The sequence below is a fragment of the Balaenoptera physalus genome (genome assembly GCF_965194825.1).
Source record: "Balaenoptera physalus genome assembly, contig: HAP1_SCAFFOLD_1859, whole genome shotgun sequence".
Taxonomy (NCBI): domain Eukaryota; kingdom Metazoa; phylum Chordata; class Mammalia; order Artiodactyla; family Balaenopteridae; genus Balaenoptera; species Balaenoptera physalus.
The window spans coordinates 49813-115256 of record NW_028124944.1 but is presented as its reverse complement, the minus strand read 5'-3'; the positions used below and the strand labels follow the sequence as shown (position 1 = coordinate 115256).

The 65444-nt window shown below is 41.1% G+C and overlaps 1 protein-coding gene and 1 pseudogene across 2 annotated transcripts; one reads left to right on the top strand and one right to left on the bottom strand.

The window, feature by feature from the left end:
* Positions 1-24020: 24020 nt before the first annotated feature.
* On the top strand, positions 24021-33486 carry LOC309654068 (cyclin-Y-like protein 1 pseudogene; annotated as a pseudogene). Its single transcript has 2 exons — positions 24021-24258; positions 33386-33486. The product of its transcript is annotated as a cyclin-Y-like protein 1 pseudogene (transcript).
* Positions 33487-38320: 4834 nt separating this feature from the next.
* On the bottom strand, positions 38321-38629 carry LOC309654067 (10 kDa heat shock protein, mitochondrial; the record flags this gene model as incomplete). The annotated part of the gene is made up of 1 exon (XM_082478714.1): positions 38321-38629. The coding sequence occupies one exon, from the start codon at positions 38627-38629 to the stop codon at positions 38321-38323; it is 309 nt and encodes a 102-aa protein (XP_082334840.1).
* Between the last annotated feature and the right edge of the window lie 26815 nt (positions 38630-65444).

Sequence of the window (65444 nt, the reverse complement as noted above, 5' to 3'; positions counted from 1 at the left end):
AATGAAGAAACAATAACATTGATATGATACTGTTAACTGGCCTGCAGATTTTATTCAGGTTTCAACAGTTTCCCCATTAATGTCTTTTTCCTAGTCTGGGATCCCACATTGTATTTTGTTGTGGTATATTCTTAGTTTTCTTCAATCTGGGCAGTTTCAGAATCTTTCTTTCCCTTTCATGATTTTTACATTTGTGAAGAGTATTGGCCACCTGTTAAGTGAATGGGTTTTCCTGGTATTTCCTCAAGATTAAATTTAGGTTATGCATTTTTGGCAAGAATACTACAGAATCGAAACTGTCTTCTTCTCAGTGCATCATATCAGGGAACACTTGATGTCAGCATGTTTCGTTACTGGTGAGATTAACCTTGATCATTTGGTTACAGTTGTGTCTGCCAGGATTCTCCACTGTAAAGTTACTGTTTCTCCTTTGAAATTAAAAAATATCTTGTGAGGAGATAATTTGACAATATGCACATATCCTGTTTCTTATCATACTTTTTTTCTTTTTTTTTCATTGTGTTTATAACCCTGACATTACTACTCTGTACACAATCCTTAAAAGAGAAAACTACCAGTCATTGGTAGCTTGAGGGGGGGGTTTGTGTGTTTTCCTGAGATTTATGCCAAACTTTCATTTACGCTTGAACGAGGATGACTTGAGTCTACGCAGCCTGATACTGTCCTGAGAAAGCAAGGGACTCGCCGACCGGCTGCTGCCCCACTGCCCGGAGGTGCGCCCAGCCCCGCGCCCCGGGGCGTCGCCGGGTCCGCAGCGAGGACACGGGCGCCGCCGAGCCGCCAGCCCGGGGCGCGGGTGGGGCGCGCGGGCGCGAGAGGCGTCCTTTCCTCTTCTGGACAGTCCCCAGGGTCCAGCACCAGCTCCACGTGACGGGGAGACCCCGGCGGAGGGGTCCCCAGGGACCCGGCAGGCAGCTGCCCTGCGACCCTCCGAGGGAGGGGAAGGCCCGGAAGCACCCGACTGCGGACGGGGGGACGCCCCAGGTCAGATCCACCGGGGAGCAGGGGCGGGGAGGGGCCGCCGAGCGGCAGGAGCGCTCGGCCCCGGCCCGGGGGAGCGGCAGCCCCCAGAGGCTATCACCTCTCCCGCTCTCCCCCGGAGCGCCGCAGCCCGGGACGCGTCCCGCCCCTCGGCAGCCGCGCGCCCCTCCTCTCCCGGCGCGTCGCGTGGGCGGCGGTCACGGGCGGTGGGCGGTGCTCAGGGCGGTGGGCGGTGGTCACGGGCGGTGGGCGGTGCTCAGGGCGGTGGGCGGCGGTCACGGGCGGTGAGCGGTGCTCACGGGCGGCGGGCGGCGGTCACGGGCGGTGGGCGGCGGTCACGGGCGGTGGGCGGTGCTCAGGGCGGCGGGCGGTGCTCACGGGCGGCGAGCGGTGGTCACGGGCGGTGGGCGGTGCTCAGGGTAGGGGGCGGTGGTCACGGGCGGTAGGCGGTGCTCAGGACGGTGGGCGGTGCTCACGGGCGGCGGGCGGCGGTTACGGGCGGTGGGCGGCGCTCAGGACGGTGGGCGGCGGTCACGGGCGGTGGGCGGTGCTCAGGTCGGTGGGCGGTGGTCACGGGCGGTGGGCGGTGCTCAGGGCGGGGGGCGGTGGTCACGGGCGGTGGGCGGTGCTCAGGACGGTGGGCGGTGCTCACGGGCGGCGGGCGGCGGTTACGGGCGGTGGGCGGTGCTCAGGTCGGTGGGCGGTGCTCACGGGCGGTGGGCGGTGCTCGGCTGCTCCCGCCGCAGCCCGCGGAGCCCGAGCCGAGCCCGAGCGGCGCCGAAGCGCAGAGGGGCGCGGACGTGGCGACCGCGGGGCCCTAGGAGGCTCGCGCGGGTCCTCGGCGCTGAGCTCGCGCGGCCCGGAGCGCTGGTCCCGCCGAGTGGGCGGCGATGAGCGCCGAGGGACCCTTCCCCCCGGCTGCCCCCCGCGGGCGCCCCGGCCGCCTGCTAGTGCCCGCGAGGGTGAGTGCCGGACCTCCCGGCCGTTTTTTCTGCGCGCGCCCCTCCTCTCCCTGCGCCCCCTTCCCCTCTGCACCCCTTTCTCCCTCCAGGCCCTCCCCTTCTCAGCGCCCCTGTCTCTCCTCCGCGACCCGTCTTCCCTCCCCGTGCCCCCTCCTCATCCTCCGCCCCCTCCTCACCCGGCGCCCCCTTCCCTCTTGCGTCCCCATCTCCATCTCCCGGGGCGGCTCGTGCGGGCGGGCGGGCGCAGACCCCCTGACCCTCCGTCCTCCCGGCCCAGCATCCCAGACGGAAACTTGTAGGGTCTGCCTTTCCCCGTCGTGAAGGTGCAGCGGCTCCGTGGCCCGTGGGAATCAGGTTCTCCAGGGTTGGGGGTTGGGGGTTCGCCCCTCCTGTCTCCCTGCGAGCGGCTCCTGGCCTCGGGGGCCGCGGCGGGCGTCCTCCTGAGCTCCTCTCCGTCTTGGGGGGGGCCTCTGCCCGGGCTGGGGTCCCCCCCCGGCCGAGCGCCCCGCTACTTAGGGGACAGCTCAGCTCTGGACGCCCAGTTCGTGATACCGATTCGTGCGTGCGTGTCTGTGTGACATCTCTTCTTATCCCTGCCCCAGACGACTCCCCTCCACCCTCTTACTTCTAAATAACTTAACTGTTGGGGGAAAACAGAAATGTGGCTCAGTCAAAAACGAAAAGTTCTTGGAAGCCTTCGCGTCGCCACCCCCAGCATAACCGAGTGTTCTGGAAACAGTTTAGGAACCGCAGCCGAGGCTCCCCGACTGATTGACTAATCCGGCTGGAACCGCCTCCCTTCGGGTTTGTCCTCACAGACTCCCTAAGCCCGGGAGCGACAGTAAAAACCGGCGTGTGTCTAGCAGTCCTTTTCAGGATAACAGAGAAATGTTTCGGAGACTATGGGTTGAAGGCTTTTATAAATTCCTGTGTGTCAGGATGCTTCTAAACCAGGGCAGTACTAATGACTGTATGATTTTCTTAAAAAAAAAAAAAAAAAAAAAAGCTTATGTAGAGACAGTTGCTTCTTCCATCAAGTTATACAATTCTGGGGTGTTTCCACAAAATCTTGAAATTAAATTTCATGTGAAGTTCCGTGCTGATTGTGTAAAGTACTTTGTCACGGAGCAGTTTTCCTTAAACCGGGAAGACGTGCTTGGGGTAGTCGGAAGTCAAGTGCTTAAGAAAGAGGCTGGGAGTTCTGTCACTGCCTGGAGTCTTGCGGCCATGCGCTCGCTGGTTAGGAGCTGCGCATCTGCTTGAGGTGTTCTTGCAGCCGTCCTGTGTGTAACCACCGTAATTATAGTGGAAGAACCAAGTGGATTGATCATACTGCATAATTGACTCCGTGGACGAGTTATTGGCAATAACTTAAGTTTTTAAAAAATATGTCAACTGCAGGTTCTCAAATAAGTACTCTCCAGGGTGCTAAATGTTGACTCCATTAAGATACTAAATTGGGGGCTCAGAAAGGGGCTCCATACCCCATTTGCTGAGGCTGTAACTAGTGCTTATTTGTAATAAGAACCTTGATTATAAGATGCATCCTATGTGCCTCATACTGGGTTTGAAACGACTTTCTTGTATGTCATCATTTTTCTAATTAGAAGCACTAAGTTCTCCTTCGTAACTGAAATGATGAAATAACTCTGTAAACTCAATGATGTTATGGACAGTTACTGATAAGAAAAGCAGCAAACCTGCATGCTTGTCTAGATTCCAAGGATTCAAGTGAAAAATTTATGGCCATCAGAGGTCCACAGTGCAAAGATGTTTAGGGCCATTTTCCAGCCAAGGTTCCAGCCATGATTGTGTTCCAGCCAGGAAGTTCTGTCAGCACCAAAGGACAAGTGTTGGAATAGTAACATGGATCCCGTAATAGCAGGAATGGTCCCTCCGGTGTCCTAAGTAATCAGGTGTGCTCAGATGCTGCGTGCTCCGGCCTACAGCAGAGCTCAGATTCTTGCTCATTTATAACAAATCTGTTAACTGTTCTGTCTACACATGTGTCTTTTAAAACGGGAACATTCATAGCTCACAATCATGGCTGGAACCTTGGCTGGAAAATGGCCCTAAACATCTTTGCACTGTGGACCTCTGATGGCCATAAATTTTTCACTTGAATCCTTGGAGTCTAGACAAGCATGCAGATTTGCTGCTTTTCTTATCAGTAACTGTCCATAACATCATTGAGTTTACATAGTTATTTAATCATTTCAGTTAAGAAGGAGAACTTAGTGCTTCTAATTAGAAAAATGATGACATACAAGAAAATCGTTTCAAACCCATTATATTTCTAGTTGTAAACATTTTTTTGAAGTCAGAAAAACAACATGTTCTTTACGACTGCTGGTTTGAATCATGAGAATTTGGCCACATTTGAATGTCTCTTGCTCAGGATTGGAACTTCTTTTTCTCTTTCGTTTTAGGTAGCCGTACCCTGTTACATGTATTCCCTAAGTTGAGCCAGTTCGTATACCTGTGTCCCTGAGTCTCCTGTGTCCCTGTGGTTAAACCCCTGGGTGGAGAACCGCCAGTGCAGTGTGTAAAGGTGTCCTGCTTTCCTGTTCAAACACTGCTGTTGGTTTGTGCTGAACGCAAATTTCTGTTTTTAATTAACATCACTGCTTCAGTCGAGGGGCTGGAAGCCTGGGAGAGCCAGTCATATGTGAGTTCTCACGGTGAGCTTGGCGACTGGAAGGTGAGAGCATGTCAGGTCATTTAAAGTATGCATCTAGTAATGTCACCACTTCGTCATCTAGTTAGAGATGTGAGTTGTCGCGGGAGCTAAAGGAAACAGGTAACCTCTGGGGAAGGATGTCCGTTTGTTCTAGGCTTTTGTCACGTGTTTCTCATCCTTGCTGACTCATCTTTGATTTCAAGTGTAGAATTTCTGATGATCTCTATGATGTCATAAGCAAGATTCACATATTTTAAGATGGGGAATTACCTGACTTTACCAGGAGATAGGTTTCCTATCTTGGATAGGTTTCCAAGATCCAAGTTTAAAAAGTGTGCTTATTTATTGAAAATACCAGATGTAAAAATTGCCGTATTTCACCAAACATGTGTAGAACAGCGACCTTTTATATCTACATGCCTGTATAGCTACATAAACATAAATGTGGCTTTTTAAATTTCAACGTTAATTTAGTTCCATGTCCCTAGATGTCCCAGGAGACACACTTACGAAGGGTGACAAGAGGGCAGCACTGATGTGAGTTCGGTCAAGGGAGTGAGTGGCAGACGGAGACGTTGAGCTGCTTTATCGCTGGGTGGAGGGAGGGAGCTCGTGTCAGTGAGTTTATAGCCCGGTTCCCTCTCTGTCACACGGGTACCCCAGCTGCAGAATTATGAGAGCAGCTCGCCTGCCACCACAGGAAGCAGGTGGCGTCGGGCACGTGAGGTCCGTCTCTGTACCCCAGGCCCCCGCGCTGTCCTTCTCAGAGCAGACACTCGCTCTGAGGCACGTGGACACGGGTGATGGGTGGCCGCTCCAGGCGGGACGGGGACGGGGAACCGTGTGTCCCCTGCCTCCCCCTCGCCCGAAGAACCTGTGGTCTGGGTTCTGAGTCACTTCAGACCTGATTCCGACATCCTCAGAAACTCGCTAATTAGAATCTACCTGTATTTTTTGCAATGTACCAAGGCAGGTTCAAGAAATGCTTTTGGGGGAAAAGTGCATGCGAATTTCGTGGAAAAAAGTATTTGTGTTTCGACTGGCGTGTGCTTTTCCTTAGTATCAGCTGGTTACTGCATGTTGTCATTCAGATTGTACCTTTGGAGAGCTTTGGGCTTGTTTTCAGGGAACACTGGATGTCAGTTTCCCCCAGGCCACCGAGGTCCCCACTCATTCTGCGCTGAGCGGCGGAGGCTCGGCGCCCTGGACGCCCGCCCTCCGGCCTCCCCGCAGCCTCACCTCCTTCCTCTCTTGCGTCTGATCTTCAAGGCTGTTGCAAAAGTGTGGCGAATATTATGCTGTTGTGATTTCTCAATTGAAATTATTGGTGAGACAGTTTCTGTTTTCTACGGAGGCTGTAGTTTTACATCCATAAATATTGTTAACTAGCTATCTTTTAATGAAGCAAGGAAGTAGGACTTTTAAAAAGTGAATGTGACTCTTAGCTTGCTTAGCGGACCACTCAGCAGGCCCTGTTGGAAACAGTTAGAAAAGGCCAGTTACGTGTGGGCGCCGAGCTGCCCTGCCGTGGAGCCCTGGCACCGGCGATGACCTTGTGAGAGTTTCCAGAGCGGCTGAGTCTCGGCGCTTTGCACTCAACACTGTCTGCAGGTTATTTACAGTCACACTTATTATTCTGAGTGACTAAATCTGACTCTAAACTGTTGACATTTGACAGCAATTCTAGTTTTGATAGGCACCAAAATTCATTTGAAATTTGGATGAATACCATTGTATTATGGCGCTGAATTGTACTATTATAAATACGATCATATAAATGGTAAGGTTCAGTATTGTAAATCTCATGGTGTTATTAGCATTCATACTGTTTTATTTCTTGTGCTGATTTTACTTGAAGGCTGACTCCCCTCCCCTTCCAGTGAGTGGTAATTGCATTTAAGCGTTGACTAAAAGAGAAGTAACTGTAATTATTTGTATTTTAATCGAAGTAGTTTGAATGACAAATCATTGTAAGAATCCAATTCCATTTCTAGAATGAATGTGAATGCTCTCAGCAGGTGTATATTTTATTGTCTGTTTTATGAATTCATATCAGTAAGAATATAACCACATGGATGCACCCAGATTCTACATTAGGACATTTTTGTTCATTGAGCTAGTGTTTAGGAGAATAATCTGTATTTATAAAGTGTGACATAACTGCCAATTATTCCTATCAGGAATTACAACACTTTCTATTGACAATAAATGTCACATTTGACAACGTTCGCACACATTTTGCATGACACGACTTTCAGAAACTAAGTGCGGTGGCCGTCGGGTCTTCTTTAAAGGGAGACCAGCTTCCCTTGCTAAGTCAGAATCCAAGAGGTGGCAGGGGAGCTGAACCCACCTCCCTGACTCTTTCCCTCCGAGTGTGTTGCCCTGGGAGCTGTCCCTTCGTGGTCCCTGCCCCCAGCTGACCATCTTCACCTCTGTCCCTGCAACACTTAGGCCACCGTGTCCCCAGACCTGCTGCCCCTCTGGCTTCACCTCCAAGGGGTTTGAGCTGCTGACGGCTCACCTGGCACTCCTCCCTCCCCGACCCTCTGCTTTTCCTCCTTCCGTCTCCGGCTCTTTGGGGACCTGGTCCTCTGCTCTGCCTTTCAGAGTGCGGTGTACAGACCTTCTGCTGTAGGTTCTTTTCTCGCTGTATGTTTCCAGGTGGCCTCACCTGCCTCTGGTTAACCCACTGATGCCCAACACGGTGCCTCGGTGAGCCCCGCTTGGCTGTCCAGTTAACACTTCCAAGATCCTCCGCCTAATCTGAATCCCGAAACCCCGCTCTCTCTCTGTGTTTATATGTCAGACAACGGCAGCACCACCCAGCCAGCTCATGTCTCTGTCTGATGTGCTCGTGCCCTTGAGGCCGCCTCAGGGCCTTTGCTCACGCTCTCGTCTCTCCCTGGACGTTGACCCCGTCCCTGGCCTCTGTCCCAGCCTCCATCAGCCCTGCTCATTCCCAGTCACAGCCGCGCCCCTTCTCTCTTGCTTTCAGAACCCACGTTTGTCTGGGTATCTGGTGCCCGTATGCTTTATGGGCCTCATCCCACCCTCAGGTGTAAATATGGACCAGTCTAAGTCAATGATTGCCTTTGGAAAGGGCATGATTGCAGCTTTGCCAGTGAGGCTGCTTGTGAGTGAGGGGGGAAGTTCCCCTTTCTTTCAGAAAGAGACGCAAGACTGGGTGAATAAATTACATGCCTGGTACGTAACAGCTGATACGCACTGTTGAATCATAAGTATTTATCTGAATTAATGGTATGTCATGCTGTAAGAGGGAGGAAGTTCTGTTTCTGGCTCTTGTACTGAGAATTTATATTTATGATTAGCTATTTTGTAAATTTATTTATTTATTTATTTATTTATTTTAGGCTGCATTGGGTCTTCGTTGCTGCGCGTGGGCTTCTCTTGCTGCAGAGCACAGATTCTAGGCGTGCGGGCTTCAGTAGTTGTGGCACGGGGGCTCAGTAGTTGTGGCTCGTGGGCACTAGAGCGCAGGCTCAGTAGTTGTGGCGCACGGGCTTAGTTGCCCCGCGGCATGTGGCGTCTTCCTGGACCAGGGCTCGAACCCGTGTCCCCTGCATTGGCAGGTGGATTCTTAACCACTGTGCCATCAGGGAATCCCTGATTAGCTATTTCGGGTTTGAATAAAATTGTGCCTTTATATTTTTATAATTGCTGCATTTTGATATCAATTTTACAAATCAGCATAACTGTTAATGGTAAAATATACCGTATTCTCTTCTCATCTCTATCCTGCTGAATATTATCCTTAATGATTTCTCTTCAGATAATTATACTTTACCAAATGGCTCCATTAGTTGACTCTTCACATTATAATTATCTTAAGTTTTTGTTACGTGCTGAGGAGCATGAAATTACTCCTCAACTGTAAACCTGGGGACATTCGGACCCCTTGAGGCGGCAGCAGTGCTTTGGGGAAGGTGTGTGGGCTCGACATAGGCAGTGCTAGTCCTGTCATCTTGGTGATAGATCCAGGCTGTCATGGCTTGTGTGACAAGGTAGACAAATAGCAGCTTCTGCATTTGTGGCATTAGAAACGCCAGAGGTTTCACTGCCTTCCTGCCGGGGAGGGCAGCCAGGAGAAGTGGCGCCAAGCTGGCCTTTTCCACAGCCGTGAGGGTTTTCCTGAAGGGGTCAGGACTTTATGAAGGTAAACTTAAATGTCATTTGGAAAAGTACTTTGTGGTTACAGATGTGTACGTACCTGCACCTGCGTGCACACCATTTATGCGTGTACATCATTAACAGAGCAAAGTGTGAGCACCTGTTAGGAGCTGTGCTGGGAGCTGAGAGGACAAAGCAGGACAGAAGGGGTCCAGACACAAGGTGCATGCCGGTGAGCACCCCCCAGCTCCCCCCACCCATGACCACTAGCGGAGGTAGATTCTGGAAGCGCAGGCTTTGGGGCGGGGCAGGGGGGCGTGAGTGGCGGGCGACAGGTGCTTCCTTCCTGCCCCGAGTGGTGACTGCTGCTTGTTGCTGGGGGTACGGCTGTGGCTGTGTGCACAGGAAAAGAGTGACACACGGAAAACATGATCGCAGATGTTTATGGCTGTTATGAGGGAGAGAGACACGACCTTCCGAGAATACCGTATGTGTTAATCATAAGTGCTCAGCTTGGCGTCTCGGGAGGCTGCCTGGACCATCAGCTGCCCGGTTGTACCCTGGCTCTGTGACCCCAGAGTCTGGGGCCTGGATGCTCTCAGGTGACTCTGTGCGACGGTGAGCAGGTACCAACTTCTTTGTGTGACTCACCTGTAAGGTCGGGAGAAAAATAGGGAGGATACTCATATCTCTAGAATAATGACTATCATTTAATTCTTTTTTTTGAGGGGGATTAATAAGAAAAGATCCAGGTGGGATAGAATTGATTACAAACAGGAGACAGTGTGTGCGTGCATGTGTGTGTGTATGTTATAGCACATTTGGAAAAATCATTTGCTCTTATTAGTTATCTATATTATACACATTAGTGTATATAAGTCATTCCCAATCTCCCAATTCATCCCAACACCACCACCACCCTGCCCCCGCTTTCCCTCCTTGGTGTCCGTATGTTTGTTCTCTATATTTGTGTCTCTATTTCTGCCTTGCAAACCGGTTCATCTGTACCATGTTTCTAGAGTCCACAAATATGCGTTAATATACAATATTTGTTTTCCTCTTTCTGACTTACTTCACTCAGTATGACAGTCTCTGGGTCCATCCACATCTCTACAAATAACTCAGTTTCGTTTCTTTTTATGGCTGAGTAATATTCCACTGCGTATATGTACCACATCTTCTGTATCCATTTGTCTGTCGATGGACACTTAGGTTGCTTCCATGACCTGGCTGTTATAAATAGTGCTGCAATGAACATTGGCGTGCATGTGTCTTTTTGAATTATGGTTTTCTCTGGGTATATGCCCAGTAGTGGGATTGCTGGGTCATATGGTAATTCTATTTTTAGTTTTTTAAGGAAACTCCATACTGTTCTCCATAGTGGCTGTATCAATTTACATTCCCACCAACACTGCAAGAGGGTTCCCTTTTCTCCACACCCTCTCCAACATTTACTGTTTGTAGATTTTTTGATGATGGTCATTCTGAACAGTGTGAGGTGATACCTCATTGTAGTTTTGATTTGCATTTCTTTAATAATTAATGATGTTGAGCAGCTTTTCATGTGCCTCTTGGCCATCTGTATGTGTTCTTTGGAGAGATGTCTATTTAGGTCTTCTGCCCATTTTTTGATTGGGTTTTTTTTTTTTTTTAATATTGAGCTGCATTAGCTGTTTATATATTTTAGAGATTAATCCTTTGTCCATTGATTCATTTGCAAATATTTTCTCCCATTCTGAGAGTTGTCTTTTCATCTTGTATATAGTTTCCTTTGCTGTGCAAAAGCTTTTAAGTTTCATTAGGTCCCATTTGTTTATTTTTGTTTCTATTTCATTTCTCTAGGAGGTGGGTCAAAAAAGATCTTGCTGTGATTTATGTCAAAGAGTGTTCTTCCTATGTTTTCCTCTAAGAGTTTTATAGTGTCTGGTCTTACTTTTAGGTCTTTAATCCATTTGGAGTTTATTTTTGTGTATGGTGCTAGGGAGTGTTCTAATTTCATTCTTTTACATGTAGCTGTCCAGTTTTTCCAGCACCACTTATTGAAGAGACTGTCTTTTCTCCATTGTATATCCTTGCCTCCTTTGTCATAGATTAGTTGACCATAGGTGTGTGGGTTTACCTCTGGGCTTTCTATCCTGTTCCACTGATCTATATTTCTTTTTTGGGCCAGTACCATATTGTGTTGATTACTGTAGCTTTGTAGTATAGTCTGAAGTCAGGGAGTCTGATTCCTCCAGCTCCGTTTTTTTCCCTCAAGATTGCTTTGGCTATCCGGGGTCTTTTGTGTCTCCATACACATTTTAAGATTTTTTGTTGTAGTTCTGTAAAAAATGCCATTGGTAATTTGATAGGGATTGCATTGAATCTGCAGATTGCTTTGGGTAGTATAGTCATTTTCACAATATTGATTCTTCCAATCCAAGAACATGGTATATCTCTCCATCTGTTTGTGTCATCCTTGATTTCTTTCATCAGTGTCTTAAAGTTTTCTGAGTAGAGGTCTTTTATCTCCTTAGGTAGGTTTATTCTTAGGTATTTTATTCTTTTTGTTGCAATGGTGAATGGGATCATTTCCTTAATTTATCTTTCTGATCTTTCATTGTTACTGCATAGGAATGCAAGAGATTTCTGTGCATTAATTTTGTATCCTGCAACTTTACCAAATTCATTGATTAGCTCTAGTAGTTTTCTGGTGGCATCTTTAGGATTCTCTATGTATAGTATCATGTTATCTGCAAACAGTGACAGTTTTACTTCTTCTTTTCAGTTTCTATTCCTTTTATTTCTTTTTCTTCTTCCAAAGAAGAAGCACTACCTGACAGCACTATTTACATAGTTTTTTGCAAAACTATGTTGAATAGGAGTGGCAAGAGTGGACATCCTTGTCTTGTTCCTGATCTTAGAGGAAATGGTTTCAGTTTTTCACCACTGAGAATGATGTTTGCTGTGGGTTTGTCGTGTATGGCCTTTATTATGTTGAGGTAGGTTCCCTCTATGCCCACTTTCTGGAGGATTTTTATCATAAATGGGTTTTGAATTCTGTCAAAAGCTTTTTCTGCATCTATTGAGACGATCATATGGTTTTTATTCTCCAATTTGTTAGTATGGTTTATCACACTGAATAATATGCATATATTGAAGAATTCTTGCATTCCTGGGATAAATCCCACTTTATCATGGTGTATGATCCTTTTAATGTGTTGTTGGATTCTGTTTGCTAGTATTTTGTTGAGGATTTTTGCATCTATATTCATCAGTGATATTGGTCTGTAATTTTCTTTTTTTGTAGTATCTTTGTCTGGTTTTGGTATCAGGGTGATGGTGGTCTCATGGAATGAGTTTGGGAGTGTTCCTTCCTCTGCAATTTTTTGGAAGAGTTTGAGAAGGATGGGTGTTAGCTGGTCTCTAAATGTTTGATAGAATTCACCTGTGAAGACATCTGGTCCTGGACTTTTGTTTTTAATCACAGTTTCAGTTTCATTACTTGTGATTGGTCTGTTCATATTTTCTATTTCTTCCTGGTTCAGTCTTGGAAAGTTACACCTTTCTAAGAATTTGTCCATTTCTTCCAGGTTGTCCATTTTACTGGCATAGAGTTGCTTGTAGTAGTCTCTTATGATCCTTTGTATTTCTGCAGTGTCTGTTGTAACTTCTCCTTTTTTATTTCTAATTCAATTAATTTGAGTTCTCTCCGTCTTTTTCTTGGTGAGTCTGGCTAAAGGTTTATCAATTTTGTTTATCTTCTCAAAGAACCAGCTTTTAGTTTCACTGATATTTGCTCTTGTTTTGTTTCTATTTCATTTATTTCTGCTCTGATCTTTATGTTTTCTTTCCTCCTACTAACTTTGGGTTTTGTTTGTTCTTCTTTCTCTAGTTCCTTTAGGTGTAAGGTTAGATTGTTTATTTGAGATTTTTCTTGTTTCTTGAGGTAGGATTGCATTACTATAAACTTCCCTCTTAGAACTGCTTTTGCTGCATCCCATAGGTTTTGGATCATCATGTTTTCATTGTCATTTGTCTCTAGGTATTTTTTGATTTCCTCTTTGATTTCTTCAGTGATCTCTTGGTTATTTAGTAATGTACTGTTTAGCCTCCATGTGATTGTGTTGTTTATGTTTTTTTCCTGTAATTGATTTCTAATCTCCTAATGTTGTGTTTGGAAAAGCCACTTGATATGATTTCAGTTTTCTTAAATTTACCAAGGCTAGATTTGTGACCCAAGATATGATCTATCCTGGAGAATGTTCCATGTGCACTTGAGAAGAAAGTGTAATCTGCTCTTTTCAGATGAAATATCCTATAAATATCAATTAAATATATCTGGTCTCTTGTGTCATTTAAAGCTTGTGTTTCCTTATTAATTTTCTGGCTGGATGATCTGTCCATTGGTGTAATTGAGGTGTTAAAGTCCCCCACTCTTATTGTGTTACTGTCGATTTCCTCTTTTAGAGCTGTTAGCATTTACCTTATGTATTGAGGTGCTCCTATGTTGCGTGCATATATATTTATAATTGTTATATCCTCTTCTTGGATTGATCCCTTGATCATTATGTAGTGTCCTTCTTTGTCTCTTGTAACATTCTTTATTTTAAAGTCTATTTTATGTGATATGAGTATTGCTACTCCAGCTTTCTTTTGATTTCCATTTTCATGGAATATCTTTTTCCATCCCCTCACTTTCAGTCTGTATGTGTCCCTAGGTCTGAAGTGGGTCTCTTGTAGACAGCATATACGTGGGTCTTGTTTTTGTATCCATTTAGCGAGACTGTGTCTTTTGGTTGGAGCATTTAATCCGTTCACATTTAAGGTAGTTTTCGATATGTTTGTTCCTATTACCATTTTCTTAATTGTTTGGGGTTTGTTTTTGTAGGTCCTTTTCTTCTCTTGTGTTTCCCACTTAACGAAGTTCCTTTAGCATTTGTTGCAGAGCTGGTTTGGTGGTGCTGAATTCTCTTAGCTTTTGCTTGTCTGTAAAGCTTTTGCTTTCTTCATCAAATCTGAATGAGGTCCTTGCTAGGTAGAGTAATCTTAGTTACAAGTTCTTCTCCTTCATCACTTTAAATATATCGTCCCACTCCTTCTGGCTTGTAGAGTTTCTGCTGAGAAATCAGCTGTTAACCTTATGGGAGTTCCCTTGTATGTTATTTGTCGTTTGTCCCTTGTTGCTTTTAATAATTTTTCTTTGTCTTTAATTTTTGTCAGTTTGATTACTATGTGTCTTGGCGTGTTTCTCCTTGGGTTTATCCTGCCTGAGACTCTCTGTGCTTCCTGGACTTGGGTGGCTGTTTCCTTTCCCATGTTAGGGAAATTTTTGACTATAATCTCTTCCAATATTTTCTCGGGTCCTTTCTCTCTCTCTTCTCCTTCTGGGACCCCTATAATGTGAATGTTGTTGCGTTTCATGTTGTCCCAGAGGTCTCTTAGGCTGTCTTCATTTCTTTTCATTCTTTTTTCTTTAGTCTGTTCCACAGCAGTGAATTCCACCATTCTGTCTTCCAGGTCACTTATCCGTTCTTCTGCCTCAGTTATTCTGCTATTGATTCCTTCTAGTGTAGTTTTCATTTCAGTTATTGTATTGGTCATCTCTGTTTGTTTGTTCTTTAATTCTTCTAGGTCTTTGTGAATCATTTCTTGCATCTTCTCAATCTTTGCCTCCATTCTTATTCCGAGGTCCTGGATCATCTTCACTATCATTATTCTGAATTCTTTCTCTGGAAGGTTGCCTATCTCCATTTCATTTAGTTGTTTTTCTGGGGTTTTTTCTTGTTCCTTCATCTGGTACCTAGCCCTCTGCCTTTTCATCTTGTCTATCTTTCTCTAACTGTGTTTCTTGGTCCACAGGCTGCAGGATTGTAGTTTTTCTTGCTTCTGCTGTCTGCCCTCTGGTGGTTGAGGCTATCTAAGAGGCTTGATGGGAGGCTCTGGTGGTGGGTAGAGCTCTCATTTACCAGTTTTCTTTTACATAGGATGCCTCATTTACTAAAACCATAGATTCCAAGTTGCTCCATGAAAAATGTGATATTCTTAGCCGTCAACATTAGGGAATTTCCCCAATCACATTTTTAAATTGATTTAATGTGTTATTTTTTTTTTTTTTTAAATGAAACAAATAACTTTTATTCCACATTGCTCTTTAGAGAAAAACAATACTAATTCCACAATATATATCACTAATATAATAGATCATTTTAACTATTGAATACACTCATTCATAGTCACATTTATATCATTTCCTTTTTTTTTTTTTCACACACACACACACACACACACTGTATTTTATTTTTACAAGAGATAAATAGACTGACACCAAGCATTGTACATGGATGACCACAACAAAAGCAACAATGATTGCCATTACCAAACATGAAACACACTCATACTATGTCATAATATTGACATTCAGTCCAGTAATCCTCCACTGTAACAGCTCCTTTACTTTGCAGTGAAAATTGATTTGTATATTCTTTGCCTCTGAGTCCTTGTGGGATTTTTTTTTTTTTTTTTAATTCAGACAGAAAGTCACAAAAATTATACTCATCCTCATCAGTTCACTCAGTCCCATGTAATTAATTGTTTTTTTTCATCTTGATCTTTTGTTAGCACTTTTATGAGTTCATAAGTTTTTCATCAGAGTTCTGAAAATGCTTATTCATTCAGTTCAGCAGTACAGTCAGTTACCAGAAACCTGTACATGTCAGAGTCTTTTCCATGAATTTCTTGAAGATGAAACCCTTTTATAGGAACATATTTGCAAAATCATCAGAGTACACCCAGAACTGTCTGTAAATGACAAAAGCCTTAAAAATGACCACGGTAAAAGATTTGATGAAAGTTCATAATAATGCAGTTGACAAGAAAATTAGTTATTTCTGAGATATACATTTTAAAGTAATAACTAGGATTATTACATATAACATTATACCAGAACATATAAGATTTTTAGAAATTTCATGTAATGTCTGAAACATTTATATTAACATATTTCCATACATATTTCCATACAAATATAAGATTTTTAGAAATTTCATGTAATGTCTGAAACATTTATATTAACATATTTCCATACATATTTCCATACAAATACAAATATAAGATTTTTAGAAATTTCATGTAATGTCTGAAACATTTATATTAACATATTTCCATACAAATAACCCAATGAAAGTTTAGTATTAGTTGTTTTGTTTGCTTTTTTATACTGCAGGTTCTTATTAGGCATCAATTTTATACACATCAGTGTATACATGTCAATCCCAATCGCCCAATTCAGCACACCACCATCCCCACCTCACCACAGTTTTCCCCCCTTGGTGTCCATATGTCCATTCTCTACATCTGTGTCTCAACTTCTGCCCTGCAAACTGGCTCATCTGTACCATTTTTCTAGGTTCCACATACATGCATTAATATATGATATTTGTTTTTCTCTTTCTGACTTACTTCACTCTGTATGACAGTCTCTAGCTCCATCCACGTCTCAACAAATGACTCAATTTCGTTCCTTTTTATGGCTGAGTAATATTCCATTGTATATATGTACCACAACTTTATCCATTCGTCTGTTGATGGGCATTTAGGTTGCTTCCATGACCTGGCTATTGTAAATAGTGCTGCAATGAACATTCGGGTGCATGTGTCTTTTTGAATTATGGTTTTCTCTGGGTATATGCCCAGTAGTGGGATTGCTGGGTCATATGGTAATTCTATTTTTAGTTCTTTAAGGAACCTCCATATTGTTCTCCATAGTGGCTGTATCAATTTACATTCCCACCAACAGTGCAAGAGGGTTCCCTTTTCTCCACACCCTCTCCAGCATTTGTTGTTTGTAGATTTTCTGATGATGCCCATTCTAACAGGAGTGAGGTGATACCTCATTGTAGTTTTGATTTGCATTTCTCTAATAATTAGTGATGTTGAGCATCTTTTCATGTGCTTCGTGGCCGTCTGTATGTCTTCTTTGGAGAAATGTCTATTTAGGTCTTCTGCCCATTTTTGGATTGGGGTGATTGTTTCTTTGATATTGAGCTGAATGAGCTGTTTATATATTTTGGAGATTAATCCTTTGTCCGTTGATTCATTTGCAAATATTTTCTCCCATTCTGAGGGTTGTCTTTTCGTCTTGTTTATGGTTTCCTTTGCTGTGCAAAAGCTTTGAAGTTTCATTAGGTCCCACTTGTTTATTTTTGTTTTTAATTCCATTACTCTAGGAGGTGGATCAAAAAAGATCTTGCTGTGATTTATGTCAAAGAGTGTTCTTCCTATGTTTTCCTCTAAGAGTTTTATAGTGTCCAGTCTTATATTTAGGTCTCTAATCCATTTTGAGTTTATTTTTGTGTATGGTGTTAGGGAGTATTCTAATTTCATTCTTTTACATGTAGCTGTCCAGTTTTCCCAACACCACTTATTGAAGAGACTGTCTTTTCTCCATTGTATATCTTTGCCTCCTTTGTCATAGATTAGTTGACCATAGGTGCGTGGGTTAATCTCTGGGCTTTCTATCTTGTTCCATTGATCTATGTTTCTGTTTTTGTGCCAGTACCATATTGTCTTGATTACTGTAGCTTTGTAGTATAGTCTGAAGTCAGGGAGTCTGATTCCTCCAGCTCCATTTTTTTCCCCTCAAGACTGCTTTGGCTATTCGGGGTCTTTTGTGTCTCCATACAAATTTTAAGATGATTTGTTCTAGCTCCGTAAAAAAGGCCATTGGTAATTTGATAGGGATTGCATTGAATCTGTAGATTGCTTTGGGTAGTATACTCATTTTCACAATGTTGATTCTTCCAATCCAAGAACATGGTATATCTCTCCATCTGTTGGTATCATCTTTAATTTCTTTCATCAGTGTCTTATAGTTTTCTGCATACAGGTCTTTTGTCTCCCTAGGTAGGTTTATTCCTAGGTATTTTATTCTTTTTGTTGCAATGGTAAATGGGAGTGCTTCCATAATTTCTCTTTCAGATTTTTCATCATTAGTGTATAGGAATGCAAGAGATTTCTGTGCATTAATTTTGTATCCTGCAACTTTACCATATTCATTAATTAGTTCTAGCAGTTTTCTGGTGGCAGTTTTAGGATTCTCTATGTATAGTATCATGTCATCCGCAAACAGTGACAGTTTTACTTCCTCTTTTCCAATTTGTATTCCTTTTATTTCTTTTTCTTCTCTGATTGCCGTGGCTAGGACTTCCAGAACTATGTTGAATAATAGTGGTGAGAGTGGACATCCTTGTCTCGTTCCTGATCTTAGAGGAAATGCTTTCAGTTTTTCACCATTGAGAATGATGTTTGCTGTGGGTTTGTCATATATGGCCTTTATTATGTTGAGGTAGGTTCCCTCTATGCCCACTTTCTGGAGAGTTTTTATCAGAAATGGGTGTTGAATTTTGTCAAAAGCTTTTTCTGCATCTATTGAGATGATCATATGGTTTTTATTCTTCAATTTGTTAATATGGTGTATCACATTGATTGATTTGCGTATATTGAAGAATCCTTGCATCCCCGGGATAAATCCCACTTGATCGTGGTGTATGATCCTTTTAATGTGTTGTTGGAATCTGTTTGCTAGTATTTTGTTGAGGATTTTTGCATCTATATTCATCAGTGATATTGGCCTCTAATTTTCTTTTTTTTGTAGTGTCTTTGTCTGGTTTTGGTATCAGGGTGATGGTGGCCTCATAGAATGAGTTTGGGAGTGTTCCTTCCTCTGCAATTTTTTGGAAGAGTTTGAGAAGGATGGGTGTTAGCTCTTCTCTAAATGTTTGATAGAATTCACCTGTGAAGCCATCTGGTCCTGGACTTTTGTTTGTTGGAAGATTTTTAATCACAGTTTCAATTTCATTACTTGTGATTGGTCTGTTCATATTTTCTGTTTCTTCCTGATTCAGTCTTGGAAGGTTATACCTTTCTAAGAATTTGTCCATTTCCTCCAGGTTGTCCATTTTATTGGCATAAAGTTGCTTATAGTAGTCTCTTAGGATGTTTTGTATTTCTGCGGTGTCTGTTGTAACTTCTCCTTTTTCATTTCTGATTTTATTGATTTGAGTCCTCTCCCTCTTTTTCTTGATGAGTCTGGCTAATGGCTTATCAATTTTGTTTATCTTCTCAAAGAACCAGCTTTTAGTTTTATTGATCTTTGCTATTGTTTTCTTTGTTTCTATTTCATTTATTTCTGCTCTGATCTTTATGATTTCTTTCCTTCTGCTAACTTTGGGTTTTGTTTGTTCTTCTTTCTCTAGTTTCTTTAGGTGTAAGGTTAGATTGTTTACTTGAGATTTTTCTTGTTTCTTTAGGTAGGCTTGTATAGCTATAAACTTCCCTCTTAGAACCGCTTTTGCTGCATCCCATAGGTTTTGGGTCGTCGTGTTTTCATTGTCATTTGTCTCTAGGTATTTTTTTATTTCCTCTTTGATTTCTTCAGTGATCTCTTGGTTATTTAGTAACGTATTGTTTAGCCTCCATGTGTTTGTCTTTTTTACGTTTTTTTCCCTGTAATTCATTTCTAATCTCATAGCGTTGTGGTCAGAAAAGATGCTTGGTATGATTTCAATTTTCTTAAATTTACTGAGGCTTGATTTGTGACCCAAGATGTGATCTATCCTGGAGAATGTTCCGTGCGCACTTGAGAAGAACGTGTAATCTGCTGTTTTTGGATGGAATGTCCTATATATATCAATTAAATCTATCTGGTCTATTGTGTCATTTAAAGCTTCTGTTTCCTTATTTATTTTCATTTTGGATGATCTGTCCATTGGTGTAAGTGAAGTGTTAAAGTCCCCCACTATTATTGTGTTACTGTCGATTTCCTCTTTTAGAGCTGTTAGTAGTTGCCTTATGTATTGAGGTGCTCCTATGTTGGGTGCATATATATTTATAATTGTTATATCTTCTTCTTGGATTGATCCCTGGATCATTATGTAGTGTCCTTCCTTGTCTCTTGTAACATTCTTTATTTTAAAGTCTATTTTATCTGATATGAGTATAGCTACTCCAGCTTTCTTTTGATTTCCATTTGCATGGAATATCTTTTTCCATCCCCTCACTTTCAGTCTGTATGTGTCCCTAGGTCTAAAGTGGGTCTCTTGTAGACAGCATATATATGGGTCTTGTTTTTGTATCCATTCAGCCAGTCTATGTCTTTTGGTTGGGGCGTTTAATCCATTCACGTTTAAGGTAATTATCGATATGTATGTTCCTATGACCATTTTCTTAATTGTTTTGGGTTTGTTTTTGTAGGTCCTTTTCTTCTCTTGTGTTTCCCACTTAGAGAAGTTCCTTTAGCATTTGTTGTAGAGCTGGTTTGGTGGTGCTGAATTCTCTTAGCTTTTGCTTGTCTGTAAAGCTTTTGATTTCTCCATCAAATCTAAATGTGATCCTTGCCGGGTAGAGTAATCTTGGTTGTAGGTTCTTCCCTTTCATCACATTAAGTATATCATGCCACTCCCTTCTGGCTTGCAGAGTTTCTGCTGAGAAATCAGCTGTTAACCTTATGGGAGTTCCCTTGTATGTTATTTGTCGTTTTTCCCTTGCTGCTTTCAATAATTTTTCTTTGTCTTTAATTTTTGCCACTTTGATTACTATGTGTCTCGGCGTGTTTCTCCTTGGGTTTATTCTGTATGGGACTCTCTGCGCTTCCTGGACTTGGGTGGCTATTTCCTTTCTCATGTTAGGGAAGTTTTCGACTATAATCTCTTCAAATATTTTCTCTGGTCCTTTCTCTCTCTCTTCTCCTTCTGGGACCCTTATAATGCGAATGTTGTTGCGTTTAATGTTGTCCCAGAGGTCTCTTAGGCTGTCTTCATTTCTTTTCATTCTTTTTTCTTTAGTCTGTTCCGCAGCAGTGAATTCCACCATTCTGTCTTCCAGGTCACTTATCCTTTCTTCTGCCTCAGTTATTCTGCTATTGATTCCTTCTAGTGTAGTTTTCATTTCAGTTATTGTATTGGTCATCTCTGTTTGTTTGTTCTTTAATTCTTCTAGGTCTTTGTGAATCATTTCTTGCATCTTCTCAATCTTTGCCTCCATTCTTATTCCGAGGTCCTGGATCATCTTCACTATCATTATTCTGAATTCTTTTTCTGGAAGGTTGCCTATCTCCACTTCATTTAGTTGTTTTTCTGGGTTTTTTTCTTGTTCCTTCATCTGGTACATAGCCCTCTGCCTTTTCATCTTCTCTATCTTTCTGTAACTGTGGTTTTTGGTCCACAGGCTGCAGGATTGTAGTTTTTCTTGCTTCTGTTGTCTGCCCTCTGGTGGTTGAGGCTATCTAAGAGGCTTGATGGGAGGCTCTGGTGGTGGGTAGAGCTGACTGTTGCTGTGGCGGTCAGAGCTCAGTAAAACCTTAATCCACTTGACTGTTGATGGGTGGGGCTGGGTTCCCTCCCTGTTGGTTGTTTTGCCTGAGGCAACCCAACACTGGAGCCTACCCGTGCTGTTTGGTGGGGTTAATGGCAGACTCTGGGAGGGCTCACACCAAGGAGAACTTCCCAGAACCTCGGCTGCCAGTGTCCTTATCCCCACGGTGAAACAGAGCCACCACTCGCCTCTGCAGGAGACCCCCCAACACCAGCAGGTAGGTCTGGTTCAGTCTCCCCCAGGGTCACTGCTCCTTCCCCTGGGTCCCGATGCACACATTACTTTGTATGTGCCCTCCAAGAGTGGGGTCTCTGTTTCCCCCAGTCCTGTCAAAGTCCTGCAATCAATTCCCACTAGGCTTCAAAGTCTGATTCTCTAGGAATTCCTCCTCCCGTAGCCGGACCCCCAGGTTGGGAAGCCTGACGTGGGGCTCAGAACCTTCACTCCAGTGGGTGGACTTGTGTGGTATAAGTGTTCACCAGCCTGTGAGTCACCCACCCAGCAGTTATGGGATTTGATTTTACTCTGATTGCACCCCTCCTACCGTCTCACTGTGGCTTCTCCTCTGTCCTTGGATGTGGGGTATCCTCCTTGGTGAAGTCCAGGGTCTTCCTGTCAATGATTGTCCAGCAGCAAGTTGTGATTCTGGTGCTCTCGCAAGAGGGAGTGAGAGCACGTCCTTCTACTCCGCCATCTTGGTTAATCTAATGTGTTATTTTTGAAAACATAAGTTGGGATATCACAAAATGGACTTAGCCTGCAGAGGCTTACTTTCAACCAGAGAGCTCCATTTCCATGTTCCGCTTAACAGAACCCAAAATGATCTTCCTTCCCAAACCTCTTCCTTTTCCTGCACTATCTAAGAAAAAGTAACCACACTCTACATAGTTCCCTAAGCCAGAACCCTAGCAGCCATTTTTGCTTCTCTTTTCCCCTTCCCGCTCCATATCTAGTCACTGAGCACTTCTATTCTACCTCCCAGATGACCTCAGATCCTTTCCCTCCACTCCAATCTCTGCCACTGCCTTTAGTTTGAGCCCTCACTCCTCTCTTAGATGAATATAAAGTCTCTTAATGGGTTTTGTTGCTTCCATCAGTCCTACTTATTCTCAAGCGTGACCTCACTACAAACCACCTGATAGTGACTCCTTAACTTCACAACATTCAATGGCTCTCATGTTTCTGGGAAGAAAACCAAGCTCTTTACCCCAGCATCTACTTGGGGTTAATAGATCTAGGTTTGAATTTCAGGTTTAAGTACTTTGCAGCAGTGTGACCTCAGACTGTTGGGCTTTCTAAGCCTTTGTTTTCTCACCGTGCCTGAGGTCACTGAGGGCAGGACTATTTTTCACACACGGGTGCCTGGCATGTAGGAGGGACTAATCAATGTTGAATGAAGGGAAAGTATTTTAAAATCCACATCAAAAAATTGTTCCTCCTTAAAAAAAGAAAATCCTGATACACTATGCCACTTCCAACCAAATTTGACTTCGATCTTTATTTTCTGATGATCACAATAAGGTGCCTTTGGGGATCCACACAATCAGGGATCAAATCCTGGCCACACCCCTGAGCAATCATGTGACCTTGGGAACGTGACTTAGCGTCTGTAAAATCTGTAAAATGAAGGTTTCTGAGGATTTTGTTCCCGAGGGTTAAATGAGTACCTCACTTGGAACGGGGGCGGGCGCATAGTGTTTGCCAAATGTTAACTATCGTTATCATCTTCATCAAATCAAGACCGTGGTACTTCACTTTGTGACTCTCAAGTTTGTATGAGAAAATCGTGCTTTATGCGTTGTTGTTGGCTAAAGTAGGGAAACCTGGAAACTCCTGCCGTGGAAGAGAGCAACAGGCGAGAAAAGCGAGTTGCTGAATCCCAGCGCCTCAGAGGTGGGAGGGGGGAGTTTGGTCCCTAATTTGCTGATGAGGAAGTGGAGGGGTGACGTGTCCTCGAGTCTCATTCAAGACACAGCCACAGCTCTTTATTGAGAGTAGGACCAGGGCCCCGGGGGTTGCTATGGTTAAACTGTAGGCGGAAACTAACACTCTTTGGAAGGCAAGACAGGAGGAGCATTCAGTTATAAAAAACGGTCAAAAATTGGGGTGAAACTAAGTTCGTTGAGCAATACATCAAATGAGTCAACTGTGGACCCAGTGAAAGCGAGTTGCTAACTGAACTGGCATTTTACGAACAGGGGCTTTCTACAGAGCCCACTGACTCAGGACGGCTTCGATTAACAAACTCCCGCGGCGCTTCCCGCAGGACCGGAAAGCTCGGAGCGCGAGAGATGAATGGAAACCAGAGTCTGGGGCGCACCGCTCGGGGGGCGGGGCAGCCGCGGGCGGGGGCGGGGCATTGTGAGTCACATGCCTGCGCTCTGAGGAGGGCGCGTGGAGGGAACTCTGGTCGTGATTGGTCCGTCGTAACCAGGTAACCGAAGGACACATTCCGGTAGGCAAGGGCCGGCCGGGCTAGCTACTTTCAGTCGGGAGGTGGCAGCGGAAGGAGGAGGAGCTCCGGCTGCGCTCTCTCCCTCAGTGGCTGCGCGTCTCAGCGCTTGTCTGGTTCCCAGCCCTTTTAAATAAGCGGGTCTGGTCACCGCCCTCACAGACTAGTTGGTTCCGGGGAGGCAGCGGCGGGGGTGCGGCCGGGGCCGGACCCCTGCCCGGGGCCCAGCGGCTGGGCAGGGGTGCGGCCGGGGCCGTACCCCTGCCCGGGGCCCCGGCGGCTGGGCGGACAGGAGAGCGGCGGGCGAAGTCGCGTCTGCATGTGCGGCACAGCCCCGGCATAGCCCGGGGCTGCCAGTGCCCGCCGCGCCATTGTTGGGGGAGGGGGCGGCTTCTGTGCTCGGCAGAGTCGGGGGACGAGCGGAGGCGGCGGCGGCGAGGAGTGAAGGCGCCCCATGGGGAACTCGCTGTGTTGTTGCCTGTCCCCCAATGCCAGCCCCAAGTCGGGCCGGCGCAGGGGGTCAGCGGAGCCGGACTGCGAGTCTGAGGTCTACAAGGCGGCGGCCGGGAATGCGGTGGCAGTAGCTCCGGCGGCGGCTACCGTGGAACCCGCCGAGTTGGATTTCGCAGGTGGCGAAGGCCACCACCTGCAGCACATCAGCGACCGGGAGATGCCCGAAGGTAAGAAGCGGCGGGCGCGCCTCGCCCCTCGCGGGGTCGGCGCCGTCTGCTCTCGGGCTTACCTCTGGCCTCCGCCGCCCCCAGGGTCCCCCGGGAGGGAGACGCCGCCTAGGGCTCCTTCTTGCCCGGAGTTGGCTCTCCCAGGGCTGGGCACCGGGGACGAAGGCTGGCTCTGCTTGGCGTCCCCACCCCTTATTCTTTACCAGTCGCGTCCGGCCAGTCTCCTTCCCTCTTCCCTACCCGAATGCCCAATTCTTTCCCCCGTTCCCATTTCCCAGCCCGGCCTGAGACCCTCCAATCCGCGGCCCTTCCTGTTCGTGGTTCTATTTAACATCTCGTGGGACTTAGCAGAGACTTTCTGGTGTAGTCTCTCTTTTCTTAATGCAAACTTAAATACTCTAACTTCGGCGTATCCATCCCGTCTCCCTATCCAGATGGTACCTAAGCGAAGGAACTAGGTAAGGGCCTGATGACAGATTTCTATTCCTTAAGGTAGTTGATACTCGAGACAGTTAAGACAAACATTAGAGGATTTGTCATTTAAATTCAAAATAGAGATGGACAGAGTCAGTGTGGTGTTCTTAACTAAAATTCTTTGGATTTTAATGTTTTCAGTCGCCCTGATAGAAGCTACTTTATCCCTTCTAACTATAATTTGAACACGATAGGAAAGAAAATGGTGGGAGAGGGGCTTAAAATAACTGTGAACGGTGTGAAACGTTACTGCCACGGCTGCAGAGAATAGTTGTTGGGTTTTTTTTCTTTACCAAAGGAGACCCCATGGAGTTCTGATTACTTTTAAATTCCCACTTTGACACAAGTATGTATTCAGTTGCACAGCCTTAACCGACTTCTTTTGCACGTTGCCTGTTCTAAGGGAGGGGTGAGGTGGTTCCTGAGACTGCTGGACAGAAGTTTCAAAGGAGAAAAAACAAATTCAGATTGTAATTTGTAATATAAAGGTTTGGGAGTTAACATACCACATCCATCCTGCAGAAAAATGTCTCCATGGCTCCCTCCTCCTCCGCCCCCCCCCCCAGTAGAATACTATTTAACTTTAGGAATGTTCAGGTAAAAGTTCTGTAGACTAAGTGGCTGGGGGTGGGTGTTGTCGGGGAGGAGAGGAGAGAGAGAAGAGAGGAAATGTTTGATTTTTGCCTCTAGAATTTTGGAAAGGGATGGCTCTAGGTTAAAAAAACAAAAAATTCTGGGTAGCATAGTGGCACTTTAATAAAGACTGTTCTTTGAAGTATAAATCATTGTATCATAAAGATGTTAAAGCCCCACTGGCCCATTTGTTTCATTTAAATGCCAGAGATTATTTCATTATTTCATAGACGAAATGTCTTACAGCTCTTCTATTTAAATTTTAGTTGGGTTTATTTAATTTCTTTAAAAGTTAGAATAATGAAGCCTGTGGATTCACCCTTATGATGGACGTGGCTTTGTAAGTGGAAAGTACTCCCTTTTCAGAATCGTTAGATATTGTGAAAGAATGAACAAATTATGTGAATTAATTGTAGCTTTAAACACAAAGCATGTAAGTACTTGTGAAAACTGCTCTGCTTGTTGCTATAAGGTAAGCCTCTAAATGATTTTTAAAAACAGTTAGTAGTTGGCTAGTGTAGGATGAGAGACGAAAATTGGACCTTTATAGAATTCTTTTAAGATTTACAATGCATTTTCTTGTGTATTTCACTCGGCCCTTCCATCTACAAATAAGGCCCGTATATATTCTCCCTCTGTTGCCGATGAAGAAGCCAAGACTTAGAGATCTGAAATGACTGTGTAACACAGCTACTGAACAAAAGAGACAGACTTGGGAGGTGGTAGATATGCCAAATTCAGTTCTTGGGATGCTTAAGAAACTGTTTAGAGTGCACCTTATATTTTATTATAATTTATCCATAAGTTAGGCCTATCTCAGCATACTCCAGTTTTGATTATTGCCATTCCAGTTTATTGTACACAACTCAGAAGCAACATTTACCTCTCCATTCTCTGTCTGTACATACATTGCAATGGATATGAATAAAAGTAGAAGTCATGAAATAGCCTAAATTTATCAGTCAGGTAAACACGTTGATATAATTTAAAGAGTTTGTTCTGGTGAAATCCAATTGAAGCCGAGAATGCCCTGGACAGAGGGACATTAGGGGAAGCTGGTAAGCGGGCAGGTAAGGTACTAAGCATTTAGCATACGACTATGTATGATAAGGAAGGAGTGCTAAATCAGGAACTGGAAAAATAGAGTTCATGAGTACAGAATTTACCTTTTTATGTTTAACATGATTGTTAAAATTTCATTTCAATTTGTCTTTTTTGGGGGGGCATTCGATAAAGTGATAAGAGAAACCTCAATTTCAGCATTTGCCTATTAATTAAGTTTCCATAGAAACAAGGTCAGAACACCAAATATAAAGTACAGGCACATTGGAAGTTTGCTCTTCATGTCTTTATTTCAGACAATTTTGTATCAGTTTCCCTGGAAACTGAGAAATACCTACTCAGATATAAAACATTTTGGCTTTTCTACAGTGAAGAATTATTTGGTTACTTAGAGAAAATCGTACATAAATGATGCTCTGTCTTGTTCTTCAGAAACATTGGAGAAGAACATGATTTCTTCAAGCCATCTCAAAAAAGTAACTCCTAAGAACGTAGTATAGATTTCAGATAGACTCAAAAGAATTTTTTACTACTTTGTCTTTAACAGTATATCTAATATAACTGATGGTAGTGTCATAATAGAAAAGAAGATGCTACGGTCCTATTATCTGATTTTATTTTTATTCATCAACTTTTCATACAGCCTTTATGTTCTGACCTTAGGAGCTTTGCTAATTTTCTGGTGAAAGGTGCTCTCTCAAGTGACCCCTACCTCCCATCCCCCTGAAGAGTGGGTAGGGAAGGAATTGGCAATATGATGTGGAAAAACCTCTGAGCAACAGATCTTTCCTTTTTTTGGTGACAGTATTAATGAACATTTGATGTGAAAGATTGAGAAAACACAGAAAAGTCCTTCACTCACACTCAGAATATCCAGAATTTTTATTAATATTTTGGTGTTGATTCTTCCTGAACCTTTTGTATGCATATAAACATAACATTGTGTTTATTTTACAAAGATGGGATTGTTCTTTATGTGCCACTTTGTAACTTTTTGTTATAAAGAAAAGTAACGACATGAAGCTCCTGTAACCGTGCTGACACCTAGAGAGTGCTCCAGGGTGATGTATTTCCATGCAACTGCGCATAGCTCTACAGCCTGCCTTTTACCAACTGTTTACTGGGCCATCGAATAACCTTGGAGCATAATTCATTTACCCAGCCTTTATGGTTGAGCATCTTTTATAATCCCATTATAATGCTTTATTCAGGGGACACAGATAAAAACTGATGCATTGTATTGATACTTCCCTATAGCATTCTGATTGTACACTTTGTCTTACGACTTAATTAAATTCATAGGGTGAGTCATTTTGTAGTAAAGGTATTTTAACATTAAATGTTCTTTTTCCAAATTAAAGTTACCATTGATTTTTCACTGAACATTAGATTTCCTCTTTTAGGTTTTCGTGGTTCTTGGTAACCTGTCTTGTGTCTTTGATTCTGAGTAACTAAACTACTACTCTAAGAGATCTGAAATTAACTCTGGTCCTAGGTGACAGACACATCAAAAGACAGCATTAGAAGAAATCTTAGATGATGTGGGAAAATTGGGAAAACCTTAACTGGTTTTGGGTACACTGAAACATGATTATTAGGCACCATTCCAGAGGCAGGACAAACAGTGGTTAGACAAGACAAAACCCGTATCCTAACTCAGGTCCTGACTTTCTAGAGGTGCCTGGGGGCTGACGACACAAGAATAACATCAGGTAGTGAGAACACTAAGAAAGAAAATGAAGGTAATGGGCTGGGGAGGAGGACAGTTTTACAAGGGGTGGTTAAAGACAGCTTCTCTCCTTAAGCGACCCATGAGCAGTCCTAAGAGAGCCGTGTGAGGCTGTGGGAGAAGAGGCTTCTGTGCAGTTCCTAAGAAGGGAATATGCTTGATGCGTGCCAAGGACAGAAAGATGGGTGGCTGCAGCTGAGTGAATGAATGCCAGGAGGAATATGGGGGATTAAGACCTTGTATGCCTAGTGGGCCTTGACCAAAAAATATGAATTTTAGTCTAATTGTAATGGGAAACCATTGAAGGATTATATGCAGGGGAATGATGTTAATTCTTAGAAAAAGGGAAGGGGGGTAGAGAGGGCGGAGGGAGATCAGACCAGCTACTGTGTGAGAATAGACTGTAAGGGTGGAAGGAAGCAGAGAGGGAGACCAGTTAGGAGGCTGGTGCGGTAGCTCAGGTGAGAGCCAACAGTGGCTTGAACAAAAAAGCGATATTAATAAGGGTCTAAAATAGGCTGTAGTATATAGATTGCTCTTGCATTTCATTTGATTCTCACCATGTTCTGAGTTAGGTAGTGTAGGAATTCTTCTCTTAGGTATAAATTGAGTTGTCCAAGGTTTTAAAAATGAGTATTGATAGAGAGTAGGACTGTAAATTCCAAATGCATGGCATATAGGAACAGAATTTATTGTTGACATTATGTGAGCTTCTTTGGAATACTACCTTTTTTCTCAGCCTTTTTTGTTGTTGTTGTTTTAGTGTATTAAAGTAATAAAACTTAAGAGTTAAAACAGTAACACTGCGTAATGTGAAATGAAATGAAGGTAACTTGCAACCCAGAAAGGTTCTTAAAAGTCCAAGAAACTGAGTAAAGTGCTCTTTAGAAATATATAAAGCCAGGTGTACTTACCTATGTGTCACCTCTCAGTCATGATCACTGTAACACTGATTGAGGATTAAAATAAGGCAAAACTGAGAACCAGGGTAGAGGCAGGTACAGAAGCAGTTGGAAACCAGAGCTGGGAAGTTTGGAAGCCAGGATTGTCAGAAGCTAGGAAAGCAGGATCAAGGCTTGGGTGAGCAGTAGCCTGGCAGGTGCAGGAGCCTGCTGTGTACCCGCTGGTGAGGCAGCCCAGCTCAGGGCTGGCTGGCAGGAACTCCCTGACTGCGGTGGAAAGTGTGGACGCAAAGAGATGAAATCATCAGTTTACATGGTAATTGTAAAGATTGTAATGTTTGTATTATGAGCCATAAAACTAATACACTGCACAGTATAGGGATGCTAGGGCAGTTCAGTAAATGCAGTGGTTACCGTTAAGTAAACTGGTGCTCAGCAGTTGGCCCAGAAACTGCTGACATCTCCTGTTTATTTGGAATATATTGAAATCAATATGTCGATATTAATCGCTTTCTGAAATATGCTGCTTCTGTCAGATGCTTTCTTGGTCACTTCCCTCTCCCTCTAATATTTTAACAAGGACAAATCATTTATCGACAGTTTGATAGCATAGTTTTAACACTTTTAGCCTTCAGTAATGCATTTCATTTGTTCTAAGTTGCCTATGTTTTCACACTTTTAACAACTGCAATTGAGATGGATCTTAACAACTGGTAGAATCTTAGATTGGAGGAAAAACAGTACTCAGTGTCGGTGGTGTTTTACAGGTTTCCTCTGAGGAATGTTTACATGAAGACCGAGTTTAATTTTTTTTTAATCATACTTTTTCTACATCGACCTATCATGCTGTCAAATAAGTTGCAATTTAAATTGATAATACAAAAATGATGGGTCTTAAAATACAGTTTTAATCATAACCCCTAATCATGAGCTCAAGAATATTTCTCCTGGGTAAAACATTCTTAGAGGTTTCTAAAGAAATAACTTTCGGAAGAATCCATGTAATTTCCTGAATGCACAGTAATTCCCTGAAGTCTCTAAATTACTGTGTGTGCATGTGGTGGGGAGAGGGATGAGAGGGATGGTGGGTGGTAAAGCTTTGCTTAATAGTTGGCAGTCTTACCTTTGTGATAGTGAAGAGTGTGGTAGGTTTTATCATAGTCTCCTTAGGCTCTTGGGAAGATAGTTCATGGGAAGTGCAGAAATATTGTGTGTATGTATGAGTTTACTGTCTAATGGCTCACATGTCCATTCTATAAGATAGTGATGTGGTATTTTTCATTAGCAAAAAGTGCAAGTTATATAGAAAATTGTTAGTTATATAGGCTATAAACAAAAGATTAATATTTTCTGAAAACCTCATGCAAACTGACAGCAGTAGGGCCCTGGTGTTTACAGTACATTCAAATGATAGGCCAACTCACCAAAGTGGAAATAACACTGATAACTGTGGGAAAATGGTCAAACTGTGTAATCAGAAGAAATACAAATTAGATCTACAGTGAGGTTCCTCATTCATATCAGTAGGAATTTTTTTTTTTTTTTTCAAGTATCCAAAGCAAGGGTAGGAAATCAAAATGTCATGATTGGTAGCATTATACCCTAATGTGCCCCCCACCTTCTTTAGGAAGCAATTTAGCATTGTACATGGAGCCGTGAAAGTGATCTAACCTTTTGGCTTAGTCATTCCACTTCCGAAGATCTTTGCTAAGGAGATAAAACCATTATTTTAAAAAACTATGTACATAAAGATTTTCCTCATAATATTTTAAGAATAGAACTTTGTAAGCACCAATCCCCAGCAATAGGGGATTGGCTAAGTCCAGTATAGGAATAACACTTGATGGGCCAGTGTGTATTCATTAAACAATAAATATGCAACAGTGGGGTGGAGAGCGCTTGTTAGTAACAAGAAGACATAAATTGTACACTAATTAGAGCTTTTTTTAACGTATAAGAAAAGCAACTAAAAGTAACAGTTGTGAATCATTGTGTGTTAATGATTGTGAATGGTTGTGTGTAACTTTTAAACAGAGCATCGTTTTGTCTCATGCAGATTTTTGTTCATGATATTTGATAAAGGAATGAGCAAGTGACTTTTACCTTTCCCCACCTTTAGTGTGATCATCAGTACTGCTGATTAACCAGGTCTCCTTCAGTTGCAAGTTAAAAGAACATCACAGAGTTAAGCACTACTTGACCCAGGAGTTAAATGATCTCCTCAGTTCTGCTCTCCTCTGTTGATGTCTCCTGAAAAGCCTTTCCCCTCATGATAGCAAGGGGAGTGTCCAGCAGCTCAAGACTAGCTAAGGATCCTAGAGTACAGTTCTGCCTTTCTCTTTTCTTGGCAAGCCCCAGGACAGCTGTGATTGATTGGCCGTTCCTGGATCCTGTGCCTACCTTTGAACCCCCTAGGATAGAGTAGGGAGAGTGCCAGCTTTTTTCTGGTCACTTGGGCTAAGTTTACTTTTTTTTTTTTGCATGTTGTCATTTCTTTTATCCCAGCCTTCTTGACTTTTGTATTTAGATCTGTAGTAGCACATCTTGGTTTGGCGGCTGTGTGTGTGTGTGTGTGTGTGTGTGTGTGTGTGTGTGTGTGTGTGTGTGTGTTAAAGCTTGCTTCTCTTTGATTCTGGCACTTAATTTTCCTGGACTTCCATTGAAAATTGTTAAGTTTTACCATGCCATAGACACTGATAAATAAGACAGCTACTTTGCAAACATTTCTGCTTATTTTTTAGATTCAAATGTAGTCTATTTACTTTCTTTTTGGTATAGGTAAGTAGTCATGAATTCTTTCGGAAGCTATAGGTTAGAGGCAGCTGTGAAAGTCTCTGCCTGCCATTTTGTGTACAGCTGAAATAATTTATTTTCCCATTGTCTTAATTTTTCAAATATGTAGGAGAAAAAAACTTTAAAATAATTGTATGGGTCTTTTACATAAAAATGTTGAATAGAATATTTTCTCCAAAAGCAGCTTGATAAACTTCAAATTCAGTGAAGGAATTTTCATGAAGAACAAAGCAGTTGGTTTAGCTCTGTAAATTACTAGTGCTGGCAATGACATTAAAATGGATGGCTCAGATTCCTGTTAAAACGGGAAGTCCAAAATTACTGTTCGTGCCACATTCTTTCTGGGTGGGAAAAGGGGATTCTAGGTAGATACATTTGTGAAATGCTGGGTTAGACAGAATTCACTACTAGACTAATTAGTTTTTAATATATCAATGTGTGTATTCTTTGGATTCTCTAAGAGGCAGGGATATATTTGTATTTCACTTTGACCATCAAAGCCATCTTTCAAAAACAGATCAGTTATTATGTGGTTTGGGAAATAATTGCCTTAACCATTACTCTTTATCTGAATCTTGGTCCAGTTTCTTAAAAGATTGGTTAAATGGTTTGAGATGGACTTTGCTGAGGAAGTGTCATAGGGCTTTTATGTTTGTTTGTTTGAAACAACAACCTTACTATCCTGTGTGGTAGCTTGTGCTTGTTTTGTATTTCTGCCTAAATAGAAGACGCTATCCCACCTTGGTGCAAGGTGGGCTACAGGCAGACCCACCTTTTCGTGTAGGTATGGCCAAAATTTTTTTCTAGTAGCCCTATGATCTGCTCCAGAAAGTACTCTTATTGAAGCCCCAAATTAATCATGCAGCGTGGAATGAAGAAGTGAGTTTAGCTTTGGAAATAGAGGGCAAAGTTAAAAATCACTCTCATGGAAGTGTTCCTCTAGATTAGAACATTGAACTTTTATGTAGTCCTCTTAAATCTGCCATGATGAATAGCCCCCAGATAAACCACAGCCAATGAAATGAGTTCATTTGTTGAATGGAGTTAGAATTAGCCATTTGATTGTCTGAAGAACATTTGCCAAAAGCAACTCACTTCGTTTTGGCATATTTGATATATTGAGCTGGTATCTGACAGTAGTTGGCCACAGCATAACTTGCTTCTTGAGACTGTTCCTGGAATGTGCTAGTAATATCAGCTTTAAAAGAGGGTGACTGAATTTTTAATTGATAAATAGGAGGGGAGTCACATATATGATTCATCTAAAAATGGCATAGATTATTTAGGTGCAAGTTAAAGAAGTCTAAGACATAGCCATGGTTTTTCTCCACATGTATGGAGAGTTTCTACAATTTTGCTGTTTCCCAATAGAATTTTTATATTGTGCCTTTACTAAAATTGCCTTTTTGTCATTACTAAAAGCTCTTCTCAAGACTATTAATAAGTGGTTTCAATCAATGTGTAGCTATCTTTAAAATCATGTATTTTTCTACTCAACTAAATCACCACACCTTTTTCTCTTCTTCCTATACAGACTTAGCTTTGGAACCAAACCCTTCTGACCACCCAAGGGCAAGCACCATTTTTCCGAGCAAATCTCAAACAGATGGTAAGGCAATGCTTTTTTTTCCCTGAGAAAAAGAGTGAAAACTGTTTTTGTTTTGTGTATTATAGGAGGTATTTAGAAAAACTCTTACAGTGGTTTAAATGTTTCACTTTTTTATGTATTCACTTGTCTTATTTTAATATGTTGATGATACAGTTTCCTTTAGTTGTCAGTGTTTTAGGGAGGAGAACACTTAGACTATCTGTTTATACATTTTGCCACCTCTTTATCAACATAGTCAACTGGCCACATGATTTAGATGTGGTCTATTTCTCCATGCTACTTTGTCCTTTTCCCCTTGCTCCGAAGAGCACATATGTTAAAGACAAATGATAGGGTTTAGGTCACAGTTAGGTTTTCATTTGGTCAAATCAGAAAAATCAGTTGTTATATGTGGGAATTGAGCCTTGTGATTTTGGCCCTGTTTTACACAGTGTTCAACCAGACGAGCCTATCTCACATCCAGATTTATGCTACTCAGAACTTTTAAGCTATTCAAAACTTTCTCATCCTAATGTAGTGCTGTGCCAGGGTAATAAGAGCAACATGCCATATGGGGTTTTCCAGAAGATTATCCTCAGCATGTGAAACTCATATAAATTTCCTGTGTCCTCCTTGTTTTAAGATGAGAATCAGAACCGTAGAATTTTTTGCACTCCTGCTTGCCTGCTTGTCTTCCTGAATGTTATGTTAAATCCTAGTTTATTTGCTAAAAAGCCATACGTGACCAAGTTTTTCAGTTGATTACGAGAGCAGGAATACAAGAAGTGAACATTCCATAATATTTAAAGTGATGCAGCACAATAAAAAACGGAGGTTTGGTTTTTTGTTGTTGTTGTTTTGCTTTTGGTTTTTTTCCGTTAGATCACTGGTTTTTATAAAAGGATATAACTCAGGAACAGCCAGATGGAAGAGATGCATAGGGCCAGGCATGGGGACAGGGCACAGAGCTTTGATGCCCTCTGCAAGGGTACTACATGCTCACCAACCTGGAAGCTCCTGGGGTTTCTAACTTGCATTTTTCTAGTGTGTGTACTTGAGCCACTCCTTTCTGGTTAGGATTGCTCTATTTCTCAGTTTCTTCCAGAGCCATGAGCTGCTCACATGTAGAGGGGCTCTGGAGACAGTAAAAGAAAAGCTGTCCCATGCCTGTCTCTCTCTTCAGCCTTAAGGAATCCGTGCCTGTGATGCCTGTCTGGAGTTAAAGGAGGCAATGTGAGCAAGAGTGTGGCCTAAGACCCTCTTCAGGCTTTTATTCTTCTGGCCTTTGTTGGAGCAAAACCGTTTTGTGTGCTGTAGATATGTTCATTTAGGTCAGCACACTCATTTTAAAATTTACGTTTAACATAGGTTACTTTCCAGTTGTGTATTTTTTCAGTAAGGTATTTGAGTAGGTTACCATTAAGTGGTTCAGGATGCTTCCAGAGATCCTGGTGCGTTCGGAGACGAGTGCCTGGCCAGAAACTGGTTCTTAGAGTCGTCATCTGTAGATTGTGGTAATTAAAGTAAGCTGTGTGTAAATGAAGACTGAGAAAATACTCCTGGCTAGTAGTTCAGCTATGCAGCAGGTACATTTTTTTATTAGCTAAGTTTCTCACCTGGCCTGATTTGCTTTGTCCTTTTCTTTTGTAAATGGGGAGTCTTTCATTTGTGCCTAATACAGAATATCTATTAGGTCAAAAAAGTGAAACTAAGTTTTTAGATTTTATTTATAGGACTCATCTTGCTGGGTGATTTAAATTATATATTTTGTTGGAAATTATTTTAAAAAATAGAATGGAATTCTATCTCATTGTGTTATTGGTAATCCATCAGATAATTAGTGACTACTTTTATTTTTCTATGGCATTTGTATCAGAATTCATCAGTTAATTTTTTTTATTCTTAGTGCGGGAAAAGAGGAGGAGCAACCATTTAAACCATGTAAGTAAACAGTTGAAAAGTTAAGAAATTAATAGTTTGAATTAAAAATATGTCTGCCATGATTCCTAAAAATATGATGGATCCAATACTGTTAGCATGGACCTCTTTTTTGTAGATTTTCTAAATCTCTATTTTCCTAATTATCAAATGGATTCAGGAAAGTCTTTGACTTAGTAGTGCCCATTTTTTAAGGGTTCTGACATTTACGTTAAATTTCACTAATACGGTTGTAGTATAAAGATCTGCCTTAAATTCTTTTGCCTTATTTTTTTGATCTTATTTTTTAACCAAAGTAATAAAAGTATAACAGGTAAGTTAATTTTTAGCACTGTCCATTGACTTCTTGTCATAGCAGGTGAAAGCTGAGCTTCTTCGCTCCACCATGACGTTATTTCCCTCCCTGTGTTCCCTCAACATGTATCAGTTTTTATTAAATCAGAATCAATGTTTACATTACTACGACTCTGCAAATATTGTGCATTGCTGAGCCATATAGTTCTCTGACTGTGCCTCCTCCTTGTACACCCTTCATTCTTTTTCTTAAATATTAATGAAATTGGAGCACTTCTGCACTTCTCTAGGATAACCCAATCCCCCTTTTCCTAGCCAACGTGATCTCACACAGCCAAATGCAGTAAGTAGCTCCCTGCCCGGTCTCCCTGCTTTCACATTCTTCATTTTTTCTGTGGAATTAATTTCCTGACTATATTCACTTGCCTGTTTTCTAACAGCTATTTTTTTCCCCAAATGTTTTAACATTTGTCACATGCCTATGAAAACTATTTTCCGTCTACTAAGCCACATCTGTTCCATTTTTTTCTTGGAGACACTTTGCCCCAATCTTTTGTCTTCCTACTCCCATATAGACTAGTGTTCCCCTAGGCCTGCTCTATGCCTCTTTTCCTGGGATATCTGTGTGAAGTCATCTGGGATCTCACATAACTCTGCTCTCTTATGTTGGATCCCCTATGTCCTAGATTCTGTTTCCCTCTTGTCTTGTTATACTTCCTTGTTTTACTGGAGCACATTTTCCTGGGAAAAGGGCACATGGGCAGAAAGTTTAGAGAGATCTAGCCTCTCTGAAACTCCTTCTATTTGATAAAGTATAGAATTCTCAGTTGAAACTAATTTTTGCCGTTCTAAAGACATTTCCCTCTCATCTTCTCATTTACACTGTTGCTCTTAAACCTGTTGACATTGTATGGTACATTGTACATTACCGATTTTAGTCATTTTCCCCCATCCCTTCCTTCTCGGGAACCTTTTAGTACCTTCCCTCTCCCTGGGATTTTGAAATTTCATAATTTGGTTTGGTATAGACCTTTTTGGTGTGTTTCTTTGATATTCTGTTTTTTTCTTCCAGGTTCCTATTATTCAGATGTTGGAAGTCTTAGACTTACCAGATCGCTAACTTTTTTCCCCTCCTGCTTTGCATTTTGTCTTTTTGTCCTGCTTCCTGGAGATTTCCTTGACTGTGCTCTAATCCTTCTATTGAATATATTGTTTTGTCTACCTTATTTTCAATTTATAGAGTTCTCTTATATCCTGTCATTCTTTTTTTCACTGATGCAATTTCAAGTTTTCATTTGCTCCTGAGTTTTTATCACTCCCATCAATTCCTTCTTCCCGTTTTGTTTTGTTTTTTTTTAAAGCGTCCTTATATTTTATTTTATTTATTTATTTTTTGGCTGCATTGGGTCTTGGTTTCTGCACGTGGGCTTTCTCTGGTTGCGGTGAGCTGGGCCTACTCTTTGTTGGGTGCGTGGGCTTCTCATTGCAGTGGCTTCTCTTGTTGCGGAGCACAGGCTCTAGGGCGTGCGGGCTTCAGTAGTTGCGGCTCATGGGCTCTAGAGCGCAGGCTCAGTAGTTGTGGCGCATGGGCTCAGTTGCTCTGTGGTATGTGGGATCTTTCTGGGCCAGGGCTCGAACCCGTGTCCCCTGCATTGGCAGGCGGATTCTTAACCACTGCGCCACCAGGGAAGTCCCATTCCTTCTTCCTGTTTTGATCTCTTACTTGTTGGGGGCTTCCCTCAAACGTGTGATGGTCCTTGGCTGTCTGTTAAGATCTAATTGGAAGCATCACTTGGACAACTCGTTAACTGATGGGCCTCACTGCAAGGATTTGGGGACCACGCCTCTGAACTCTGAGCCTGCCTTGGGTTCTGTAAGACAAACTGGTTTTCTTGTTCCTGTCCTAGTCAGCCTCTGTAGGTACCAAGGTTGTGCTTCCTCTGTTCTGCCATGTCAGTTACCACTCCTTTATCTAGTCTTTTCACCTTTCAAACATTAAAAATCATCTGCTGTTTATCCTGTCTTATGTATAGCTTTTTTAAAAAATGCCTTTAATTCTAATGAGATGATATCTGAAAGAAGGGGGAGAGGAAATAGATTTGTGGTCAGTCTACTCAAACTTAGATTTATTCTTTGAATATAGGTTCTGAGTTTGAAGTTTAATGCAATATAATTAACGATATTAATTCAGACAATATTTTTGATTATACCTATAATTAGAATATTATACTTTTCTACTAAGGCCTTGAGTATGAATTCTATTCAAACCACTCACCCTACCATATTGTCCATTAATGTGCAACATAGATGGAGTATTACAGACTTTTCAGTGAAAGTCATTGATTCTTAATAAACGTATCCAAAACTTGTGAAAAGGGGGAAGAAAAAAGTGAACTTCAGCTTTATTCTCTCTCTTTTTTTTTTTTTTTTCATTTATATACTTTTATTTGGGAATGTTTAAATCAATACAGAGAAAACGAAATTTCAGAGACAATGAATATCATTAGTTTGGATATCATTACTTTATTATAAAAGAAACACGGAAATTATTTACAGGATGAAAGATTTCAGAACTTCAGTGGCAGCTTCACGTGATGCCATTGGGGGAACGGGCAGCTTCACGTGATGCCATTTCAATAGTGACTTATTTTAGTCGACATATTTTCCAAGAATGTCACCATCTCTAAATAAGAAATAATCCTTGTCATCTAGAACTACTTTGGTGCCTCCATATTCTGGGAGAAGAACTTTATCTCCAACTTTCACACTAACTGGTTGAATCTCTCCACCCTTTCCTTTAGAGCCTGATCCAACAGCTACTACCATTGCTTGCAATACTTTTCCTTGCGATTTTTCTGGAAGCATAATGCCTCCTTTGGTTACAACTTCGGGTGCACTTCTTTCAACTAATACTCGGTCAAAGAGGGGAAGAAACTTTCTAAATGCCTGTCCTGCCATGACTCGGGTTGCCGCACTTCGTACTCTCGCTCTCTCCAGCTTTATTCTTTTAATGGGTTAAAATCAGAGGCAGTAGGCACAATAGGAAGAGTCATTGGGTGGGGGCAGGATTTCAACAGGTACTTGACCTTTAATGATAAGCTTTGAGGGTTGTTACTTACTAGCCTCCTAGGTATGATTATTTTCTAGTCTTCACCATTAAACCTGCAGTCTACTAAGCAACCTTTCCCCTTATAAAGATTGTAAAAGTCCATGTATTTTGTCCTTAGTGCTGAATGAAGATAAATACTCTTCTTCAGTGACCAATTGAAATAATACCTATGAACATTAAACTGTCAGTAGTGTTTTTTGCTACTTGTTTTTTTTTTTTTTTTGTATTTGCATTTTATACCCTTATGTGTGTCAGTGCAGTTTATTGAGGTTGTGAGCCAGCAATGGTAAAGCTTTAATCATAAGGGACAGTTATCTTAAATTTTCAAGCAAGATGAGAGGAAAGTAATCTGCTGGCAGCTAACATATCTAGGCTTTGCTCAGAGGCTTCAATTCTGCCATCCTTTAGTGAACACTAGATGCTGGAAAGTTTGAATAGTTTCAGGAGTAGGCCTGTGGAAGTGTTTCTTTTGTAGGATCGAGCCAGTAGACTGTAAGTTGCTGATACAACTTAAATGAGCCCCCATAGGATTATAGAGCACATCTAATTAAAAATTTTAAATGTTTTAGCAGTAATATTTCCAAAGACAAATCAATATACATTCATAATAGAAAAAAAAGTTTTTAATAGAGGAAAACAGGATAAATAGCACCCAAAGCTCTACCAACTAGTCTATATTTTGGTACATTTCCTTACTATTTTTATTCCCCTCATATATATAGATTTTTGGTCAGCATTGACTTTTATTACGTGTAGTGTATGTCATATTATACCCTAATAGTAGTGACCTTAAAAGATAACCTGCTTCGTTTAGAATCAAAGTATTTGAATGAGTGAATTTTCATTTTTCATGCTGTATCTGTTTTTTGAGATTCTAAAATTACACATTAACCAAATAGCTTAAGGACCATATCAGAGTTTTAGTTTAAAACATTTCTAGCTTGAAGGAGAAATTAGTCTTCCAAATAGTGATACTGTTTCAAATATGTTACATCTAGAACTTTTTGTTAATAAGGAATAAGTGGCTTTGCATAAAGCATCTGAAACAAGCAAAATGGTGTTTTATATATGCCATTTGGATATTTCTGATTATTGGATACTGGCAATTTTTATTTAAATGCTCTGTATTTTAAAAAGCATCAACTAGATTTTCTCCCTGCCTCACCTTTCATGTATTTGTGGAGGACATTGATGGGAGAGTGTGACAGCATGGTGAAAACTATTTTATATGAATAGGAGGAAGGAAGGCTCATCTGAATTAGTAAACAAACAAAAACCAAAACCAAAACCCAGCTTTAAAATTGTTCGTATTCTGTGGTATTAAAGAATGCTACTCTTCCTTCCAGTGGCTTTCAGTGATTGGGATTTGGTTATTGGCCTTACTTTAAGGAACAGAGTTGTCCTAACATAGTTTAGGCCATTTTAGTATTTGACTATTGCCGTGTTCATGGGCTCTTCACAAATAAATGGATACTTCTAAAGTGTTTTAAAGATAGTTCATTCTCTAGAGGGTCTCAAAAAGTTCTTTGTCACCTATCCAACACCACTGTAGATAAATTCTCACGAATTTGTACCTTTAGTAAGATTTACCTCCAGTTGTAACTGATCTTAAATAATTTCTCAAACACTTGTCGAATCCTAATTTGTCCCAGATTCTGTGCTCAGTAGCTGGAGGTAGGAGAAGAATCTTCCTAACCTGGAGAAGCTTGTTTACTTAAGAGGGTGGTACTATGCAAGCAGCTGAGACCATGGAACAGTTGGTAAATTAGATGTGTGAGTGTGCAGAAAGTGAGAAGTTTTGTGGTGTGCCTGCTGGCAAAGGGATCCTAGAGGCAGATGGGGTCAAGCTTGCTGGGACAGGAGGAAGAAAAAGGCATTGCAGGCAGAGAGCAGCATGGGTGAGGCAGGAGTGTCAAATAACACGTAGAACAGAATTAGTACAATTTTGAAATGAATGGCAAGTATTCTCTGAGGTTCTCACTTGAGTAATGTAATGGCAGTCTTACTTAAACATGAAGTGAGAAGTTAAATTCTCAGAGTTGTTTTATCCGTTTTTTTTGGATGCGAGAGAATCTTTAAGCAGTACCTTTTTGTCCTCCAGATAAGGAAATTGAGGCCCAGAGAGACTTATGGCCCCCAGCTTTTTAGTGATAGAGCAGCCCTGGCATGCCCAGCCTCTGATTGGAAAACGTTTGTTTCGTCACACTGTCTCCTGAACATTTATTATTGGTGTTCATTTACTGCAGTGAAATGCTCCTACATCGGTATTATATAAAGCATTACGTTTTATTGTAGTAAATGAATAGAAATAGGAAATCTCAGCTGCATTTCATTGCTTAAGGAAAAAACCCTGAAATCTTATTCTAAACTTTTTACATTATTATAAAGGTAATTTATAATAGGTGCTTGCCAGGTTTGATTATAGGTACTATATCAAGGCAGCATTTTATAACCCATTTCTCAAAGCTCGTCTGTGGAAGTCAGAGTATAGAGGTTTCCCATAGAGCTGCACATGATATCACACTCAGGCAGTTCATGGAGTGTAAGAAAAATCTTAATGCTTTATCGTTTGACATTTTAACCGAGGAAAAACACACACTTGATAGGTTTAACTTACTGTGACATTTTCTTCTATTTCCCTTCCCCTTCAGGTATCTCCAGGGCAGCTTACTAAAAAGTATAGCTCATGCTCAACAATATTTCTAGATGACAGCACGGTCAGCCAGCCTAATCTTAGAACCACAGTAAAATGGTGAGTACAAGTAGGTTGCCAAGGGCTGAGTGACAGACCCCCTTATCGCTAAAAGCATCCTAGCCATACATAAGTTCATTCATTTGAATTGTCCTTTTCAGTGATCAGGTTAAAAAACTGGTGTCAACTATAGATTGATTTCAAGGACCTAAATATGAATTTTCAGTTTCCATTTTAATCTTAGAGCGCATGATAGAAGGGAAAGCCAGTTAGCAAATAAGAAATCCCAGAAAAAGTATAAATCTTTATTTGACGCGTTTCTGTTGCTAAGCCATTGTTGAACACAGTGAGAAAGAGAGGTGCTTTTGATTGGCTGTTTCTAGAGACAATTATTACTGTATGAGTTGTAGTCCTCAAACAACGTGCACTACTTTGGAAGCTGCTCTTAGAAGAAGGAACAGCTTGTCCCCTGCTGGCACCAAAGCGAATCTGCATTTAAATTTAATTGGAGTTTGTCAGATTTATCCCACTGTGCTTTTTTTTTTTTCCTGCACTCTTTCTGTATGAAATTTTACTTCTCCTTCCTGTCCCCCAAAGAGGGGGAGAATATATCAAACCAGTCTTAAGAAATACACACTCAAGCTTAATTTCTTTGTAGATGAAATTTGTTCAACTGAGGTTTTAACTTAATAGACACATTTAAGTTTTGTTTATATATATATATCTCCAACACACTGTATCACTCACAGCAGAGAACAATAAAAGAGGTGAGGTTTCGGAAACATGGCTGTGGTCAGGCTTATACTTAAGGAGACACGAACAGTGTCATGATGATGGAAACTATTCTTTAATTTCTGGGAGCACCTCATAGTCCACAATTGGAGATGCACTTTCAAAACACCCTAATGATGAACCTTTCAAGCTTATTTAAGAGAAAAAAACCAAACGGGATGCAGAGCTTCTTGCCTCCTCCCTCGCGGTTGTCCACGAAACATTAACATCTCCTTAGGATATGAATGTTGATTTTCCAGAACACAGTTTGGGAAATGCTATTTGAAAATATTAATGTCCTTATCCTTAATTTTATTTGTTGTCTTAATTTTATAAGCTAATTGTATTTTTAATTGGTTTTTAATGTGCCAGCTTTTTTTTTAGCTATTTAAATTATCAGTAACTTCTACTTTAATTAAAGACAGCAAGTTCACAGTCATAATAATGTAACTTTCCTCTCTTGCTTACAATAATAGTTGCAGTCAAGTCATGTTTCAGCAAAAACTGAGCCCCATCTCTAAAGTCCTGAGTTTGGGCACTTATCACATAATCACTCAATGTTTTTCTTCAGCCAAGACACTGAATCTGTGGGTACAAAAACCACTCTACTTTGGCTAGAGTCGCAGCTTCTTTTGAATTCAAAAGAGTCTGATGTCCAGTATATAATTCAAAAGTACTTTGAAAGTAAACCTTGCTCAGGGACTTCCCTAGTGGTGTAGTGGTTTAAGAATCTGCCTGCCAACGCAGGTGACACAGGTTCGAGCCCTGGTCTGGGAAGATCCCACATGCCGCAGAGCAATTAAACCCGTGCGCCACAACTACTGAGCCTGTGCCGTAGAGCCCGCGAGCCACAACTACTGAGCCCGTGTGCAACTACTGAAGCCCACGCACCTAGAGCCCGTGCCGTGCAACAAGAGAAGCCACCACAGTGAGAAGGCCGCGCACCACGACAAAGAGCAGCCCCCGCTCTTGGCAACTAGAGAAAGCCCGCGCGCAGTAACAAAGACCCCATGCATCCCAAATTAAGTAAAATTAAATAAAATTAAAAAAAAAAAAAAAAGATTTACCTTGCTCAGACAAGAAGGTTTCATCCTTTTTTTTCCCGACCTAGTCTAATTTTTGGAAGTACAGTAAATTTTAATTTGCTCTCATGAAGTTTTAGAAATGATCATTCATCACATTCATTATTGGTGAAATAAAGGTTTACTGAGAAAATTAATAGGGCCAATTGGCTTTTAGGAATGATTTTGAAAATGTTTATCATGGGGTTAGTTTTCAGTGGGGTAGCTGTTCTCAGTGGGGTAGGTGAGCCTTATTAGAATCACTTATGCAACTTTTCAAGATATATGTTTCTGGATGCACAAAGTCCACCCGCCTGCCCCCGCCTCCAAGACACAGTGTCTGTGTGTCTGTCTGTCTGTCTGTCTCTCTCTCACCCACGCACACACACCTGTTGACAAGATGGGGAATGATGTGAAGCATGATTATATGGACAAAAGCATCCCGAGTGATTCTCCGATCTTAACCCTAACTCATTCATCCCTAAACTTTGCTGCACGCTGCAGTCATCTGGGGATCTTTAAAAACAGTCCTGATGCCCAAGTCATACCCAGTGCCGGTTAAATCAGAACATCTTGAAGCAGAAGCCAGGCAGTTTTTAAAGCTTCTCAGATGATCCCAGTGTGCAGCTGAGCTTGGGAGCCACTATTTGGTTAGAGGGCAGGAGAAAGAGAACTGCTTCTGATAATTAGTGGGACCTTAGGTAAGTCAGTTTTAAGCCTTGGTTCCCTTATCTGTAAAATGGGTGGTTTAATTAAATGTCATCTACGGTTCAGTGGTCCTTTCCATCATAAAACTTCTAATGCTGTGATTTTAAAATCAATTTGAAGATGAAACTTTGAAGCACTATAGAAGTATCCATCTTTGATGCTAACGGTGTTACAGGCCTTTATACAAGTGCTAAGATTCTATAGACCTATTCTAAAATTCAGATTTGCCTTCCCTCAATTATTTTGAGTTTCATTTTAGACACTGAGAACAAAGGGGAGCATATAACTTAACCAGAGAACCCCTTTGTTGCCTAATATACAACATCTGTGAATAACTTAGGAATATAGTAACTTAAAAAAGACTACCTAAGGACTTGTATCTATCTGTTCGTTAATACTTTATTTAAAATAATTTGGAAATACCTGTCATTAATAGGATACTGTGTAGTATTATGCTGTCTTATTAGCACTGCTTATTTCAGGATAGCTAGACCTATCATCAGTTTTGTGGCTATAAAATTTTGCTATTAAATTTTCTAATAATTATATAAAAGTGATTTGAAATCATTTTGGTATAGAGCACTTTTATTATTTACTTTTAGGGAAATAATGGAAAACGGATGGGTAGGTGGATAGCGAACTAAATCAACTGAAATGCAGGGGCTAACAAAAAAACCACACACACACACACACACCCCCACACACAAACTACTATATGGCTTAAATTTAAGCATGTGTATAGATAGATATAACTTGTACAGGACAGAAGGTTTTGTGGGTAGAAGGACAAATGACAGGGGACATATGTAATAATTTATATATTATAATAATCAACCAAAACATGCCTTCTAACAGCATATCTAGCATTTTGGGTCTCCTAATTTTGCTAAAAGCTGAAGAACCTAAAACAAGGGGGAAAGCACCCATGTGGTACTGTTCTGAATTCGAGGATTTCGGGGCCACTGGGCCTCTGGAAGGTCTTCCCTCCTTGCTAACCCCTTTTTAAAAATGTCTTCAGGCCTGATATGATAAAAATCAGTGATGACAATGTATTTTTTTTCCTCCACAGTATGACCTTAGCAATATATTACCACATCAAGAACAGGTGAGCTCTTTTGAAACCTATCTTGTTATTCCAGCTAATTAATTTACAAGGTATCAAGTTTAGTGTTAGGTAATAACTATAGATGTTACTGGCATAAGCTTTTATTATTAGAGTGCTTTTATTACAATATAGAAGTGAATCATTTATTTTTCTCTTAGGACCCTTAATTCTTAGGTTACTGAGCATCCCAAAGAGTATTTGTTTATATGGGTTATATTGATAATTTACTGTATTAGAAATTGAAATTGAGAATTTAAAAAATTAAATTCATTGTATATTAAAACAGGGTGTGCCTTAGCACTACTGAAATTTTGAGCTAGATAATGCTTTGTTGTGGGGTGTCGTCCTGTGTGTTATAGGATATATAGCAGCACCCTTGGCCTCTACTCACTAGATGCCAGTAGCACCTTCTTCCCTCCACATTACGACAACCAAAACTGTCTCCAGCCATGGCCAGAAGTCCCCTGGGGGACGAAATCACCCCTGATTGGGAACCCCAGTGTTCAACATAAATCATTTTTTTTAATGAAAAATAACTATTTTCCACAACAAAAAATATTGAGAGAAAAGTATCTCCTCAATAGAAGACAGCTGATTCTCATATCTATTCTGTCTTCAGTCATTTGTTTTGAAGAAACAATATGAAGAAGATCCAGCCGCTTGCAGATATATAGTTGGAAAAAGGTGTATTTTTAAAGCCTTCAGATAATTTGGTATATTCTTTGATACTGTACCAAAAGTCTGCATGTGCTAGTTTCTTAAATTAGTTAAAATGGAATTCTAAATCATATCAATGAACTTGTAATAAATACTATGTTAAATTAATACCCATTGATCTGTCATGCATACTGAGTAGATCTTTTTACCTGTACCTGACTTTATAATATTATACATTGGTCATTTGGAAAGTATTGGTTCACATTTCTTTAGACAGTGTCAAAAACTCACTTTTGTTAGTATCACCACCAGTCTTACCAGAAAAGTCTTTTAAGTGTTGAGAAGTTGTCAAGTTCACAATCGAAGGTAGAAGTTTTCCAAAACTCCTGATATTTTTAGCTTGATGGCTTGAATTTTATCATTGGCAACAAATAACTTTAGAGTTATTTTCCTTGAAGTGACAGGCTCACTTTGTTCATTTTTGAAAGAATGACTGTGTCAGTTGTACATTCAAATAACGATGGTGTTCGATGAAAAAAGTGTTTCAAATAAAGATGGTGTTCTATGAAAAAAATGACTTACCGCCAAGTCACAAGTGCTTTTCCTTAACACAGCCATATTTCAGTATGTAAAAGTGCTTAATGCATACTTTCCACTTATTCAGAATATTAAAAAGAAGGACCAAGGTTTAAGAACACTATTAATTTTTACTCTTTTATCAAGGATGTTCTTCAAGCAGATTTTTTAACTGCAAGTGGCAGTGAATAATTGAATGACTTCTAATTCAGTTTGGTACCACTGCCTTGATTCATGCTCAGAAACCAGCAGTTTTACCCACTTTTGCTTTTATACATCCATAGCAAATGTCACACAATGTGAAGGGCAGGTAGTGTCTTAGTATTCTTATAAAAGCAGTTTTGACCTCTTGGGCCTCCTGAAGGAGGGGATAGGGGAGAATCCCAGAGGCCTGCAGACCACATTTAGAGAACCGCTGTTCAAATGAGCGCAGTGTATTAGTGTGGTGAAATTTTAAATTAAAAAGCCTGGTTTCTTTTAAAATAAAAAGACAATTACATTTTTAACTCAAACTATTTAAAAGAGACAAGAAGAAATACACAATAAGGATATAAAGAACTAAAGAGAAAAAAACGGGAAAAAACCATGAATCTCATATTCACATTGATTGAAGTGAGAAGAATTTATTGCCCACCACCACTGCTTCATAAAATGTTCTTGCATATTCCAGTGTGAGGTTAGAGGGGTGAAAATATATTGGTTTACTAGCATTGCCTGTTAGGGAGGGTCAGTGCTTATAGAGGCAACTCTGGCTGGTTGTTGTAGAAAAGGTTTCACAGAACTTGATGTGCTGAGTAAAAATAGGTCAGGAAACCTTTCTAAGGGTGGAATCCAGGAGAAGAATTTATAAAACTGTTTGCTTCGTTGAAGGTTAAGCTTCCTCTACCCCTCTCTCTACTCCTAGCCGATATTTTACTAAGATAGTAAGTCCTGAATTAATTTTTTAAATGCACATTCTTATTTTATAGAGTTGCAGATAGATCCTTGGATATTTTTGATGAGAGATTACATCCACTCACAGTAAGTGTCAGTTTTATTGAAGTGGTATTTTTCTCTTATACAGTTGTGTTTATTTCATGCTGATTTGCTTTGAAATTAATTACTAGAAGAAAATTACTTCCTCCAGCTCGAAGTCAAATTCATCTTCCTTTAAGTCTTCTTCCCCACGCCATGTTGTGTCTAGTCATTTTCCCGAAGGCGTGTTGTATAAGGGGTTGATGGATATGAACCGAGTTGCACTTTGTGTGAATAGTGAGCAGGTAAGTAAACATACCCAAGTAACAGAAAATGTATCTTTTTAAAGGATGATGTTCCATAGCATCAAACAATATAAATATTTGTAAATAAACCTAATATGATAAGGCCTCTAAGAAGAAAATTAGAAAACTGTTTACATTTTAAACGAATTAAAATGACAAAGTTTTAAAATTCACTTCTCCGGGTGCTCTGTGGCCACACGTGGCTGGCGACTGCTGTACAGGACAGCACATTCTTAGAGCCTTATGGTTACAGGACACTGGAAATGTGTTTTCAAAGTTGACTACAGAAAAGTATGACATATGGTGATCAGCAAGACTTTTGAGCCTAAAAGTATTGGGTTGGCCAAAAAGTTTGTTTGGTTAGTGAATATATTGTTCAATAAAATGCTTGGTGAAAATGAAAACTGTGTCTTTTATTTTTACTTAAAACCAAATGAACTTTTTGGCCAACCCAATAGTTTACATTTGGTTAGAATTCTGTGGGGAGGAACGTGGAAATACATAAATTTTCTGCGGTTGTGCCTGTATTTTTCTTTAATGAATGGTGGTGAGTACTGGATCACTGTGGTATTTTAGGATCCCATTGTTTAGATTTAAAAGACTACAAGACATGTCACCCAATCAGAATTATTTTAAGGGGCACGTGGGCCCAAGTGTGAAGACTGCTATCTTAAGGGTACTTTTAAGTATTTTTCTTCCGTGGATACTTAAATTGCATTTTTTCTCCCTTCAGCGAGAAAAGATTCCAGAGGAATACTTCGAGCATGATCCTGAACACAAATTCATTTACGGATTTGTTCATACTCTTTCTAGTGCCGCACAGCTAACTGCTGAAGGTGCAGTAGTAACTTTGGTAAGATATTTTTTCTTTCATAAAGCATCTGTAGAAATTTCTGTCTTGTACACATGGTATGGTCCTGTTTTTCCCAAATGAAAGTAGGTTCCTGAAACGATCATTAGAACTTTATTAAGAGAAACCTATCAAAAGAAAGTAAAGTATACACATTTGAGCTTTAATCATCATTATGATTTAAAACGTTGCCATTGCTTTTCTCATCACAAAACAATTGCTATTAAAGGCAGCAGGAGAGATTTCTGGTTTCTCCTTCCACACCTGAGGGGACACACGCACGCACAGTGCACACACGCACACACAGACGACGCGTGTGGTGGTGGTGGGGCGGGGCAATCACTGAGCGCTCTGGTCCACAGGCAGAAACAGGTTCCGGGCAGTTTGAAGCTGAGTCCCAGACTGCACTGCCTAGGCAGTTCTGATGTGTGTCCTGACTGAGAACTACTGCCCTCAGTTCTCTGTTCCTTGGATAATGGATAATGGTGTTAACCATCCCTGCTGTCCTCTTATTGCCTGCATGTGAAGTTGCCCAGGACTAGGGTGCCAGTAGGACTTCAGAAGGCTTTACTCTAGTTAGCCTGCTAAGCTACAGCTGTGTAAGGACCTTTTTGTCATCCATTCCTAATTCCTATGGTAAGATTTTATCATTTGAATAATAAATCATATTCAAGTGAGAGGTAGTTGGGATTGTTTTACTCCTCCCTATAGCAAACCTGTAGGGGGGAAAGTCAGCTGCGTGGTCTGCAGGGAAGGAATACTTAGGCCACTCACTGCCTGCTCCTATCAAGGCAGAATTTAGGACAGGAGGCTTGTCCTTTTGAAAAGAGACCCCTCAGTGGGTACTGGATCAGACACAGGCCTTTTCTTGGCGCTACAGGCCACTTGGAGTGCTTAGCACATGCTTGAGAGAGGCAGGAATGGTGCTTGCATATGGAGAGCTAGGAAATGCAGGAAGGAGAGTATTTGGGTTGGAAGAGGGGCATTTCTTTGTAGCCAAGTTAAGCTTGATGTACCTGCGAGACAGCAGAATGGCAGTGTCTAGTAATCATTTGAATATATGGGATTGGAGCATGAATCTGAGCTAGAGGGAGGGAATTAAGTGTAGCTGTTCAAATGCAGAGAAAGTATGTAAAATAAAAAGTGGGTAGAAGATAGATCCTACTAGGGACTGTCAGCACTTAAGGGACAGATCCCCAGAGGAGTGGCTACAGTGGTAGGAAACCCAGCAGAGAACCCTAAGAGACACCAGGAGAGGTTCAAGAAGGAGAGTATGGTCCAAACGCTAAATGCTACCAAGAAGTTGCTCATGTCATAAATACCATGTCACTGAATACCTACTCTGTGTCACTTTTCTACATGTGGGGGGTGGAGGAGAGAACAAGTTGGATAAATAAAGTTCTCGCCTTTATGGAGCAAGTGTGGAAGACGTAAATTTTTTTTTTTTTTTTTTTTATCGGAGTACAGTTGATTTACAGTGTTGTGTTAGTTTCAGGTGTATAGCAAAGTATAAGTGTTTTTTTTTAATGAGTGTTTTTTAAAAGATGACTATTTCAAGTGGTGGTAAAAACCATGAAGAGAAAGCAAGGTAAAGGGATAAAGTGATTAGAGGGGCTTACTAGAAAGCTCAGGAAGAGCCTCTTTAAAGAGGTAATGTTTGAACCCAGGACCTGGCTGAACTGAGGAAGATCAGGTACGCTGGCATTACGGGCAGAGGGGACAAGTGCAAGGCTCTGAGACAGGAACTTGTTCTGTGTGTTCAAGGAAAAGCAAGGTGGCCATTGTGATCCGAGCGGGGAATGAGGGAAAGAGCATAGGTGATGAGGTCACGGAAGGACAAGGCCGTACCGCACAGGGCCTCGTAACTTGCAGGCCACGGGAAGAAGGTATTTGTTTGATGGGAAGCCTCTGGCAGATCTGGAGCAGGCGCATAAAGTACTCTTAATTTAAGAGGCTCTCCTGGCTGCTTTGGGGAGAACAGACTGTAGTCTGTTGGGAGGCAGAGAAGTTAGGCAGTGGCAGCGATACAAGTCAGAAGTGACAGACAGAAAAGCGGTCAGGGTACCAGTGAAGGTAGAGATAGCAAGAAGTCCTAACAGATTGGAGCAGGATACACTCAAGTGCAGGTTTTTGGTCTCAGCGACTGGGCGTGTGGCAGTGCTCTTTCATTTATGAGGGAAGGCCTGGGGAGTGGAGCTCTGGGACGAAGAGCTCTGGGTTGTTTGTGTGAAGGCACCGGTGACCACGGCAAGAGTAGTCTCTGTAGAGTGGTAGCAGCAGGAGGCTGACTGAAGTGGGTTAAGGAGAGGATGGGAGATGAGGAGCTGGCCTCAGGCCTGAGGACGCCGTCTAGGGGCAGTGGGGGACAGGCTGGGGACATGGAAGCATTCACACTGGAGGAAGCCTCTGACAGGGAGAAGTTGTTCAAAAGGAGACTAACTGTGGGCACAGTGCTCTGCAGAAGTGAGGTGGGATCAACTTCATTCATAGGAGAGTTAGCTTCAGTGAAAAGAAAGAAATCTCGCTTCCTCCGAGACAGGAGGGCAAGTGGGATAAATGAATATCAGCACGTGTACCAAGTTTGCCAGTACAAAGGTGAGAGGAAGTTGAGAGATTGCCAGTGTCGTTTCAGTGCCTCTGATGAGTCCCATAAAGTAGAGAGTTGAACCTTGCGGGGAGAGTCGTTCTTAGGGTACTAGAGAGTGCTGAGTTCTTTGGGGAATGGGAGCCGAATTTCACTAAGAACATATAATCTCAATACCCGTGTTTGAAAACACAGTAGAGTTTGGAGGGCATGGGCGAATCTGAGCTGTCAATCTGATAACCCTTCAGAGAGTAAACAGACTCTTTCAAACTGGACATTTTTCTTTTTGTCAAATGGCATATACACTCTTCTACAGAGGTAACAACAAATCACAGCTTACCTCTCTAATCTTTGCTCAGCTGTTAACTCCATCCAGTTCTTTGTAGGGTAGACATTTGATACATGTAAAAGAAACCGTGAAATCATCTCACAAACCGGCAGGTTTAGAGGAGCCCCAGGGATACAGACACAGGCAGGTCTTCCCACCTTAAAACCAAAAGAATTGACTAAGCTGCAGATTATGTAAGACAGAAATGAATAATGAAATGATAATGGAGATGTGAAAAATTGGGGCTATGAAAAGGACTACCCTTTGTATGCATGTGTGTTCCTTCAAAAGGCACTAAAATATGGGAATACTTGACAGTTGTAAAGCCCCTTTGTACTGCCTGTCCTGCTGTGCCACGCAGCAGCCACTGGGAGGCTCTCTTGACCACCAGTTTTTATCTTCAAGTTCATGCCACAAAAGGACTGGTGACTGACTCTGAAGAGAAGGTAAAGATGTGCTCAGTCTTACCAGAATTTTACACACTCAAGCGTTATGTAAAATCGCCATGCAACCACCACCAGTCTTGTAGTTAACATTGCACGTGATAGGCACTCAAGCATTTACTGAACAGTTGAAGTCGACACTGGGCTGTATGTGCTGCCCTTGACAAGTGGGAAGGTAATAATACAATGCGTGTCTTTAGAATGCCCTTTGCTGAGATGTCCTTTCATTCCTGTGACCAAAATTGGGTTGGAAATTCACACGGGCAGAGTAGAAATATCAGACTCACAGAAATATCTGACTTACAACTGTGACCTGGCCTCTGGCCTTGGCTTGGCTGAGCAAAGTCTTTGTAGAACCTAGGAATAAAAGGGGTGTCAAAAAGAGATGAAATCTGTCATTCCTAACAATTCTTATCACAGCACTTAAACTGAACGAAAATCAAAGATCAGTGCTCTACTTTTGCAGGTTTACTTAGAAAGGCTTTTAACTTATGCTGAGATCGACATTTGCCCCACTAACTGGAAAAGAATTGTTTTGGGAGCCATTCTTCTTGCCTCCGAGTTTTGGGACGATCGGGCTGTATGGAATGTGGACGACTGCCAGATCCTCAAGGACGTTACAGTTGAGGACATGTGAGTTTGTAAGGTTACCGTGAACTTTCTAACCATTTTCCAATACCTCATTTGCTCTCATAAAGTTTACATTTTTAAGAAATGTTACATTTTAAGAAAGGTTACCTTGTGCAGAGAGCTGAAATAGACATAAAATTACAGCCTTCTTTCTATCTAGCTGTAGTATAACAATTTGTATTTCCCCTCATTCATTGGTAGGTCTTGATGTGTTATTGTTGTAATATTCTGCTTGAGAAATTGAAATTATTTTTCTGGTGGTTTTTGCCAAACATTTTACAAGCTCACTACCAGAGCAACATGGTACAGTAAGTAACTTGACAGCTTTCTTAAAGCTGTCTACCAGGTCCAGTCCATTTTTAAGGGGCACATGCCTGGTCTTTGAAGCAAGTGGCCACTGTTAAGGTCTTAGGGCCTCTAGACTACTGACAGGTTATAATTTCAACCTGAGTCACACATTGTGTATTTGCTTTTGCTGGTCTTTTTCTCCTTTTTATCTGAGGTTCTGTTGTTACAGAAACTATGATGTACAGGTAGCCACATATAAAGGTTTCAGATCCCTGTGTTCCTGTCTCCTCCCCTAAAGTCTGCTGAGCTAGGAAACACCTACCTCTCAGGTCGTCCGGGAAGCATCCCTGGGGCCTCACCCAGGGCACTCAGCAAACACAGCGGCACTTTGTGGGGCCTTGAGTTAACTAGGCAGGTTCTCCTCACAGATGGCACGCTCACATTGGCATGAAACGCCAGGCTTCCAATCTGGCTCTGGTGAAGGGCCCCAAGGGTGGGAAGCAGGATGAGCCAGAGAGGTAATTCCAGCAGACTCTCGAAGTGCCCGCTTGACAGTGAACCTGTCTTTGTGGGTGGCATTCAGGAAAATGTGAAAGGACACCTCTTGATTATATTGGACAGCAGCGGCCGATCAAGATGGCAGGCAGGGGCAAGAGTTTGTTTTTGTTACCTTTGCCCCTTACCCTAGATAATTCACAATTACCAAAGTGCATATTTACAGCTGAAGCGAGGAAAGCTGTGACTAAGAGAAGGGACCAGTGACTGTCAGTAGCTGTCAAAGTGGCTTTTGGTGAAAATGCCCACTTTGGTGATCATGTAAACCAGGTGGTCGTGGTGATATTGCTGGTAGCAATCTTAGCAAACAGTGGAACAGCAGATAATGAATTTGAAATGAATAGAAGTACTTTTGGAAGTTGCAGAAACTAAAGTGACGTTGACCAACACTATCATCAGTCTTTGAACTGGTCCCTTGAAGGAAGGAAAATTTGTAATCGTGAACACCATCCCTGCCATGATGGCAGCTGAAATTTTCTCAGAATCTGCAGCTGAGCTGACTGGGGCTCTGGTTCCAGGTACAACATCCGAGAACATGCAGGGAAACGTGTGGGTGTTCATAGACATTGAGCCCAGGAGCATTGGCGGCACTGTCCAGCTATGAAGAAACTAATTCTAAACAACGCTTTTCTGTGTAGAACGGAGAATCACCAGGAGTTATGTTTATAATAGGCTGCTTTTGTTTATGATCTTTGGGAGTTGGAAAGCATTACAACAAAGTGTTTAATACACATTTGTTTCATCCCTCTGCTGTTGACTACTATTTGTAATGGTCTCATTTTGAGTCTGAATTGAAAAATTGCTGTCTATCAGCTTTTCCTTAAAACTTTCTAACATCTCTGTGTCTTGTTAAATATATATTTCCCTTCAAAAGAGTAAGTTAAACTGAGCAGCTGCTGTTCAGACAGTTTGCTGCGCCTGTAAGTGGTAGGCTCTTCAGCCACCTAGCCATTTACAAACAGCAAAAAACACAGAAGATGCATATTCTGTAGGCATAATGCTTTTCTTCAGTGATTAAAGCTCTATTAATAGACATGTTAATCCTATGAAGTACTGTATTTCCACACAATTAAAATGTATTAGTGGAGAAAATATAAAAGGGATAGTGAAGTGCATTTATTCCTGTAGTAAATTAAGTCCTGATTAGCTGATTATCAAAACATTATCTGATTTACATTTCTATAGACTTCTGGCCGTATGAACAGGAAATTAATTTTGGAAGTAGGTTCAGTTAGGTTTAAAGTTCAACAAATGAGAAACCTCATTTCTGCTCATACTCTGCTCTCCATACAGGAGAACATGGAGCATTTGTTGATTTATCCAATGGATAAAATATTAACACTTGAAAACCAAGAAACCAAATGTATTGTAAAATAAGCCACTTGCATGTTTGTTTGGGTATTTATCATTTTTATCTAATCAACTCTCTAAAGTGATTGCTGTGAAAAGTGGTAAGATTTACTCTAACTTTATATTTATTTACTTAAACATTTGGCAAGCAAATGGCTGGATATGGTCATATAGCAGAAGCCTGCTCCCAGCACTCTACTTTCCCACTTCATTGAATTCGCCCTCTGTGGGCGTGTGCAGTCTGTCCTGGCAAGGGGCGGTAGGTCTGAACATTCTGGGCTGCTCTCCTAACACCGGGGGCAACAACTGCTCTATCAGAGGTCGTATCGTAAAGTGGGTTTAGTCTAGCTGAGACATAATCTTACTGCCTTCCTAAGCTTAAAAAGTGCATCCTGTCCTGTCATGGTGACGACAACTCACCCTAGTAAGGTTTTAAGGTGAACAGAAACTTGCATTATGCCCTTTGACACAGCCCCATGCACGGGGTGGGGGTGGGGGTGGGGGGATTCCCTTTCCCATCGAATGTAGCTTATTTATTTATTTACTTGAGATGAATCCTTGTTGCCTCAAGAGTTTTCCCCCCTCAGAGATAATAGCAGTGGCTCTCGATGGATCCATTTGTTGCCGTGGTGATGTGCCCACTCCTTTTGTTGGCTCGTCTCTACTTCAGTAAGCCCCTTCCTGTCATCAGCCCGGTGAAAATGTCTGCAAGTTCTTCAGAGCTAATAAACAGCATACATCATTCCTTTCAACTGATCACTAGAGCGGGGCCTCGTGAGTGAGTGTGGAGCATGAATCGTACAGCTGCACTAATGGAACTCTGAAGAATGAGCCCCTGAGTCAGCAGCATGAGTGCATAAGAGGGCCATGACCTCTTCCCCCTTGTCCCAGACTCAAAGTGCTGGGACGCAGAAAGGACCACAAATAGCTGTACCTTGTTTGCACATTAGGGTATTAATCCAGCTGGGTAGCCATTATTGGTTTCAAAACAGTATTTAGAGCCATCCTAGTAGCTCAGAATGGTATTTTTGAAGATAGCCCAGTTGACTAAAATTGTCCTGTGTTGGTTTTGTCTTCTCCTCCTCCCCCAGGAATGAGATGGAAAGGCACTTCGTGGAGCTACTTCAGTTTAATATTAATGTTCCTTTCAGTGTGTATGCCAAATACTACTTTGACCTTCGCTCCTTAGCAGATGACAACAACCTGAATGTTCTATTCACTCCTCTTAGCAAAGAAAGAGCACAGAACTTAGAGGTAAGGCTGTGAAATCACTAACTGGGGTTTTCTGTCAGCCACCGAAGCCACACCTGTAGCTAAATTATATTAAGCAGTGATTAGGAAAATGGAAAGCTGTTAACAGTTTGAAGAGCTTATTGACCCGTTGGCATCATATTTCCTGTGTCTTTTATGGTTTATACAGGGATCCCACATTATAAAAAAAAAAAATTGTCTCTTCTGTAACCATAATTCAGAATACTTTCAATCATATTTAATCTGTTCTTAATGGTTTTCCATTTGAACCTCTACACTTACATATAACCATACATGAATAATTTCTTAAAATTGTATCCCTAATCAGATGTACCTACATAATCTACTTACCACTCTTAACTGTCTGTTTTTTTTTTAATAATTGATGTTTTGGACTATTTCTACTGTCTTGATATTTTTAATAAATAAATAAATGTATTTATTTATTTATGGCTGCATTGGGTCTTCGCTGCTGCACGCGGGCTTTCTCTAGCTGCGGCGGGCGGGGGCTGCTCTTCATTGCGGTGCGCAGGCTTCTCATTGCAGTGGCTGCCCTTGTTGCAGAGCACGGGCTCTAGAGCGCAGGGTCAGTAGTTGTGGCGCACGGGCTTAGTTGCTCCTCGGCATGTGGGATCTTCCCGGACCAGGGCCCAAATCCGTGTCCCCTGCATTGGCAGGCGGATTCTTAACCACTGCGCCACCAGGGAATTCCCTCTTAACTGTTTTTTACTCAGCTTGCAGTTCGTGTGTGTGTGTGTGTGTGTGTGTATGTGTGTGTGTGTGTGTGTGTGTGTGTGTGTGTGTATGTGTGTATCACAGTTCAGTCCCATGAGTTTATTAGACAAAGCATCCGTGGCTAACCTGAGAGACCTATACTTGGAAGGTATAATGTGGATTCAGATACTGGATGTAGAAAGTACATGAGTTTTTAATATAAATGGTAACGTACATGGAACAACGTAATACTTATGGCTTATGATTTTTGGTGGGTATACAGCAAAATTCACAACTGAAATGAACACATTTAAAATTGATACTTTCTGTGGTACCTTGGTGGTACTTTAGAATAAGATGTTTTTCTACCATAATTTATGTGCAAGTGAAATAGCACCTTTCAGCGCTTGTCATTAGACCTCTCCTACCTTCAGCACATACCTACCTGATTAAAATTTTCTTAGAGTATGTAATAACTAATGAAAACTGAAGAGAAGTTGAATAGCTGAGTAAACACTGATTTTGCCCAAGTGTATGTCCATTACGTTTAAGGATCACGTGTGTAGGTAACAGATGATATTGCTATTAGGAGCCTATCATTAGGAAGCCAATTTTTAAGTAACTCTAAGTTATTAGGGCAAGTTACCCCTTGCCCCAGCAATCTAATCATAGCCCTTAAAGGTTATTACCTTAGGGAACTGTCAGTTAGTGTAGATATCAGCTATCCAAAGTAGCAGTAACTATGAACTATCTAAACGAATGGAGATGTGTGGCTTATCAATGATGCTTTTTTTGTTTTTTTAAGGTCCGAACATTTTTTTCCCCCCCTAATTATACCTATGTTCTACCTGATTGACTTTCCTAGGCCATTTCCAGATTGTGTGACGACAAATACAAAGACGTGTGTAGAGCTGCTATGAGAAGGTCTTTCAGCGCTGATCATTTCATTGGTATTCGGCGCTCCAATGCCATCCTCTCTTAAGGGAGAAGTGAGGGGTTGTAACATCATAAACCCCTCGAAACAAAGACTGGAGAAATATCACCTCTCCTGCTCAGAAACCAGCAAAGTTAGTATTTTCACCTTAAAGAAAGACATTGAATTCAAGAGACTCATGGACAAGCGAAGATTATGCTCATAGGAAAGAACGGGACCTCGTCAATGTAACACGCTCTTCTGTCCTTTTTATTGTAAACAGAGTTACAAAAACCACTCCAAAGCTAAAAGCTCCCAATCCACGCACAGATATCTGCTCCCAATCCATGCACAGATATCTGATAGCTGTGAGCTATGTGAGGTTTTTTAATTAATAGTTTAAATTTTTAGACTTTAAAGACACTAGCTATATAACTTCTATGTTTTTCTTACCTCACTGTCCCATACTGCTGCATATTCCTTTAGAATCAGTGCAGTATTACCATCAAAAAATGGGACTCCAAAAAAAAAAAAAAGTAAAAAAACAAAAAAAGAAAAAAAACCAAAAAAACAAAAAAAAAAACAAAAAAGAAAAAAAAACAAAAAAAAACAAAAAAGAAAAAAAACACAAAAAAAAAAACAAAAAAAAAACATGGGACTCCTAACAACTCATAAAGCCAAACTTCGGAACAGACTGTTGTAGCATCGTTAGGTTTTGCAGGGTTCTTCCTCCCTACTATATCATTGAAGCTGCTAGTCATTATTGGCAATCAATTTAAACCAAAAAGCTGCTGAATAACACATGTCATCCAAATTCTTTGCAGGCAGTACTTATTAGCATATTAGCATGTTTGCGATCATAAACAGAGAAAGTAGGTTATTTCCTTCTATTGGGTCCGTGCTGCATTTCTTGTTAACTATAATGGTGCTTCTGATTTTGTGATGATTTTCCTCTTTGTTATGTACTTGTGTTAAAGGATATTTTCATAATTCCAGCCAACATGGTGGTCCAGTAATTAACAAGCCGGTGATGAAATAGAAGGTGTCCCAAAAGTCTTAGAACAATTTTAAGCTTTAATATAGTGTGCTTGGATACTCCAGAACAGTGTCGCAGAAGTATAAATGCTAGACTGGCAAAACATCACTTGAAACTTTAATCGAATTTCTTCTAAACTCATTTACTTTTGTACATTTTAAACATTAAGCTTTTATTTTTTTATTTTTTATTTTTTTAAATGAATTAATTTATTTAATGGCGTGTTGGGTCGTTTCTGTGTGAGGGCTTTCTCTAGTTGTGGCAAGCGGGGGCCACTCTTCATCGCGGTGCGCGGGCCTCTCACTGTCGCAGGCTCTCTTGTTGGGGACACAGGTTCGAGCCCTGGCTTGGGAAGGCCCGTGAGCCACAATTACTGAGCCTGCGCGTCTGGAGCCTGTGCTCCGCAACAAGAGAGGCCGCGATAATGAGAGGCCCGCGCACCGCGATGAAGAGTGGCCCCCACTTGCCACAACTAGAGAAAGCCCTCGCACAGAAACGAAGACCCAACACAGCCATAAATAAATAAATACATAAATTTTAAAAAATAAAAAATAAAACAATAAACGCTTAACGTTTAAAATTTACAAAACTAAATGAGTTTAGAAGAAATTCGATTAAACTTTCAAATGATGTTTCGTAAGTTTGTGGCATTTATACTTCTACAAGTATCAAAGCTTAAAATTGCACTAAGACTTGAGGGGATACCTCCCCTCCTCTTTTTAAAATAGTCCTTTGCAAGGCTGGGCTGCTTACCTGCTTGATCACCTAAGTTTCTTTTTTCTAGATTTGGTGAAGGAATTATGAACAACAGTGTTAATTCACATGTAATAAATTGAAAAGAACTGGACCCTAGTAGTAGTGACAGGAGAGTAAGTGATACGAAACAGCTTTTCTATCCTGTGTGTTAACCTGGCTGTAGGTGTCTCACTTCAAGTTCTATGTAAGAGGAAACATATAAACCTTAGGAACCCTTACCTCAGGCTTTAAAAGGCAGGGAGGTCCAGTAATCAGTCTTTTTGGAGATTGGTAACGATGTCACCTAAACTTGAAATATTAAAAAAAAAAAAAAAAAAAAGTGTTCTCAACTATGTGAAATCTTTCTCCTCCTACCTTCTCAAATGTAATCCTAGGAATTTTGCCTGTAAACAAAGCATTTCTGGGCCAGAAGTACTTTCTCTCTTTATAGCAAGGCTTCACATTATACTGAGTGCTGCAGGTTCCATCATTTTTAAGGGACAGAGACATAAATGATAAATTATGGTATATAAAATACTACAATCTACCACCTCAAAAAATATTGTTTATGGAGTTTGGAGCTTGGAAATTCAAGTACTGATTGCAGTTTTATTTTGAAAAGAATGCTACAACTTATGTGGTTTTTCTTCCTCATGTTTATATTAAAAGAAAAGCTAATAAACTCTGTTTTAATTAAAATATATGGCTACTGTGTTTGTAACACTTCTCACTGTTCACATAACATTACAACTCTGCCTAACTCAAATGTTTTCAGTCAGCTCTGATAGTCGGGCCTTAAAGCATTTTCCAACTAACCATTCATAAGTTGTTTTGACCCCTGCCTCTAGTTAAGATGTAGACATTTATTTCTTCAGCTTACGCTCTTTTCAACCTGAAGATAATCTAGTACACTTAAAATCACTGGCTACAGTGCTCAGTGGCATAATGCATTAGATGGCATTTTTGAATTGTTTGTTATGGTGCCAAGATGGAAATGCACATTGAAAGATAAAAGTAGGTAAATCCACAGAGAAAGGAATTACAGGAATACTGTAGAATCAGAACTTGTTGTTTGAGGGTTTCAAGCAATTGAACAGGAAAGAAAATGGAAGAACAGGAAGCAGTAGAATTGTGGTTGCTGTTAAGAGGGTGACTTTTAAACAAGCCACGTAATTTGACTTTAACATGCTATTTCACTTAACATTCAGTTGGAAATATACCAGATCTCTCAAGTTTCTTTTAGACCCTAGCCACTGCACTTGAGCAATATTCCATCAGTCCTGATAGTATTGCCGTAGTATTTCCTCCACCTTAGTTACCTTCCTAAGGTCACATCTTTAACTTTGTTCTTGTTAAGTTGCTGATGAGGAGAAATGATCTGATTTAGTACAGAAGGGAAAAAAAATCGATCACAAGTCACTGTTTATATCAATAGTTTGCACCGCGTAGTAATATGCCAGTTACTAAGCAGAAATGCTGACATATCTCGAGTGGTCGAAGGTTTGAAAAAAAAAAAATTGGGGGTAGGAACATTGGGCATGACTGTAGCTTCAAGAACAAGTTGGTAGAATAAGGGGAATCGCTAAAAATTGCTTTTCCCCTTCAGCTTTAATTCTAGAGGCAATACAGCCATTTTAATAAATGGGAAATTGAGGCAACTTAAGGTAAAAATTTAAACATCACAAAGTAGGTTCTCCAACAAATATGGGGCATGGAAACTAGTTATTAATAGGGTGGCAACTATGGCATGTTTTTCCAGATTTTTATACCGAGGAAGGGTTTGTTCCCTAAAGTAGTAAGACTATAAAAGAATATCTGACTACCTGAACTCAAATTTTATTTTTTCGCTTTTTAAGAAAAATTATTTTTCTCTATTGGAATACTGACATCTGTGCAATTTTAACTCTGGTATACCGTGAACTGAACTTTATTCTTTACAAGGAAAAGACAAAAGTTTGAAATGTATGTTTGAACCAAATTAAATTGCCATTTTTGTATGTTAAATTCATGTGGTTGACCCTAAGACAACTTCTTAGGGCCCAGTGTTTCTGGTTAAGAGAAATTTTTTCCACCCTGTATCAGATTCCATCATGACCCTATGCTTTCACATTTACTCCTAATGTACCCTGTATGCCCATTCTTGAAATTCAACAGCACTAAATCCTAGTTTTACAACAGGTCAAATTTCATTTCTTAGTTTTCCCATTCTATAAAATATACCATTCCTTGACTTTTGAAAAATGCTGAAGCCAGTATTTACTGGAAAACAATTCACTCTGTATTCAGGTTATGCAATGTTTTTGGAAATGTTTACCTATAGCGTGTAGGTTAGCTAAAATCTTTCATCACCCAAGACTTCTCTCTAACCACATGTAAAATGACTACGACTGTTCCCTCACCCAGAAGCCGCATTCTTGAGTATAGAGCTATTTGGTAAAGCACTTGACAGCTGGTAGGGGCTCTCCCAGGGGTAAGTGCTAATTTCTATGCAGAATCTGTAGATTACACCCAGCATCTATCAAGTTAAGGATTAGATCACCTAAAATCTTAACTGTTAGCCACTCACCAGCCTGGCCAGCCTGACACCGTGCCAGCAAGAATACAGAAGATCTAGGAGCCCTTCAGAGACACCTGGTCCCTTGTACACAGGTGCAATCTGTTTGGCTTCTGAGGCAATTTCCACTAGTCCGTTTTAAATGGGTTTGGCAGATGAGATAACATGTACTTCATGTGAAAGAAATGTTATGAATACCAGTTTATGGTTTAGGATCGCTAACATGCAGAAAGAACCAGGAAAGTGAAGTAGTATAGAAATTAAGAGAAATCCAGAGTCAAATGAAAAGAGGTGAATGTTCTGTAAAGAAAAAAAAAAAAAAAAAAAAAGGAACAGGTTAGGTGATTACTTAACTGCTGTGAGGGCAGCTAAATAATTTGAATGTGATTAGAGAAAGTCAGTGACAGCCTCAGAACCTAAGGTCCTCAAGAATATGTCGATCTCTACTTCAAGACCTCAAATTACTCTGCTAGCTTTTTCTTACAATATCTATTCCTTCATCTTACCGTTCTCAATTCTACTGACCTTTACTTCTAGCTCCCCAGATGGTGGCCCTTTATCTCCTCACTGTGGGAACCGACTCTTCCAAACGCAGGGCATCAGTGTTTTGTCCACCTCCCACTGCCCTCTCTCAACAAGGTCATCTCAGCTTCACCCTTTGACTCTCTGCTCGTGTCCAATGTGGCAGTGCTTGATGTTGGTTACTACTATGAGCCATTTCTAAAACACTATCACCAGGTTCCAGGAAATACAGGATTTCTATGGCTCACGGGCTAACTGGCCCCTTGTAATCCCCTTTAATCAACTACTTGAGCCCTCCTGTGTTCCCACAAAGTAGTTGTTCCCAATTTGCTGCACTCACTCCCCTGATCTGCCCACATCCCTAGATGTATCTCCTCAGGCTAGGCAGCAACCCCACCTTCCAAACTCCAAAACTCATTTCATCTGGCATTAGGAATAGATGCCTCACTTCTTAAGGTAACCCCTCTCATCTAAGGGAGAGGATTCCATCCCAACTCTTCAAATCAAATTTCTATATCCAACACCCCCACCACCAGGATGGTGGTGAGGATGGGGCAATTTGACCTTCCTCAGCCCTTGACATGTCCTAGTGTTTCTCAAGATGTGGTCTCCAGACCACCTGCCTCTCATGGGCTGAAAGTCCCTGTAAGAAATGAAGCTTCTCTAAATGCAACGCGGAATCCTAGAACAGATAAAGAACATCAGTGGAAAATCTGGTGAAATCCAAATGAAGTCTGGAGTTAACAGTAGTGCGTTAATGTTGACTTCTTAGTTTAACAAATGTGCTATGATAATATGTTAATATTAGGGCAAAACGGATATATCTTTGCAACTTTTCTGTAAACCTAAAATCATTCTAAAAGTTTACTAAAACAGAACAAAAAGACCTAATTCTTGGATCCCAAATTCATCTCAATTCCTGGAGCTGAAGCCTGGGAATCTACATTTCTAATAGGAAGCCCAAATGATTCTTATGCAGACACAAATTTGAAAACTAGTCTTTCAATTCCCTTTCCATTCCATGCCTGAATGGCTGCTTCCTCCTTGTTTTACTTACCTTAACCTGATTTCATCTTTTAGATCCTCTCAACCCTAAAATATAAGTACTATCATTATCCCCCTTTCACAGATGAGAAAGTATAAGATGCAGTACACAAACGAAGTACTAAGAGCTTAAGTAATTTGTTCAGGATCAACAGCCCATGAATGATGGAGCTGGGAGTTGAATCCCTAATCAGTCTAGCTCCCAAATCTATGCACAGAACCATTCTACTTCCTCTCATTCTGTTGCACGTAAGAGCTCTGTAACTAAATCACTAAAAGAAGCATTATTACCTATTTCTCCAACTTCCTAAGTCCAACAGTGCCCCCCTTTTCCACTGGGGGGAATGAACAATGAGAAAGCATTGGGAAGATGTGCCAACTAGAGACCTGGACGGGTAAGGCACAGTGGCTCTTGCACCAGGATCCAGCTCAACTGCTGTATTCTCTGTTCTCCCAAATGCCCTAACATGTACCAATCTAATAATGCTCATAGTACTCACTTTGATGCTAAATTAATTATCTCAGGTTTACTAAGCATCTGTCCAGATTGTCAGGGAAGTGCCAACTCTAAATCAATTTACAGTTGGCCCTCCGTATCCACAGGTTCTGCATCAGTGGATTCAACCAACCATGGACTGAAAATACTTAGGGAAAAAAATTTCAGAAAGTTACAGAAAGCAAAACTTGAATTTGCTGCACACCACCAACCATTTGCATTATATTTACAACTACTTACTTAGGATTTGTATTTGGTGTTATAAGTAATCTAGACATGACTTAAAGTATAAAGGAGGGTGCGGGGGAAGATGGGAGGATTGTGCGTAGGTTATATGTAAATACTGCACCGTTTTCTATAAGGGACTTGAGCATCCATGGATTTTGGTATGGGGTGGCACGGGGGGGAGGGAGACTACTGGAACCAATGACCCACAAATACAGAGGGAGAACCATATATCCTCTTATCTTAGCTGGGTTCCCTGACTTGTATTTAGACCTTAATACAAAGTTGTGGATCTAACTGCTGAATGATGAAGTTTTGGGAGTTTCTGACTGCAAACCAGACACACACAACAACAGCAGCACTTCTATCCAAATTGCTTCAGTACAGAGTATAGATGGAGGGTTGATAAAATAGAACACAATCTCAGGTAATGTCTCTGTTCTTATGTGTATTTTCCTTCATTTCTTCAAGTGAATCATGAAACAATCACAGGATCAGCAGGAGAAACCTATGAAGTATATTCATTCAGGTAAAACATGTTTTCATTAGTTCTCCTTCTGGTGATTGGAATTTCTTTGATTTTATTATCAATAAAAACGTTGCCACTTATATTCAAAGTACATCCGAGAAATCTGATCATGAAGTTAGAATGCACATACCTCCTTCAGATACTCTTAGAACACAGTGTCTCTCCATGAAAGCATGAGAAAACTACTTGTACAGCATCTTATTTGCTTTACCATTGCTTTAATGCACTTTAAAATTTAGCTACATTAATTGGGAACAAAGAAACAAAAATAGACATTTCTTTGTTTTTCATAAATAACTACTCTCCATATTTGATAAAAATCTCAAAGCATTATTTTAACTTCCCACAAGTATAATACATACAATTTTTTTTTTCTGAAATAATAAGGTCAGCAAATTAAGTATCTTGGCACTAATATAACCACATACAACTGCTATTCTACTGACTTCCAGGAACAAAACAAAAACAGAAAACTTCTTATCAAGATGCTCTGGGTTTCCTTTTGCTAGTGTTAGGGATCCGGAATTATAATCATCTGCCAGTAATAATTTTATAGATTCTAGTTGATTGTCTACAAATAAAATATCGCTGGCTCTGCTTTGTGAGTTCTGGATTTGACATGACACTAACAATACCGCATGGGACAGGCACTATACACACATGGAAATCAGGAAAAGTACTGAATGCCCTGGACTCGAACTACTGACTCAGTATGTGCCTCACTTGGCTCAGTAATAAATTCACCTGCACCAAACCCGTATCAAAAGTCACTAAATCTCTCATATATA